A 72,089-nucleotide genomic window follows, 5' to 3' on the forward strand; every position below is an offset into this window, starting at 1 on the left:
ACAACCAAAGAAAGAAAAGCTTTTAAAGATCAAAATGCAATAAAAACTACAATAAAGGGCAGTGGGAAAAACAGATTACAAATTAATTACTAATTAATTAATTCCTAATTAGGGCATCAAAGAAGAAACCATAGAAACAAACAATCGTTTTATTAAAGAGAAGGACAATAATGAGACAATATGACAAAATTTATGGGATGCAGGCAAAGCAGTACTTAGAGGAAATTTGTATTTCTAAACACTTACGTCAATAAAATAGAAAAGGAGCAGAACAAATGAATCGGGCTTGGAACTAAAAAACAAGAAAAAGAATAAATTTAAAACACCTAATTAAACCCAAATTAGAAATTTTGAAAAATCAAAGAAGAGGTAAATAAAATTGAAAGTAAGAAAAACTTTTGAAGTTATAAAAAAAATAGAAGCTGATTTTTAGGAAAAAAATGATCAATCATTAGTTAATTTTATTTTTAAAAAGGAAAGAAGAAAACCAAATTACCAATATCAATAGTGAAAGGGATGAATTCATCACCAGTTAAGAGGGAACTAAAAGAATTATTAGGAGCTATGCGACCCAATTATATGCCAACAAATCTAACAATCTCAAGGAAATTCATCCAATATTTATAAAAACATAAATTCCCCAGATTAACAGAAAATGAAATAGAATACTAAAATAAGTCTACATCAGAAAAAAAGAAATCAAGCAAACCATCAATGAACCCCCTAGAAAAATGTTCCAGGGTTAAGTCAATTCATAAGTGATTTCTACCAAACATTTAAAGAACAATGAATTCTAATACTATATAACCCATTTGAAAATTAGATGAAGTTCTACCAAATTCCTTTTATGACACAGATATTATACTAATACCTAACCAAGAAGAACAAAAACTATAGAAAAACAATTTTTCTAAAGAATATTTTGATGGAAAAATTATAAATAAATTGCTAGCAAGGAGATTACAACAATATATCACAATGATCATACATTATGACCAAGTGATATGTATCTGAGGAATGCAGAACTAATTCAGTATTAGGAACACTATCAACCTAATTGACCACATCAGTAACAAAGTCAATAGCAAATGATTATCTCTAAAAAGAAAAGGCCTTTGACAAAATAAATACTGTTACTATTTTTATAAAAAGCACACTAGAGAGCATAGAAGTAAATGAAGTTTGCCTTAAAATAGTAAGTAATCTTTATCTAAAAACATATGCAAGCAAATAATGAAGGAAAAGCTTTTTCAATAAAATCAATATTGAAGCAAGGATGTCCATTATAACTACAATTATTCAATTTTGATCTAGAAATGCTAGAAATGCAAAGAAGAAAAATAAATTGAAGGATGATAATGTTTATTTTCATTCTTGAAGAAGACCATGACATCAAGGAGGTGAGGCCATGACAAGCACATGAATTGGAATTAAGTGAGGGGAGTTATGCTACTGTCTCCTCCAGAGTCATCTAGGGCCAGTGACCAAATATGAATCAGGATGAATTGGAGATGGTCCTGGATGCAAGGCAATCAGGGTAAGTGACTTACCCAAGGTCACACAGCTAATAAATGTCAAGTGTTTGAGCTCCCATCCTCCTGCCTTTAAGGCCAGTGCTCTAGCCACTGGACCACCTATCTGCCCCCCAATTAGCATAGGCAATAAGGAAACAAAACTATCACTTTTTGCAAATGTTATAATGATATAATTAGAAAATCCTATACAAAAATATTCATAGAAGCTCTGTTTGTAGTGGCAAAGAATTGAAAATCAAGTGAATGTCCATCAATTGGGGAATGGCTGAACAAATTGTGTTATGTGTACATTATGGAACATTATTGTTCTATTAGAAACCAGGAGAGATGAGACTTCAGAGAAGCCTGGAAAGACTTTCATGAATTGATGATGAGTGAGATGAGCAGAACCAGAAGAACATTGTACATCATACAACAACATGGGGTTGATGATCAACCTTAATGGACTTGCTCATTCCATCAATACAATAATCAGGGACAATTTTAGGGTATCTGCGATGGAGAATGCCATCTATATCCAAAGAAAAAAATGTGGATTTTGAACAAAGACTAAAGACTATTACCTTCAACTTAAAAAGGTTATCTTATATATTATGCAATTTTGCTATCTCATATTTTATTTTTTCCTCAAGGATAAAATTTTTCTCTCAACAAATTCAATTTTGATCAATGTATAGCATGGAAACAATGTAAAGACTATCAGACTGAATTCTGTGGGGGGAGGGGAGGGAAGCGAGGTTGGGGAGAAAATTGTAAAATTTAAAATAAATTAAAAAAAGAAAACCCTGGAGAATCATCTGAAAAATAGGAGCTGGAGGAATCAGAATAAACCAACTTAAATCATTAGTATTTCTAAATATTACCAATAAATTTCAACAGCAAGAAATAGATAAATTTCATTTAAAATAAGCATGGAAATTGTAAAATGCTTGGAATCTGACTGCCAAGACAAACTAAGGAACTGTATGACCACAATTGCAAAATACTTTCACACAAGTCAGATCTAAACAATCAGACAATATCAATTCCTCACGGGTGGACCAAGTGAAAAATAATATTAATAGCAATTCTACCTAACTTAATCTATTTATTCAAAGCCACACCAGTCAAACTACCAAAAATCATTTTTGCAGAACTAGAAAAATAATAAAATTTATCTGGAAGAACAAAGGGTCAAGAATTTACAAAAGAATCACTGAAAAATAATGTGAAGGAAGTTAGTCTAGCCCTACAAGATCTCCAACTATATTATAAAGCAGTAATTATTGAAACATCTTGCACTAGTTAAGAAACAGAGTGGCAGATCAGTGGGATAAGTTAGGTACCCAAGATATTGCAGCAAATGGCCACAGGGATCTAGTATTTGGTAAATTCAAATATTCAAGCTTTGGGGACAAAAACCCATTATTTGACAAAAACTGCTGAGAAAAACTGGAAAATAATAGAGCAGAAACTAGGTTATAGACCAGCATCTCTCACCATAGGATTCATTATACATAATACATAAGTACATAATTTAGATATAAAGAATTATGCTATAAGCAAATTAAGAGAGTGTGAAATAGTTTACCCATCAGATCCATGGATAAGGAAAGAATTTAGGATCAATCAGGATACAGAGAGCATTATGAAATGTAAAATGGATCATTTTGATCATATAAAATTCAAAAGGTTTTACACAAAGGAAATCAACTTTGCTAATACAATTCAAAGGAAAGCAGAAAACTGGGTGGGGAAATGGACATGTTAAAGGCCTCTTTTCTCAAAAATGTAGATAATTACATCAAATTTATAAGAATATAGATCATTCCCCAATTGATAAATGGTCAAATGACATGAAAGGCAGTTTTCAGACAAAGAAAGCAAATCTATTTATAGTCATATGAACAAATGCTCTAAAGCACTAAGGAGTAAAGAAATGCAAATTAAAACAACTCTAGGAAATCACATTACACCTATCAGATTGAATTACATGACCCCAAAAAAGGAATAGTGGAATGGATGTAGGAAAACTGGGACACTGATGCACTATTGGTGGAGTTGTGAACTGATCCTGGAGATAAATTTGGAGCAAGGCAATCAAGAGAGCTATAAAATTGTGCATACCCTTTGATCCAACAATATCACTACTTAGTCTGTATCCCAAAGAAATCAAGGACATATTTCTACAAAAAATTTATAGTAGTTCTTTTTGCATTACCTAAGAATTGGATATTGGACTTTGAGGGAATGTCCATCAATTGAACAATAACTGAACGCATTGTGGTCTAAAATTGAAATGGATTATTGTGCTATGAGAAATATCAAACAGAGGGTCAGAAAAGCCTGGAAAGATATTATGAATTAATTGATTAATAAATAATAAGAAGATTAATAAATTAATAAATATTAATTAATAATTAAATTAATAAAAGTAAGAATATCCAGGAGAAATTTTTTCACTGAAACAAGCAATATTTTATGATGAAGAACTATGAATGACTTAGCTCATCTAAATTAAACAATGATCCAAAACAATCCCAAAGAATTAATTTTGAAAGAAGTGATGATGTCTAAATAAAGACTGAGAATACTAAATTTTCTTTCTATTTGTCTTTCTTTGTATCTTCTTGCACAAAATGTCTAATCTGAAATTGTTCTACATGATTGTATATATTCCCTGTAATAAATTGCTTACCATCTCAGGATGGGGGGAGGGAAGGGAGAGAGGAATAGAATTTGAAATTAAAAACTATGAAAAAAGTTACAAATGAATTATTCATATAATAAAGGGCAAAGCATTTTTTTTAAAAAAAGAACTCAGTCTAGTCTGAATTTTCGGCATCTTTGAGTGATGAAATATAAGGTACTTCTTCCTGTCAATCTGCCATCTCTCCTATAGTGTCTTTCTCTAAGGTTTGAAAATTTTGCAAACCTTTACTTCCCAGGATTATTGTATAGGTAAAATAAGATAATATTTGAATTTGTAAATACTGTCTTATTTTATCTATACAATAATAACAGGAAGCAAATACTACTATGAACTCCTTTCTATGATAAACAAAGTGAGGCTAAAAGAAGTTAAATGATCTGCCCAAGGTCTCACAGCTAGTAAATGTATAAATTTAGCAATTCCTGACTCTAGGTCTACATTCTATCCACTGATCCATACAACTACCTGTTTGACTCTATGTTTATTATAAAGAGACATTGCATTATTTGATAAATTTGGAAACAAACTTTGATTTAAACAGTTTTAAAATAATTCAAACTCAGAAAAAAAAATTCATTTCAGATGGGAATTTTCAAAACAATTACCATAATTTCCAAAAAGTCTCTGGAAGGATTTCCCTTTCTCACTCACAATAATAAATTCAGAAGATCCTTGAAAAAGATAAATGATCCCCCCCCCACCCTGTGCTGCTATCTAACTGTTGTTGTGAAGAAGCAAGAAATTATTCAGGGCCAGACACAGTGAATGTTAAAGAGATACCATAGAACAGGAGCTTGATGTCCTGGGAAGCCTGGGTGTGATGCATAATGAATGTATTCTACAGCTAGAAAAAAATGGATATAATTTAAAGAGTTGAGACAGTTTTCTCTCTCTTATTTCTTGCTGTTATTTCTAGTTTAGAAGAGATAATTAGAAGGTTTTATTCTTTTCCCTTCCAAGTCTCTGACTTGTGGAGGAGCTCAGTAGGAATCTCCTCTCTCCATATTCTCTCAGTCCCAGCAACCTTTTGCTAAACACTGTCTTATTTCCTTAAGTGAAACAGAACTTCTTTTTAAAAAGTGGTTTTGATGTAAATAATTTGGTTTATTGGGGTAGTTTTCATAAGCATAAGCAAAGATTTTCAGGTTTTTCTGGGAGATAAAATTCCCTTATGATTAATGAATGACTCATTTCTATATGCTACATAATTCTACATTTCTATTCTCAAATAAATACCTCTGAATAGTTGAGTTTGAAGGTACAATCTGCCAGATGCATTATCATCACATCTGAAAGATCTAAAGTTAATGAGACTAATAGATAATGGTTAAAATCAATTAGTGTCCTAAAAATTCCATGGAAGCTATTAGTCTTTCTTTTCCATCTCAAAACATCATATCTAGCAGCTAAACATTTACAATTTTTCATTTAATATGTGTTCCAACTTGAGCTCATTGATATGCTCTACTGCCTCTGGACATACCCTAAATTTTAATGACTCCCTAAAACTGTTGCCCTAGAAGTGACCTTAGTCTGACCAGGGTTAAGTACAGTGAGATGATCACCATCTCATTCTTTGCACTCTCTTTCTATCTTGCTAATATTTCTATCAATACCTTTTTATCGAGGTGGCTAGGTGGTACAGTGGATAGAGCACTGGCCCTGGAGTCAGGAGTACCTGAGTTCATATCCAACCTCAGACACTTAATAATTACCTAGCTGTGTGGCCTTGGACAAGCCACTTAACCCCATTTGCCTTGCAAGAAAATCCTAATATATGTATGTATATATATATATATATATATATATATATATATATATATATATATATATATATATATATATTATCAACAATTGTCCTGGGTCTCTTCCCTAATTTTTGCGTGGTATAACATGGTCTTTGATCTTTTTGCCTCCACCTCTCTATCTTAAAAGACACTCTTCCTCCCAGTACTGTCCCTGAGGCTTAGTCGTAAAGTATTACTCACCAAGTTAGTCTCTTCTGCTTGGGCAGAATAGGGCAGAACTGCAGCAGCATTCATGTGAAAGGGTGGGAGGGGGGGAACGAAGTATACTTATAGGGACTGGATTCTCTGAGCTCATCACCACAGGGATCTCTGATTAAAATGTCATCATCAGAATTATCTGCTTAGGGATCAGCTTCTCTGAAGAACAGCAAACTTTTTCCAAATGCCAAGCAATAGATGAAAATTACTACTAGTAATTACCTCTGTATAATGAGAAAAGCCAAATAAACAGTTCAGCTGAGAGGGAAAAACTCTTCTAAGCCCTGGGGATAAGAGGCTGGGGAAGGAGAGTCAAATAAGTTCATGAAGGGAGTATGAAGAAAAGAGTTCTGTCATTGCTTTTGTGGTTACTCATATTCACATATTCAAGGGATGCATAGCTTTAGGATTACAACTCCTGCTCTGTGGTGTGACTGACCAATTCCTCAGGTTAATTTTTTTTCATTTCCATGGAACAAAAATTATAGGCAATTAACTTAAATACTCTGTTCATTTTCTCAAAGCAAAAATAATTGCATAGGCAATTGCCTTCCTAATGAAGGTATGAAGTAGATGTTTCTCTTTTTGTTTTTGTTTTCTTAGAAAGAATATGCTTTCCCCAAAGAACTTCAAAGGTTTAGCTAAGTCCGAATTAAATGTTACGAAGATTGTTTAATGTAAGATGTCTAGGTATTTGCATACTGATTGGATTCTGTAGGACACTGATAAGAATCACACAAAATGATATAGTTTAACTATTTTGTTATATAAATTAAAGGATGAGATAACCACACTGATAAATTATATAGTTCCATCACATTTTCAAATATTGAAATGAAAGATAGATTGCCTATGTAAGAATGTTTAGAGAATGAATCTCATTGGAAGATCAGCTTGGCAGATGAGAAACGACAAAATCCTGAATGTAGCAGGAACATGAAGATGGAAATTTGATGAATAAGAAAAAAAGGATATTACCATTCTAGAGATTTTAGTATAATTAGCAAGAGAGATTAGAATTTGTCTGAGGGAAAGTTAAGAAGCAAAGAACATTCTAAGTATTCTGAATGACAGGACATATAATTAGGGAACCTAAGAGAACGATTTTATAAAGAGGTCAGAGAAAGCATGATATAATTGAGAGAACACTTTATAGTGTCGAGTAGTGAGTTCAAATTCTTGTTGGATCATATAATATTTATATCACATTGGGTAAGGTTAAGAACCTAGTTCTGTACTTCATTTCTCATTTATAAATGACTGATTGGAACTAAATGATCTCTAAGTTCCTTTACACTGGTCTGTGATTTTATGACTAGTTCATGAGGATAAGATCAAAACTGAATAGAAAATTTGACCTACAAAACTGAGGTGAAACATAAGGAAAACATGAAAGGTCAATTATAAGGAATGTTTACTTCTTATATGGGAAAATGATATCTGTAACTCGAGAATATTGTCACTACTAGGATAGTTTAAAAGAGCATTCGTAGAAATCTTGCTCCTCATTTGAATATGACGGAATTATGCTAAAAAATAAAAATGCTTAGGGGGAAGCAAATGCAATGATTATTTCATACAAATGAGGGGTGAATAGAACTGTTACAATGGAGGGCAGAAGGGTAGAGGGTGGATAGTGATAAAACCTTGTTCTCATCAAAACTAGGTTAAAGAAGAAATGACAAGTACATCTAGAAGGGGAAAAAGTATTCTTAACTTATAAAGAAATCGAAGAGAAAAGGAATAGGATAAGGAAGGGACTCTTAAATAGGAGTTCAGAACAAGAGATGGGAAAGTTAAGAGAAGAGGAAGAATTCTTAAAACAGTAGTTTCCTTAAGGAATAGTTGAGTAAGGGAAGAGAATAAGGGAGGGATTCTTCGAAGGGGCGAAGATTAGGGAGACAGTAGTTAGAAGTAAATTGAATGTCAGAGGAGAGATGGGCTAAAAAAAAAAAGAGGGAAAGAAGGATAAACAATGAGGAAAATGAGATGGAAAGAAATATACAACTGGTAATTATAACTTTGAATGGAAAGAACTCACTCATAAACAGAAGCAGGTAGCAGAATGGTTTAAAAAGTGATATCCAACAATATGTTTCTTACATAAACATTCAAAAATGAGAGATACACATGGGTAAAAAATATAGGACTGAAGTAGAATTAATTATTCTTAAGCTGATGAAAATCATACTCTCAGAAAAAAACTAAAACAAAAATAGATATAATTAAAAGGTAAATTAGGAAACTATATTATAATAAAAATACCAAAGATAATTAAGTTATATAAAACTAAACCTATATTTACCAAGTTCTATAGAATCTAAATTTTTAAAGGAAAATTTAAATGGAATTAGACAGCAAGTGAATAATAGTGGAGGATTTCAACCTTCCCCTCTTAGAACCAAATAAATCTAAACAGAAAATAACTAAATTAAGGACATTAATAGAATCTTAGACAAGCTATATATAAAAATATCTGTAGAGGACTAAAAAAGGAAGATATGCTTTTCTCAGGGGTCCATGGTACTTTTTTAAAGATTGGCCATATATTAGGGCATAAAAAATTTATAATTCAATACATAAAAGAAGAATATTAAGGGCATATTTTTAGATTATACTTCAATAAAAATTATATTTAAAAGGGGACCAAAGAAACATATTAAACATTAGAAACTAAATAACCTGCCTTAAATCATGACTGAGTTGAAGAGCAAGTCATAGGAACATCAAATAATTTTACTAAAGGGAATGATAATTACACATTATACCAAAACTTGTAAGATGTAGTACAGGCAGCAATTGGAAGAAACCTTATATATCTCTAAATGATCAATGAATTAGATATACAATTTTTAAAAAACTAGAAAAAAAGAACAAATTAAGAATTCCCAATTTGAAATCTTAAAAAATAAAGTTGAGATTAATAAAATTGCATGTGAGAAAACCAGTGAATTAATAAATAAATCTAGGATCTGGTTTTACAGAAAAACAATGAAGTTTATAAGCTATTTGATATAATGATTTTAAAAAGAGAAAGAAAATCCAATCAGTAGTATCAAAAATGAAAGGGTGAATATATCACTATTGAAAATTAAATCAAAGCCATTACTTGGAGTTATTTTGTCCAATTATATGCTAACAAATTTAACAATATAAAACAAATGAAAGTATATTTGCCAAAATATAAACTTCCTACATTAACTGAAGAGGAAATAGAATACTTAAATAAGTCTATTTTAGAAAAAGATATTAACTAAGCCATAAATTAACTTCCTAAGTCAAAAGATCAGGGTCTGATGGATTTACAAGTGAATTCTAACAAGACATTTAAAGATGACCTAATTCCAATACAAAATAAATTATTTTGACTAATAGGAAAAGAAGAACACTTACCAAATTTTGTAATCATAACTAGACCAGGAAGAAGAAAACAAGAAAGAAAATTATAGACCAATTTCACTAATGAATATGAATGCAAAAATCCTAAATAAGATACTAGTTAAGAGGCTGCAACAATATATTACAAAGTATACACACTGAGATGAACTGATATTTATACTAGAAATGCAGGGATGGCTTAACACAAGAAAAATCATTAAAATAAATAATACAATTGATTATGTCAATAACAAAAGTAACAAAAAATTATGTGATTATGATGTAGAAAAACTTTTGACAAAATACAATATGAGGCAGAAAAAACTTCTGACAAAATACATTCTTATTAAAAACATTTCAAACATGGACATAAATGGTTTTTCTTCAAAATAATCATACCTAAAACCATCAGTAAGCATTATTTCTAATGGGGCTAAAGCTGCCTTCCTAATAAAATCAAAAGTGAAATAAAGATGCTCCTTATCACCAATATTATTTTAATTATTTTAAAATGCTACCAATAGTAAGAAGAGAAGAAAAAAAGTTGAAGGAATCAGAATGAGCACTGAAATCATAAAAATCATCTCTTTTTCCAAATTTGTTAGTGTCCTGGAAAATTTTAGAGACTCAACTGAAGAGGTGATTGAAACAATAATTTTAACAAAGTAGAAGGATATAAAATAAATTCACATATATCATCAGTATTTTTATTTCTTATAGACAAAACCATTCACAAAACATAATAAGGTGCTGCAAGTTGGCACAATGGACAGAGCACTGGCCCTGGAGTCAGGAGGACTAGAGTTCAAATCTTAGACACTTATTAACTACCTCGTTGTGTGTCCTTGTGCAAGTCACTTAACACACTGACTTGCCCCCAAAAAATAAATGAATAAAAGATAATGAGATCCCAAATTTAAAATAACCAGAAACATCATAAATTACCTGGGAGTATATCTGCTGAAACAAACCCATGAACTATGTACAGATAATTATAAAACACTTTTTATACAAATTAAGTCAGATTGAAATAACTGAAAAATATTACTTGTTCATGAGTGGGCAAAACCAGTATTATAAAAAATAATAATTCTATCTGAACTATTGTACTTATTCAACTGCCAACTCAATTAAATTACCAAAAAAATGTTTTATTGAGTCAGAAAAATATAATAACAAAATTCATTTGGAAGAACAAAACATCAAGAATATCAAAAGAAATAATTTTTTAAAATGTGAAAAAGATGACTTAGAAATACCAGATCTTAAAATATATGATAAGATAATAATTAACAAAGCTAGCAGGTACTGGCTAAGAAATAAAAAGGTGTATCAGTGATCAGATATACAATATAGAGTGGTAAGTATAGTGTCCTTATTTTTGACAAATATAAAAATTTAAGTTTTTGGAATAAGAATTCACTATGTGGTAAAACTTGTTATGAAAAGTGTAAAGCTACATAGCATAAATTGTGTGTATGTTTGTAAAATGGTAGCCTTCTTTAGGGTTGGGGAGAGGGGGAGGAGTAGACAGAACTTAAAATTAAGCAAAAATAAATACATTTGTTTGAATATCAAAAAGAAAAAAACACTGAGTCAATTTAATCTTCCATAAATCTACACCATTAATTGTAAAAAAAATTACTGCTACCTTTTCCCACTTCTCTACTTTCTCCACTTCAGACTTACCCCATCCTAGTCATTATGTTTCAGTGCCTTCAACTGTTCATTGTGCCTTCTGGAATACCAGTTCAATTCTTAATAAGCAACCCTTCATCTTATAAAACTATTTTATCTTCTAATCAAGGAAATTTGGCTTTCTTCATATTACTATTTAATGTCTCCTTTTCCAGATGCTGTTTCTCTTCCCCACCAAAAGAAGACATTAACAGAATATCTATAAATGCTGTATTATAAATGTCTACTTTCATGTCTCTCTCTCTCTCTCTCTCTCTCTCTCTCTCTCTATATATATATATATATATATATATATATATCTGTAGGTATATAAAATTATTTTGAAAATCATTTATGCAGTGAGGTAGGAGCAATATATAAACCTCACATCCATTTATTCAGGCTGGTTTTTCTTAGAGCAGCTACACCATATAGATTGTTAGACCTAGATTCAGTCCAAATCTAAGTCCAAATCTACACTTAGTAGTTGTGTGACTATGACAAGTAATTTTACTCACTTTCCTCATATGAGTCAGAGAACCATTCCTGTATCTTTGCCAAGAAAACCCCAAATGAACTCACAGACAGTTGGACATGACTGGCAATGGCTGAACAAAGTTTTTCTTTAAAATATACAGACATTCCTAGAAACTAGGATGAATCCAAGGAAGACTAGTTACTTCTGATGTGAGGGTTGCAGAGCTCTTTTCAAGGTTCTTTATTCACCTTTGATGTCTTCCTGCCATTGCAACTCCTAACTGTGGCTCCAAGAAACTATAACCTGCACATTGGCCACACCCAAGGTCTTAGCAGATGGGCTACACTAGAATAAAGTCTGTGAATTAGTGGGATGTTTTCCCCAAGCATGTGAAGATTTTCCCACTGGTATATAGGTGTATCGGAACAATTTGATCTAATGGGTCATGAAGGTGGAATGATTTGAGGAACTTAGAGATTAGTCCGACAATAAAGATGCCAAGGTCATTAACAGCATCCTGAGTCACTGCAAGTCATCTTTAACTTTTGTCTTGCCAAAAGAGACTATGATAACTCTGGAAGATAAATCGAAGCTGATGACTATACTACTCTGCTTCTCTCACATCTCATTTATGTGTGAGACAAAGACATCATGCATACCATTTTGCATTTCACTATTTTATTATTTTGAAATTGAACAATTGTATGATAAGTCAATTTTCTTGTGCTGCTACTTTATTTTTTTATCTACCTTGGAGTTAGTTCTATAGTAGTGGAGTAGGGATGAAATAGAAAGGGCAGGTACACTCGGATCTATACCCTACACACAGGTGCCCCAGGATATGACTATCTGACGATTCAACATCAATGGATGAGAGGATTTCACCATGCATGCATAGTTTAGGGCTGACTTTTAGGGAAAGTTAAACCAACACATGGTTAGGCAACGATGGAACAGAAAAGGAATAGGCAACTTTCAGAGATTTTGTGTACAGCACTGCATTTACTCAAGTGGACCAGACCATGCACAAACACAAGAATTAGTTTTAGGAAAATAATGGGGAAATTTAGAACCTACTAAGTGAAAAAAAGAGAATTCCATAGCATTTATCAGCAGGATAATTCATCTATCTCTAAGAAGACAGTGTTAATTCCATCAAAAGACAAAAGTAAATAAAACTTTGAGAGCAGCAAGATTTTTTGCTCAGTAAATATACAGATGAAACTGAGTTTTAAGCTGATAGAAACAGTCCAAAGCACTAAATGGATGGCCTGAAGCCTACTTATGAGTCAAAAACCAAAAAAAAAAAAAAAAAACCTGAACAATTCCATAGTGTTTTTAACATATTGTCATCAGCCCATGCTGAATCATATTGAAATCAATCCTTCCCTAGCCAAACTTTCAAAGTAGAGTGTTTAATGCTTTTGAACTCCTCTCATGTAGCAAAGCAGTTGGTGTAGATTCCACTCCAGAAACGAAACCCACCATTTACACAGAGATGACTAAAATCTTCTCAGTTATATGGCAAGAGGAGATCAAGGATGCTTCTATTATCCATCTGTTTAATGGAAAAGAAAAAAGGCTGCCCTGTGACAATCACAGGATTAGCTCTCTTGGTCATTGCCAGATTCATATCAGTCTTGCCAGGAGAGCCAGGGTGGCTTTAGAACATGATTCCCCAAATTCTGGGTAATGGTCAATGATCTTAAACTTTTTCAGGGACCAATTATTCCTTTCTTCCAATATACTTTTTACCCTGATGTTTTTAGTGATGTTTTCAGACATCTTCAACAAGAATGATAATGGCATCAAGGACAACTATCTCACTGAGGGTTATTTATTTGACTGAGGCCCTTTCTGGGGCTCAACCACCACGCATCCATAAGGGTAAAATTGCGAGAACTAAGTATGTAATATTAATTTATTCATTTCTTAAAACTCTTTATACCTTTAATTAAATACTATATATTTAATTCCCTTATTTCAGTAAGCAAACATATAATGTAAAAAGTGTCAGTCATATCATCTTATTAAAATGACCTACAATTTTTAATTCAATTGACTTTTTGTATCCATTTTTCTTAATTATTTAATTTTTCCTCTATTATTTTCATATAGTTTGATGTCACAAAGATCTTTTTTGTTATTACTTGTGTGAATTCATAATAGCTTTCCTAGGTTTTTTTTCCTATTCACAAGTGAAGTATAATAGAGTTTTCTTTAACCGCTAATTTTATCTTCCATGTTTCTTGTAAAAAAATTGTCGATTTTTTCAGTTCATTTAACTAAATTTTTATGAATGACTTCGTCATATTCACATTTTCAATTATGATGGCTAATTGTTTAGTTCTATTTTTATTTTCACTTCCATTTTCTCTTTTATTTTCTTTCTCTGTGGTTAACATATTTTCTTTTTTCCTTATAATCTTCTCTTCAGTATACTTTACCCAAGTTTGAATTTAATTTTGCTTAAGATTAATCCACTCTTGAATATATGTTCCTTGATGTATTTTCCTTTCCCCTCTTTCTTTCCCTATCTGTATCTCTGTATCTTTTGAGTTGAATCAAACTTTGTGTGCTTATTTGGAGTGTGTGTGTGTGTGTGTGTGTGTGTGTGTGTATTCTGGTCTTTTTTGAAAAAATACAATGCATAATTCTCTTTTAAAAATCCTAGAAATCGGGGCACCTAGGTGGGGCAGTGGATAGAGCACTGGCCCTAGAGTCAGAGTACCTGAGTTCAAATCTGACCTCAGACACTTAATTACCTAGCTGCGTGGCCTTGGGCAAGCCACTTAACCCCATTACCTTGCAAAAACTTTAAAAAAATACTAGAAATCCTAGGAATAAATATAAATTTCCTTAAAATGATAAATAATGCAAATCTAAAACAATGCTAGGCTATAACTTAATAAAATGAACTAAAATAATTTCTAAAAATTCAGAATGTGAATTTTCATCTAGTTTAATCTCTGTAGCATAAAAACTAACAGATCAATGAGATATAAAGGAAGATAGAAATCTAGCTGAGACCATTACTGTTCACTTCCCCTCCCCCAAATCTATTTGGAACAGTGTCCGAAGCCTTTAAAAAAGGAATTTCCCAATTTGTTAAAAGGTGGTCCAATTCCTGGAGGGCAAAACCATCAAAAGAGGGAGCATTCAGAGAGTGAGCAGCAGGAAGATTGATAAAACCACCAAAATTGCTAAAAAGAAAATTTGTTTTAAGTCTTGAGCACAAACAAGTGAATTAACAACAAAAAAAGGACAAAAATACAAAGATAAAAGATATATTTCTCTATATACATATATTATAATATCTACAACATTAGAAAATTATAAACCTCTGAAAATGAGTATTTTAAGACAAGAAAAATGAATCATTATCTAATGAAACATATTGACCTATGGCATGCTAGGAGTATGTAGACCTACAAGATGCCCCAGAATGACTCAAGAGAAAAATTTGAATCTGGAAAAGATATGGAGAGAAAAATTGGTAGAATTTATGGATCATATAGAAAAAAATAAATTACTGGAATAGAAAAGCTTAAATCAAACTCCAGTAATATAGGGGTTAAGCCCAACAATTTCAATAACAAGAAATGAATTCTGCATGCAATCAGGAGAAAGACTGCAGCCATCAAAAACTGCGGACAGAAAGAAAACAATACATTTTTAAAAGTAAAGAAGCTCATGAGGCAATGTGACATGACATAGCCTACAAATCTAAATCTAATCATCAGAACCAAGATGAATGCTCAAGAAAAGAAAAGCATTTGAAGAATTCAAGGGAAAAAATAGATCAATTAATAAACATTTAAGTGCCTGTTTGGTGTCAAACCTTGTATTAAGTGCTAAGCATAAACAAAGAGAGAAACAAGCTATGCACAGGATAAATAGCATCTTATAGGATATATACAGGCTACAAATAAGATATATAATAAATTATTATAAGTTGGAAATAATAGAAAAACCTCACTCTAATCAAAAGGATTTGTTAAAGGTTTCCAGTAAAAGATATAACTTGAATTTGTTATTTACTAGAGACCAGATAGTTCCATTGGTAGAACAAAAGAAGAAGAGCATTCTAGGCAGGGGAACAGTCAGAGATATTACTTGGAGCAGAGAGATGGAATATCCTGCTTATGTAATAACCAGGAGGTCTGTGTCAGTAGACTGCAGATTATTGGTGAAGAAAGATACAAGAGGACTAGACAGGTAGGAGGGAGCTAGGGAATAAATGACTTTGAAGGCCAAACAGAGCATTTTGTATTTGCTCCTAAAGGAAATAAGAACTCCATGTAGTTTATTGAGTAGCAATGTGATATGATCAGGTAGCTGAATGGAGAATTGATTAGAGTAGGGAAAGAAGGGTGGCAGGCAGAGGCACCAGCAGACTATTGCAATAATCCTAGTATGAACTAATGAGTTGATCGCTGATAATAATAATCTATCTCTGTGATTGCAGTGAGAGAAGGGAATGTTTTCTTTTCTTTTCTTTTTTGCAAGGCAATGGGGTGACTTGTCCAGGGTCACACAACTAAGTAATTATTAAGTGTCTGAGGTCACATTTGAACTTAGGTCCTCCTGACTCCTGGGCCTCTGCTCTTTTCAAGAGCCACCTAGCTGCCCCTGAAGGGGATGTTTTCAGCAGATATTTCCAATGTAGAATTGATAGGCCATGGCAAAAATTTGGATATGGAGTGAAAAAGGAGTGAAGAATACACAACGACTTCTAGGTTGAAAGCCTGAGGGAAAGGAGGATGATTTTGCCTTCTTCAATAATAAGGAAATTAAGAGGAAGGGGAAATCAAATTTCACATGAGTTTAAATTAATGGACAATTTTGATTGATGAGATCACTTTTACATACCTAGGAATGATTCTGAAAATAAAACACGACTATTTGCCTGGTGGCTGCTCATGAATTACAAGCAGTGTCTCAGGAAAAATAAAGACTTTAGCTTGTAAATGAAACTTAAACTGACACAATAGGTCACACACAAAACAAACACAGTCATCATAAGAGTTGCTGAGATTCAATATTCCCTCTTTTCCTGGTTCCCACATCTCATTACTTACTATCCAGAAAAGTTGTAGTCTTAAGTGATCCAGGTACTTAATTGGGAGCTAATTATTAATCAAAATTATACCTGAAAATTTGCATCTGGGACAAGAGTTGGTTCTTGCCTTGAGGATAATGTTCAACTCTTCCTACAGTCAGTGTCATTTCTCTAGCAGGTGATATGTTAATGACAACTCTGGGGGACTGAGAATTTAGAGACTTGTGTCCCTATAACTCTGGCACCAGCTTCCTTGCACTCACAGAAATTACTGTGGCACTGGGATTCACACTGACAACAGAGAACAGACTGGTAAGAATCATTTATGTTGCAGTCTGAGACTTAAGGCAAAGAGAAAGCAGAAGGAAACAGATCTTGATCTGAAGACTGAACTTTGGAGAGTAGAAAGGACAATGAAGAATGTAGCTGGACGAGAGTACATTCTACTTCTTGGCTTGCTGTGCACCCAGGAAGCTAGTTGGGGAGGTAACTCTCAGAGGTGGAATATTAGTGCTGAGGTCAATAACTAAAGGAACCCTAGGAAGGATTATTTCTGATGGTGACATGGGAAGGGTCAGACTTTATATTTTCTCCCATGTCTAAGCTTTTCTCATTCTCAATTTTTTTATTATATGTTCAATGCATTATTTGATTTATGGTCACATTAGACAATATCTCTGTCCTTTCGATTTCTGTAGACATAAATCACCATTAGCTCTGTTGCCTCTGTGCAAAACACCTTCTGACAGGCAGCAGAAGATTCCACAATGTGTCACTGAATGCCTCTAGCTTTCATTTTTCAGGATCTAAAAACTTATCTTTTTCCTATATCATTGCTCTCTATTCCTCCCTATCCCCATCTCACTCTGAATGGATGTCATGAAACTGATTACTTATGAGTATTGATCACTAACTCTCTGGGAGCCCTTAGAGTGTTTACATTCCACTTCTCATAACAAAAATCATTTTCCTGCATTCTACCTGTCTCCTAGTTCCAAATCATTGCCTTTGTATCTATGTGTTCCATATCTTTATCTGCCTCTTCCATTTCCTCATATTCATTTCTCTGTAGATATCTATTTCTCAAAATATTAGAGTAATCTGTGAAGCAAAAAGCCAAAAAAAAGAATTTTTTAGAGACGAATTACAAAATTAAATAGTGATAGAAGAGAAGATAAAAAATGAACTGATAAATATTATCAGGATCAGTCATTTGAAAAGACCAATAAAACTGACAATATTTGTAAAATTTTTAATTTTAATAAGAAACACAAATGAACAAGATCAAAAATCAAAAGAGAAACAAATAAGAAGCAGAAATAAATTAATGTTGTAGTTAATAAAAAACCATATGCAATTGTGGCAATAAAAAGAAATGACTAGTTAATATTCTCACACAACTCTGTGATGACAAATTTAAAAAGAGATAGATTAGCATAAATGACGCATCATGAAATAACTGATTTTAACAGACCAAACTGGAGAAAAATAATTATACTAGGAGAATTATTCTCTCTCATATCTTCACAGGTGAATATATGGTGAAATAATGATAAGCAAATAAATAATTTTGACTATTATAAATACCCAAATAAACTACAAAAGTAAATATAAAGGAAGACACTATTCATTCAGAGAAAGAACTAATGTTATATGAAGAATGTATAGATTTTACATACAGGTAAAATAGGTGAAGACACAGGTGAAAATAATTACTGTATTACATAAAATATATATAAAATTCAAGAATCATAGTATCTCAAAGCTTTGTCATTTTCATTTCCTTGATTATTACTAAGGGTCATCAAGTGATAGTTAACACTTTTTATTCATTTTTTTAAAAAATTATGCTATTGCAATTGTAAGGTAGGAGGCTATTTTGGTAAAACAATTTGGCAGTCTAAAGGAAAATATATAAAAATTAAATAGAATGAATATGTCAAGATTTCATTTTAATTAGCATATACTGAAACTTATCAAAATAATAAAAAAGAACTCTTCAAATATTGTTTATAATTATATTATGTCTGCCCAAAGCTGGAAGAAATTTAAATGTTCTAAAATCTGAAAATGACTACATAAACTATCATAAATCACTGCTTTAGTATACTAATTAATTAATGAAGATTTAAAAGTCCAAGGAATATCAAGAAATTCCCCAAAACTTACATGAAATAATGCAAGGGTTAAGGAGGAAAACATGATGACAGATTAATCAGCAATTATTACCACAAACAAATATAGCCATGAACAACTATAACAATAAAATAAAATAATGATAATTATTTATATTAATTATAGTCATTTAAGATATGAACAGTTCTTTGCACACATTTTCTTATTTGAGGATTGCAAAGGCCTATGAAGGCATTACTACAGATGGCACTATTCCTATTTCCACACATGTGGAAACGAAGATTCACAGAGTTTAAGGGACTTTTCCATGATCAAACAGGTAACAAGTGTTGAAGATGGGATGTTAGAGCTTTCTAATTCCTAATATAGTGTTTTATATACTATAAAAATAGCAATAAATCAACCAAAAAAAGATTCCTAATGGAGACTAAGAGGAAATGAATAAAATATAACTTTCCTTAAATGAATTGCACTTATCATGATATAAATTTTCCAAGTTCATCTGTTTGGTAATTTTAGTGATAATTTTTCTTATAATGTTTTTAAGGGTAAAAGACAGAATACTGTCCAAAAATTTCTATGAAGAAAAGGTGGGATTGATTTTAAGACTTATAAAAACACTAAAAATGGGGCGGCTAGGTGGTACAGTGGATAGAGCACTGGTTCTGGAGTCAGGAGTACCTGAATTCAAATCTGGCCTCAGACACTTAATAATTACCTAGCTGTGTGTCCTTGGGCAAACCACTTAACCCCATTGCCTTGCAAAAACTAAAAAAAAAAGAAAAAAAAGACCATAGGTAACATGAGCTGTGCTCTTGAGGTGAGAGGTGGGGAAGTTTTCTACTTTTACTTCATAAAAGTTACTGCAAATGTTACTTCATAAAAGTCCCTCTTTCTTTATGTTTTGCATATGTGGTGATATTACTTGCATATCAGTTTTCCATCACATTATGGATACAGTTTAAGAGTTGAAACAGTAGAAAGTTCAGATCATACTGCTGACATTTGCTGAACTATGTAATCCTGGACATGTTATTTGATCTCCTTGTGCTTCAGATGACTCCCTCAGTCTAACCTACTTAGTCATAGATGAATATAGTAAAAATTCTCCACCTCAGGTATTCTACTACCCCAGATTTCTCACATATTTGTATATTGCATTATATTTGTGTACTACACTTGTATCTGCCACCAACTTCATAATTTAAAAATATGCTGCTGTGAAATTTAGCTTCCTCTTGTTTTTTAAACTGCTTTCAAATTATCAGAACTATGGGAGAAACGGACATGATCATGCTTAGAGATTTTATTGCTTTCTGAAAATCTGGCTTTTTTCTGAAGAATTTGACATTCATGTAACCTATTTCTCTAAAACCTCACCAACATTGAGCATAATAACTTTTAATTATTTTTAATGTGAGGAATGTATGGTGGTAACTCAAAGTTCTTGCAATTTGCATCATTTTAATTATTATTAATTTTCCTTGCTGGGGGAACTTCACATACATCCACATGCATGTGCACAGCATATTGAATTTTCCTTAATGAGAAGTTTCTTTCATTCTAAATAATTGAGAGTAGAATTGGAAAAAGAGTCTGATGTCTATAAAAGAGATCTTATCCCTCTCTATGTAAAAGGAAGAAATGTCCTTCATTATAGCTCTGTTTGAAAGGAAAAGCACTTAAGTAGAGGGAAGGAAGCAAAGGAGTGACAGGAAAAAAGGCATTCCTGAGGGAAAGAACCAAGAGAGTGAAAAGACAAGAGTAGTTCAGTCTTGAAGGTAGGAGGTAGGAGCTATGTCACGGATAACATATGTATTTACCAGCATAGCCCAGCCGTACAACCCCACTCTTCCACTGTTCGAGTTTCTAAATGCTGCTTACCTGCCCACCATTTAAGGTCCTCTAGAGGTTCAAAGGAGAGACCATGATTATCTTTTCTGATTCCATCTAATGTGCTCAATATGTCCTCCAAATTTAATTACTTTCAATGAATTAACCTCACCTTATCCCTTACAAATCACATTCCTTTGCTCTTCCTATGTCTCATGCTTGGAATAACACCGTCTCTCAGTCTCTCTCTCTGTCACTCTCTGTTTCTCTCTGTCAATGTCTTTGTCTCTGTCTCTCTCTGTCTCTCTCTCCCTGTCTTTGTCTCTCCCTCTCCCTCTGCTTCTCCCTCTGCCTCTCCCTCTCCATCTCCCTCCCTCCCTCCTTCCCCCCATTCATACACACACACAAAAACACACAAAAAAAAACCCCAAACAAATCTAGGTTCACACGCTGCATCGACTGACTTTTTAACCCTTTCCAAAGACTCCTTCATTGATTGAAATCATTCCCATCCTGCATGTAAGAACTCAAGTAAATTGGACTTTCTCTATGAAGTTTGTGCACATCACCCCCCTTTCAGAACTATTGATTTCTCCATCTTCAAACTTATCATACAACTCTTCTTTTTAGTCTCTCAGATTGATGTGAAATGGTTCCTGGATCCTAGGTAAATAGTTGCTGCCCTTAAGCTGAATGTTGCTTGAAGCTGCACAAGAAAGGAGATAAAGGCGAATTTGATCCTACATCAACAAGAGCACCAGAACTCAAAGAAAGGTGATTATTTTTTTTCCTTTAAATCAGTATAGAAGTAAAGAGATCACTTTTTGATTAACTTCAGAGCCAATGACCTGGACACAAACAAATATAATAATTCTAGCCCTGAATGGATCATTCTCTCTTCTCGGATCACCTAAACCAGCTCTGAGCTCAGTCTTTTGCTCCACAAGATGGGTTAAATTTGAAGGAAAAGAATGAATATTTGGTCAAAGAAAGTTTTTATAGCATCCCTCAATATTAATTTCAAGTGTCATAGGCATGAGAAGGAGAAAGGAGTCATGGTAGAAATATTTCCCACGTCCGACAATCTCGTAATGTGAGAGTCACAAAACTCTTGTTTCCCTCTAGGTCAGTCAGATTCATCAGCCTTTCAGGATATATATTTGGAGAATGCTTATTAGTGATGTCTGCATCGGGATCTTTTTGCTCTTCCAGATTACAATTGGAATCCTGGCAAACTTCTTCCTCCTGTCTCTTTATATTTTGAATTCCCGACCTGGCCATAAATTAAGGCCATTAAACTTGATTCTGACTCAGCTATTATTGGCCAATATCACTATGCTCTTTAGCATAGGAATCCCAGAAATACTGCAAGCTTTTGAGATACGTAATTTCTTGGATGATATTGGATGCAAAATTATATTTTTCCTTTACAGATTTGCCCAAGGGCTTTCAATTTCCTTCACCTGTCTTCTGTGCAACTTTCAGGCTATCACCATCAGTCCCAAAGACTCCATGCTATCAGAACTTAGTCAGAATTACAGAACAAATTTCTACCTTTTGTCTTTTCTGTTGGCTTGTTAATATCTTATTAGAAATTCCTGTGCCAATATTTGTGAGAGGACCAAGGAGTATCACCAACAAGACATATGACTCTAATATTATATATTGTTCAATGGGAATTTTTATAGATATTTACTTTATTGTGACTACTCTGAGAAATGGACTCTGTGTGGGACTCATGTTTTGGAGCAGTGGCTACATGGTTCTTCTCCTGCACAGACACCACCAGCAAGTCCAGAATATCTATAGTACCAGCTTCTCATCCAGAACTCCTGTAAAGGTCAGAGCCACCCAAACCATCCTTCTGCTGATGGTCATTTTTTTCTGCTCTTACTTACTTCACTCCATCATTTTGATGTCTCTCGCTTACATAGATGGTAACCAATACTCATTGACAATCTGTGCCATTCTATCTCTTTGCTTCCCAACCCTTAGCCCTCTTGTGTTGCTCCCTAGAACCCCCAAATACAGCTTCAATTTTTGGACAAGAAAAGACACTAATTCTTGAATGGTCCTAAAGTTTGAATATAGGATTGCTAGATTGATTGCATCTTCATGCACTCCTGGTTTCCCACTTCAGTAAGTCACTTCCTTGTCACAAAAAAGAAAAACTTGAACAGCTTCTGATTTGAAAATGTGAGAAAATTCTGGAATCCTTCTGTAATGACATTATAAGTTTAGCATCCCCTTCAAAGCAGAATGTTTTACTCCTGAGCATAGGGAAACTTTTTATTGTTAAGAAAATTTGGATATTTTCAGCATCATTGGTAGTCTATATTTGGACAAACATACTAATTAATTCACCCCTAAAAACCTTCTAGATTAATTGAATTTCAATTCCCACCTCCAATTTCCTTGGCAAAATCAGATCAATACTACCTTATAGGCCAAAGATCCCCCACCTCTACAAGTTACTTCCTTTTCTAGATTACTTATACAAAGTCAATCTCATAAAGGATAAAAAGAATACAACATTCCAGTCCCTTCAATCCAAGAGCTCACAGTCTAAGGGGGGAAATAATGTAGAAACAAACAAAACTCTTGCAGGATGAATTGAAAATAATCAAGAAAGGGGAGAGTCTCACATTAAGGAGGTGGGTCAAGAAAAGACTTCTTGCAGAAGGCAGTACTCCATATGAGATTTGAAGGAAGTCAGAGAAACCATGAGTCATAGGAAAATGAGAATTCCAGGCATAGACATATGGGATAAGTTGTGATAATTCAGAACCAGGAAATGGAGTACTGTGTTAAAAAAAATCAGCAGGGAGATCAATTGTCATTGCAGCTCCAAGTAAAAAAAAAAGATATGGTAAAGTATAATAAAATTAGAATGTTAAGAAATAGCCAACATATAAAGGGCTTTCAATGACAAACAAAAGATTTTCTCATAAAAGTGATAGGGAAGAACTGAAACCTATTAAATAAGAGGGTGATGTGAATAGACATCCATTAACATCAACTTGAGTTTGAGTGAAAGGTGAACTGGATCTTTTCTCCAGTATGAATTCTCTGATAGTGGGTAAGGAGTCCACTCTTACTCTCACTGAAGGCTTGCCCATATTCTTTGCATTTATACGATTCTCTCCAATACAAATTCTCTGATGTTGAATGACTGGTATAAAGTAAATTTTTGGTAGCAATTCTTTCCATAGGGCAAACACACACACACACACACACACACACACACACACATACACACACACAAAGACACAGACAGAAACATACACAATACACACATACAACAGCAACCTTAAATAACATTTGACCCTTGCAAATAATTCAAGATTCCAAAGTAGTTTTAAGATATTACCTTCATTGACATTAGTCAACCAAAGAAACACTCAGAAACATACAATCTCAGTGTTGGAAGAAATCTCTGAGACCTTATAGTCTAAATCATTACAGAATAAAAATTCACTCAGTAATATGCCAAAAAGTTTCATCCACTTTATTTAAAACTTCTTATAAGAGAATACCCACTATTTCCATGTGCAGATCATTTCACTCTTAAAATAAGAAAAATATTTCCTAACTCAAACCTTTACCTTCATTTCTGAAATATTCACCTTCTGGGGTTTTAAAGAAGTCTTATCCTTCTAAGATAACACTTTATCTAATTGAAAATAATAACTGTGTACCAACCCAAAAGTCACTCTTTCTGAGTAGATTCTGATAGATATTCTACTTTCTTCTGTGTTTTGCCTTCTGACTTTGCCTTATTCTTTTTAAAATCATTTTATTTTCCTTCAACTTCATTAAAAGATTTTGTTTACAAGCCAGTGTAAATAAATTTAAAGAAATTAATAACCTTATCTTTCTCTGGCATAATGACAGAATTAATTTTATTGTTTGGATCGTCCATGTTCCAAAAACATCAGTAATAAGAAAGAAGTCCACATAGATACAAAAATATTAATAATAGCTTTAATAGTTATAGCAAATATATGCACATTAAGTAAAAATCATAAGCAAATGAACAGTGTGCCTAAGCAAATAACAGTATGTAAATGTAATATGCTATAAAAGATAACAAATATAAATTAATTGAGAGTAAAGAAAGAAGAGATAAGGAACAATAGTCATGTTGACAATACCAATATAAAGGGAGGATACAAGTGCAAAATAATCACAAGTGATAAATGCAAAATCTCAAAGAAAAAGAATGGCCTCAAAGAAGAGCTATGAGAAAATACTGCCACTCCACCTCTTTCACAGATGTGGAACATTGCATACATTTTTAAAATGTATTTGATATGTTGATTAGTTTGTATGATTTTTCTCTCCTTTCTTCTTTAAGAAATACTCTTGGGGCAGCTAGGTGGTGCAGTGGATAGAGCACTGGCCTTGGAGTCAGGAGTATCTGACTTCAAATCTGGCTTCAGACACTTAATAATTACCTAACTGTGTGGTCTTGGGCAAGCCACTTAACCCCAATGCCTTGCAAAAAACCTTAAAAAAAAGAAAGAAATACTCTTTATTCTATAAAAATGCTTTTCTGTGAAGGGGAAGGGAGAAGATCCTAGGAGATATTTTCCTGACCTAAAATCTAAAAATAGCAAAGAATTTTATAGATACAAGTACATATTGTATAAACTTATGATTCTTTTTGGAAGAATCCCTCAAATAATTATCTTTTTTGTTAAATGTCCATCCTTTTAAATTTGATGAAGAGACTTGTCCTGGCAAAATGTGTTATTCTAAGACCCATCATGATCCCCTTTGTTTTCAGGACATCACATTCAAATTTTTTGATTTCACATAGGCAAGTAATAACCTTAGATTACTCATATTAACTTCTCTTGGCTATATACACTAAAATAATTTGAAGTTTAACCATTGCATTGATTTGATAATCAAATTTGCAGTTTCTCTTGGTTGACTTAACATATTGTGGACCTTTAATAAACATGCTGACTTATGTTTAAAATAAGTGAAATTGCTTTCTTTTCTAAAGTGCATCATTCAAGATTTTTATGATTTATGATTGATGAAATCTCATCGTTCTCAATTTACCTCTGCATTGGTGCTCAAGGTCCTCTGCTCTTTTAATGACTTTGCAAATTGAATTGTTTCTGTCAAATTTTGCTCCAAATCTATATTTCTTAATTTTTCCCCTTCCCATCAGACTACAATTAAACATAAAGATACATACATACATATATATATGGATATGTATACTTATATATGTGTGTATATAATACTAGGCATATCTCTATTTTTCAATTCTTTCCTTGGAGGTGGATAGGATCTTCCTTCATAGGACCAAGTCCTTCCATATTTTTTAAAAATCAAGCAGCATATCATTTCTTATATCACAATAATATGCCATCACATTCAGATACCATAGCTTATTTAACAATTCCCGATTGAAGGGCATCTATCATTTTAGATAATCTGACAGCTATCATATGATATCCCAAAATTGTTTTAATTTGCAATTCATCAATTTAGATCAGTTTTCACATGATCATTTCGAATTTTGATTCCTTCATCAAAACAAACTGCCCATTAAAAACTCTTGGTCATTTATAGATTGATGTGTGATTCATGTTCTTATAATTTTGATAAAATTCTTTATAAATGAGACCTTTATCTCAGATAGTCTAAAAATTTATTTCAATTTTCTGAATTTGATTATTGTCCTAACCATGAGTTTGATAAGTAATATCATAATAAGTCTTCTTCTAATTTTCTTGTGATGACTTTTCTCTTTATCTCTAGGTCATGTATCCATTTTAAGTTTATCTTAGTACATGATTCAATATATTAGGCTAATCCTAATTTCTGCCAAACTGGTTTTTTTTCACTTTCCCAATAATTTTTACTAAATAATGAATTTCTAGCCCCAAAATATAAATTGTTACATTGGTCAAATACAAAGTTAATATAGTCCTTTACTACTGTGTATGAAATGTCTACTCTGTTCCACAAAATTACCTTTCCATTTCTGAGCTAGTACTACATGGTTTTGCTAGTTACTACATAGTTAACTAGTTGCATAGTTTACTAGTTAGTCAGGTACTACTGAAAAACTTCCTTTAACTTTTTTTCCTTAGTTTCTTTGAAATTCTTGACATTTTGTCCTTCCTAATGAATTTTGTTAATATTCTTCGGAACTCAGTGAAATAATTTTTTCTAATTGAATTGGGACTGTTTTAAACATATTCTTTAGTAAGGTTGTTATTTTTTATTAAATTAGCTTTGCCAAACCATGAACAATGAATTTTTTCAATTATTTAAATCTGATCTTATTTGTATAATGTGTTTGTATAATGTTCATGTGGTATCTATGTTTGTTTTGGCAGGTATGCTCTCAGTATTTTATGCAGTCTACTTAATTTAACCAGTCTTAAACAATACCTAATAATATTGGTGACAAATAGTATAGTTTCCCTGTTTTTCTTCTTTTTAATTAAATCTATTTAAGCATTAATTTTAACTAAGGTCATTACTACTACCTGCACTTTTTAATATATTAAATTCTACTCCAGGCTTTTATTCTGATTCTGTATATGTTCAATTTTCATTGTGTTTTCTGAAAGTGACATATTGTTGAATTCAGATTTTTAATTCATTCTATAATTTTCATTTCATGAGCAAATTCATCCCTTTCAAATTCAGAGCTATAATTAGCTATGTATTTACTTCCATCCTATTTTTTCCTGACAATCCTTCTCACATCATTTACCCTATCCCTCCTCACTTGTTTAATTTATTTATTCCCATCCACATTTTTAAAAGTTTCTCCTTATCCCCTCCCCAACAGTTCTCAATCTACGTACCCTTCTAAGTCTCTTCATTTTCCTATCCCTCTCCCTCTTTTTTTATTTGAATTTTATAAAACTTTTATTCCCTTTCAGATGTGTTTTTCTCTCTTTGACCAATTTCCAAAGGGAAAGAGGTTCCAACAATACCAGCCCTCCACCTATTTGCTTCTCTATCAGTTCTTCCTTTTGTGATTCATTTGTGTAAAATAATTATTTTTTATCTCTACCATGAAATTTTATTCTTTAGAATAACTTTATCAGTGACAAATCAGTCCAAGCCTTTCTTTTAAACTACCCAAATGATGATGATACAAGAGTACTGATGGCAATTTCTCTTATATATAAGAAATAAGAAATGTGACCTTTTGAGACACTTATAATTGATCTTCTATGTCTATTTTATGTTTCTCTTTGATTTTTTATGTTAAATTTTTCCATTAAATTCTACTCCTTTTTTATTCAGAAATAACTGAAAATTCTTCAATTTGTTAAATGTTCCCCCTTTTCCATTAAGGGTTATACTTTATGATATGATTCTGGGTCATAGCACCTTGTGTTTTGCTCTATAAAATTTTATATCCCAAGACTACAATTTTTCAACATAGAAGGTGCTAGGTCTTATGAAATTCTGACTGTTAACACTGAGACATTAAAGGTTTTTAAATTCGTTCTTGAATTACTTTCTCCTTTTCCTTGGAAATTTGAAGCTAGGCTCATTCTGAGATTTCTCTCAGGTAGTGATTGGCAAAGGTTTTCTCTTTCTAAATTACCTTCTTGTTTTTGAACTTCAATTTTCCTTAACAATTTCTTTCAATATTATACTAAAACATATTTTGGTCATAACTTTCAGATAGTCTAACAATTCTTATATTGCCTCTCTTTTCCAGATCAATTCTTATTGTAATAAGATGTTTCTCTTCTTTTTATTCATTCTTTTGATTTTGTTTTATTATTTCCTTTGCCCAGTTCTAGTTTCAAGGAATTGGTTTTTTTTTTTTGTTTGTTTGTTTGTTTGCTTTCTGCAAGGCAATGAAGTGACTTGCCCAAAGTCACACACCTGGTAATTATTAAGTGCCTGAGGTCCGATATGAACTCAGATCCTCCTGACTTCAGGGCCGGTGTTCTACCTACTGTGACACCTAGCTGCTCTGAGAAATTATTTTCTTAAATTTTTTTTACTCTCTTCTTCTAGCAAATTGATATTATTTTCAAAATTTTCTTTATTTTCTTAGATTACTTTTATTTTTCTACTAATTTTTTCTTCATCTCTATTATTTGATTTTTAAAAATCCTTTTTAAGTTCTTCCATGAACAAATACACTTATGACTATTTGACATTTGTTATTGAAAAAGGAATGATTTGGGGCAGGTAGGTTGCACAGCCCTGCAGTCAGGAGGACCTGAGTTCAAATCCAGCCTCAGACACTTAATAGATAGTAATTGTCTATGTGACCTTGGGCAAATCACTCTTAACCTCATTGGCTTATATAAATAATAGAAAAAGTAATGATTTTTTTACCTCCACTATCTTCTTCTGAACATGAAACCAGATTACTATTATCACCATAGTAGTAATATATGTTTGGGTTCTTTCTCCCTTGTTTACTCATTTTTTCTTTATTTTGCTTTATTTTATGTTGGGAATTTATTATTATAATCAGGTTGTAGTCCTGAGTCATAGAAAATTGTATTCCAGGTTATTAGTTTCTGGGCTGTAGGCAGAGCCCAATTTGTGGGCACTCCTCTCTACCCCTGAGCCTTGGTTATGACCCCAGGCATGCTGTCCTGCAAGTGTTCTTGTTCCCCGCAGTTCCTCCCAAGGCTGGAAACTTCAGCTCTCAGCTTTGTCCTGGAACCCAAATACCAGGGACTCTACTCTCCTACCAATGTCCAAAGTAAGCAGGATCTTCACCCCTTGGCCAACATTCCCTAGGTTATGTGCTAGATCCTTCTCCCTTGCAGCTATAGGTTGAGCTGTGTCTGGTCAGCACAAAGGTCTTGACAGGCCACAAAAATGAAAGGCCTTTCAATATCCTATTCAGTTTTCTAAACCCCACACTGTCTGTAAGGTAAAAATTCCTGTAATGGAGTTTGCCTCCAGCTAAACTGAACCTAAGCCTTGTTGTTTCATGGTTCCTCAGATTCTGCCTGGACATGTTTACACTGGACTCAAGCCAAACTTCTTCCAAGAGTGGTCTTCTTTCTTGAGGTCCTCTCTAGTTATTTTAGTTGCATCAATCTTTGTTTACTTCTGCTGCTCTACTTTCACTTTCTTTTTTATTCCTTTTTTTTTCTTTTTAGGTTTTTGCAAGGCAATGGTGTTAAGTGGCTTGCCCAAGGCCACACAGCTAGGTCCTGATTTGAACTTAGGTCCTCCTGACTCCAGGACCAGTGCTCTATCCACTGTACCACCTAGCTGACCCTCTACTTGCACTTTCAATCAATGCTCTGTCTTTTTGTAGAAGAAATTTGGAGTCCTTGAAGTTTTCTGACCTACTCCAACATCTTCCCACAATTCGTTATCCTCTTCTAACTTTTTCAGGTTTAAAAATATGAATTTTAGCCTAATGACTGCTCTGGCTAGAAGGAAAAATTTTGGAATATTTATCTTATCATTGTCAATGCTATCTATCACTGTTAAGATTTGTTCTTTAGAGTAACAATCTTTTAAGTGATTTATTTTCCAGTTGATTTTTAATGCTTTTTCAATGACCCTGATTGAGTTTCAATGTAAACATATAAATATACAAGTAGTTCTGCTTTTCTGCATTGTCTGTTAATTTTTTTGTAATTAAAAGATTAATTTTTATAAAAGTACCATGAACAACTGAGGGGAAAATATGTTCTTCTATTTCCTTTTGAAATTCTCAGAAATTTATTATATCTATTTTTCTTGTAATATCATTAACTTCTTAATTGTTTATTTTTGGTTAAATTTATATAGATTTGAGAGGGGTAAATTAAGGGCCTTAATAATTATAGCTTGTATTTTCATCCCTTGTAATCGATTTAGTTTTTCTATAAGTTTAATATCTATGCATTTGAGTAAATTAAGTTATTGAAAACAATTTATTTTCCCCATTCCTTATTACTAAAATACATTTTAACTTTTTTCCTTTTAAATGCTCTCTCCTTTTTTTGCTTTTTGACTGTTTAAAATCACACTTGCTGTTTTTATATTTATTTAATTAAAGAGCAATGAATATTTCCCTGTGGTTTTTATTATTGAATTGTTAATAGTATTTTATTATTAAAATAAGTAGAAGCATTTTATTAACTATTTAGGTGATTAAAGATTAAAATTTGCTTTTATATTCAATTTTGTTAATGCCTAAATTTACTAGCTTTTATTTTGGTTCATGCATTTTGATGTCAAAAAGATCTCATTTGGGGTTACGTAGTCTGAAATCAGAACTACTACTACTTTTATTAAAATTTCAATTGAGGTATAGTAGACTTTTCTAAAGCCTTTAATTTGTATTTGTGTATTTTTTTTTAAAAAAAGTATTGTTTAGGGGCAGCTAGGATGTGTAGTGGATAGAGCACTGACCCTGGAGTCAGGAGGAACTTAGTTCAAATCTAACCTCAGACACTTAATACTTGCTTAGTTGTATGACCTTGGGGAAGTCATTTAACCACATTGCCTTGCAAAAATCAAGAAAAATAAAGATTGTTAGATTTGTTTTCTCATTCATTCCACTAAATTCTTCTACTTTATTGATAAGGTCATCACATTAACATAAGGGATTATGAACGGGTAATTCAAATAACAGATTCCATTTTGTGAACATCAGAAACTGCAGGAGGAAGGGAGATAACATAATTCTGAAAGCAGCACTCTAGGACAAAATAAATCAATCAATAAACATTAAGTGCCTACTATTTGGTGATGAGGATACCCAAAAAAATTTTTTTTAATTCAGTCCCCTGTCTTCAAGCAGCTTAAACCTAATGGAGGAGACAATATAATAGCAAATATATACAAAGCAAGCTACAAGCAGAATAAAAAGAAAACTTAAAAGAAGGAAGGTACTAGAATTATTGGGGGGGGTGTAATAAGGGCTTCCAGTAAAAGATTGGAATTTTGTTTAGGACTTAGAAGAAACCAGGAAAGTCAGTAGGCAGAGAAGAGAAAAATGAGTATTATGCACAAAGAAAAAGTCAAAGAAAATGCCTGGAGAAAAAAGATAGATTATCTGTTTGGGGAACAGTCAAGAGGTCAGTGTGACTGGACTAAAGAAGAAATGTCAGGGGCTGAGATTTAAAAGGACTGGAAAGAGGATTGAATGACAAACAGAACATCCTAGAAGCGTTAAGGAAACACTGGAGTTTGCTGAGGTGACATGATCAGAACTGCTCTTTAGGGAAATCCTTGTAGTGGTTAATGGAGAATGGACTGGTGTGGGGAAAGACTGTAGGTAGATAGACTCACAAATAGATCAGGGCAATACTCTGAGTATGAAATGATAAGGACTTGTACTAGAATGGTAGCAGCCCCAGAGGAGAGAAAAGGACATATTCAAAAGATGCTGCAAAGGTAGAATCAACAGACCTTGGCAACAGTTTGAATGGGGAGATAGGTCAGGTGGAAGGGGAGGTGAAAGAGAATGAGAACTCCAGGGAGAATGGTGTTGCCCTCTAGAAATAGAGAAGGAAAGGGGAAGAGATTAAACTCCCCATGAGTTTTCATTAATGAATAACCTTGAAAGATGTGGTCACTTCTACATGTCTAGAATAGTCCTAATAAATAACAAAAAGTATAAATGAGGTACAATTATTTCCCTGGTGTTACATGTGTCTGACTCAGAAGAAATAAAAAGAAACTTAGTTTGTAAGCAGAACTCATAGTGACCCAACGATTCACACAAAAACAAACATAATCATCATAAGTGCTGCTGAGATTCAATATTCCCACTTTTCCTGGTCCCCAAATGCTCTTTATTTGTTGTTAAGAAAAGTTGAAGTCTCAGTTGTTCCAGTCACTTAAAGTGAAGTTGATTATTAATCATCATTGAACTTGATCATCTGCAGCTGGGACAAGATTTGATTCTTCCTTTGGAAGTAATATTCAATTCCCCCTGCAGACAGTGCCATTGCTCTCATAAATGATATATTAAAGACAGCTCTAGAGGACTGGGAACTCAGGAATTCATGTCCCTGTAACTCATTCCAGTCTGTTGGTCGCACACAGAGCACTGGGATTCACACTGACATCAGAGAACAGACTGGTAAGAATAATTTATGTTATATCCTCAGACATATGGCAGGGAAGAACAAAAGTAGAGAGAAACAGATATTCTACCTAGAACTCTGAGTTTTGGAGAATAGAAAAGAACCATGCTATTGGAGGTGTTGTACTCCAAATGAAGCTGGTTTGGGGAAAATTCTCTAGAGTGGAATATTAATGCAGAGTGCAGATTGCAAGAGAAAGCCTAGGAATGGGGTTTGAACTATGTCTATCATTCAATTATTTCTAAAGGTAACATGAGAATGGTTTGACTTTATCTTTTCTCCCAATGTCTAACTTTTGCTCATCCCAGGTCTCCCTTAATTTCCTTCTTTTTAGAGACTATATCATTTCAATGATTTATGTTATTTACAGTCATATGGGGGGTATCTTTGTCCTTTCCATTTTTCTTTTTTTTTTGTTAGGTTTTTGCAAGGCAAATGGGGTTAAGTGGCTTGCCCAAGGCCACACAGCTAGGTAATTATTAAGTGTCTAAGACCGGATTTGAACCCAGGTACTCCTGACTCCAAAGCCAGTGCTTTATCCACTGTGCCACCTAGCCGCCCCCTTTCCATTTTTGTAGGCATAAACCACCATTATCATAGACATGTGCAAAACACCTTTTGACAGGCAACAGAAGATCCCACCAGAGTGTCACTTGGTATCTCTATTTATCACTTTCAGGAACTAAAAACTTATCTTTTTCTACAACATTGCCCTCCATTCTTCCCTTTCCCCATCTCCCTCTGAATAGATCTCATAACATCACCACCCTTTTAGGAACCCTAGTCTTTACATCCATTTATCTTAATTAATAAAAATCACTTTCCTACATTCTGCCTGATACTCAAGTTCCAAATGGTTGCCTCTGCTTCAAAGTGTTCCTTAGTTTTATCTGTCTTTTCAATTTCCTCATATTCATTTCACTGTATTTATTTGTTTATCAGAATATTAAGGAAAGCGATAAAGTAAATAGCCAAAGAAAACTTTTAAAGAGATAAAGCAAAATGAAAAGCAGAAACTAATAAAAGAAATATGAAATAATAAAAGAACTGATAAATATAATCAGGAACAGTCTTGAAAGGTCAATAAAATTGACATCATATTTGGAAAATAAAAAAGAAATAAGGAAACAAATCAACAAAATCACAGAATCAAGAAATATAAAATACAGAATAATTAATAATCATCCACAAACTGTTACAACTTATAAATTTCTTATATAATGATTACCCTAACATGACTATGTGATGACAAATTGGGGTGAGGGAATATAAATTATCTACGAAGAGATAAATGACCAGAAATGACAAAACAGGAAATAATTGATTTTAACAGACCAACTTGAAGGAAAATAATCATGCTAGAAGAAGATGTTTCTCATATATTCATAATTAAATTCTTCAAAATATTCTAAAAATGACCCTATATTACATTAACTATACTTGAAATTTAAAATTATGGAACCTCAAAGTTTTTTTAATCTCTTTGATTATTAATAAGGCTGATCAGGTGATCATTAACTTTTTTTTCTTTTTAAAAACTCTGCTGCTACAATTTTAAGTTGGGAGAATATTTTGGGAGAATAATTCGGGAATTAGAAGGAAAGCACATACAATTTAAAAACAACATGTATATTAAAATTCCATTTATATTAATATGTGCTGAAATTTGTCAAAATAATAGCAAAAAGAGCTCTTCAAATACTGTTTCTAATCATATCATTTCTAGGGGTTTTTTAGGGGGGTTTTTTGCAAGGCAAATGGGGTTAAGTGGCTTGCCCAAGGCCACACAGCTAGGTAATTATTAAGTGTCTGAGAACGGATTTGAACCCAGGTACTCCTGACTCCAGGGCTGGTGCTTTATCCACTGGGCTACCTAGCTGCCTCTAATCATATCATTTCTAATAACCCAGAAAAGCCTAAATTTTCAAAATGTGAAAATGATAATATAAACTGTTAAAAATCAATTGATGTAGAACTAATTTGTTAATGCAATCAAAATCAGAAAGAAAAACAAAAGATAACTAATGATAAGTAATGTCAATTAAAAGCTTTTAAGATTCAAAAAATTCTATGAAAATATCTCATTTGAGTCTTGAAACAACCTATAAAATCATAACACTGCCCATTTCCACATATGTGGAAATTAATTCAGTTGAAGAGGTTTTTCCATGGTCAAACAGGTAGCAAATATATAATATGGGGTGTTAGATCTTTCTAATTCCAAGTATAATGCTCTAAACTCTATACAAGAGAATAAATTGGGGGTGATTAGGTGGCACAGTGGATAAAGCACCGGCCCTGGAGTCAGGAGTACCTGGATTCAAATCCGGTCTCAGACACTTAATAATTACCTAGCTGTGTGGCCTTGGGCAAGCTACTTTAACCCCATTTGCCTTGCAAAAACCTTGAAGAAAAGAGAGAGCGAGAATAAATTCACAGGTTGAAAATTACTGAGAAAAGAAAAATATTACTATAATATTTCATTATATGATTTTCATTTATTTGATTGTAAGTACTCCCAAGTCTACTCTGTTTGGTGTTAAAAAAAAAAAACTTCTATGAAGAAAATGTGATATTGGTTTTAAGACCTATTTAAAAAATACAAAAATTGTCATTTTTCTTAAAGAATGTAGCATAAACTATGTATAGCATAAAAAGAAGCATAAAATACTAATTATGCTATTAAACAATATAATACAGCAGTACATTTTTAAAAAAGTAACTATAATGAAAAAGAATATAACACAAAACACAAAATTTGTTCAAAAAACATAAGCAAGAAAACATATGAATTAAAATTAATGAATGATATGATTAGATGATAAAAAAAGTACTTAACATGCAATATGATAAAATACCTAAAAGCATTATAGTTGGGGTAATTAAATTATTCAACCTCATTCTTACTTGAAGTGAGAATTTTTTTAGGGCTTTTAATATTTAGCTGGTACTTGTGTAGTGCATGAACTATAGTTTGTGTTTAAAACTCCTCCTTGTGACAGCTTGCCTCCATTCACTATTATTTATACTTTCCATAATGTGTTTTCATGTCTTCTTACATAAAAAAGTAAGAAAAAAGATGTATAGCCATTAAGATCTTAGAGATGCTCTTATATAAAGAGAACAATTTCTTATAAGGGGACAGAGGGGTTAATAAAATAGAGCACACTTCTCTTAGAGAAGAACTTAAGATTTCCAGTGAATAAACTGAAAATATACACAAAACAAATTGGCGAACTTAAATCAATGCCAATCACTCAACAAGGGCTTATTTAGTTCCCATTGCAAGTCATACATTGTACATAGCACTGTGGTTACAAAGAAAAAAATTAAGTCTCTGATTTCAAGCAAATTCCATTCTATTGGTAGAGACAATACTTATATGGAGGTAAATAGATCTATGTTTATGTATCTATAAATTCTCACAGGTATACATACAGATGTAAGGTTGGTTCTTGTCCTTTGTTAAGAGGAAGACCAAAATGACATCACTGTGTTTGAGACAAATCACAGTGTGTCTGATTGTGGCTGATCAGACCAATATGAGTTATAAGGGTAATCTCCTTTCAGTCTTCAGGAAATGTGCATGTCTTAACAGCCAAGTAAAAGATTAGAAGTTGTAAGGGCACTTTTCATACCAATTTGTCTTTGCACCTCATAGAAAGTGAGCCTTTTTCAGGTGTGAGTGAATCATTTTAGGCTTTAAAAAGTTTATATGAAAATAATTATATAAGCCTTTAAAAAGCTCATTTTTAAATTAAAAAAATCAACAGAGATGATGAACTTCTCCCCCCCCCAAAACATAAATGACCTCTATTTATTTTGCCTAGCCAATAATTTTATTGTACCAACAGGCAAACCAAAGAGCTTAAGAAAACTAGGGAACCTGGAAAGTCAAAGTTATTTGGTGATTATTTTGATTTAAAAAACCAATTATCTGGAGGGGGAGGGGCAGCTAGGTAAAGCAGTGAATAGAGCATGGGCTCTGGAGTCAGGAAGGCCTGAGTTCAAATCTGCCCTCAGACACTTAAAACTTACTTTACTGTGTAACCTTGGGCAAGTCACTTAACCCCATAGCCTTGAAAAACCAAAGAAATTTTTAAAGATGCATTTATCTCTTTATGATAAAGTTTAAAGAGAAAAACCATGGGAATATGTAATATTCTCACCAGAAGTTCTAGTACGGTCTCCCAGAGGAAACTCAATTGAGAACCTTAGGTAATGGTCAAATGGAAAGGCTAAAGTTTTATTCTGGATCTATATCCTTGAGAGATTTCAAGACTCAGAGACAAGGCCTTATAAGGAACAGAACTGGAGAAACTTGTCAGACTTGGGCTAAGATCTCCAGTTTTTTGCTGGACAGCCCCTGGGCTGCTGATTGGTGCAAATATAATAAAAGCTCTGAGAGGAGCAATCAGTTTCAGGCTCACAGAATCTTGTGATGTTGTACAGGGACCTTACTAAAAACTGAAGATTCAATCAAAGGTCAAAAGAGTGTCCAGACCCCCCTCCCTCCCATCCCAACCAGGAGTTTAAATTTAATGAGAGAGATAAAATGTAAATAACTACATAGATATGAGACACACAAACACAAGGTATAGGGAATGTAATAATTTTGATAAAATAGAAAACATATCTCTGATAAGAATTAGAAATCAGAGCAATATTACTTGTATTTAGAAATAGTTCATTCTATAATAGATGAAAGCAGTCTGAGTGGGACAATGATGTTTTAATGTAAATTATTATTTTGTATTAAATATCCTGGTGATGATGTTTTTCCTTCATTCTTTTGTTTTTTGCTTTTTTTTGCAAGGCAATGGGGTTAAAGTGACTTGCCCAAGGTCACATAACTAGGTAATAAGTGTCTGAGGTCAAATTTGAACTCAGGGCCTGTGCTCACTCCTCTGGGCCACCTAAATGCCCCTTGTCCTTCATTCTTTTTTTTAGGTTTTTGCAAGTCAAATGGGGTTAAGTGGCTTGCCCAAGGCCACACAGCTAGGTAATTATTAAGTGTCTGAGGTCAGATTTGAACCCAGGTACTCCTGTCTCCAGGGCGGATGCTTTATGCACTGCGCCACCTAGCTACCCCCCTTGTCCTTCATTCATGATGAATACCATCACATCAGGGAAGTGATGACTTGACATATATAAAAATTGGATTTGAGTGGAGTGTTTTGCTAAGTCACCAGCCTCACTTTCTACTCCAGAGTCATCTGGGTCCAGGGGCCAGATAGAATGAGGATGACTAGAGATAGTACTGTGATGCAATTGGGGTTAAGTGACTTGTCCAAGGTCACACACCTAGGAATTGTCTAAGACTGGATTTGAACTCAAGTCCTCCTGACTTCAGGGCTGATACTCTAATCACTGTACTATCTATTTGCCTTTTTACAGGTTGTCCTGTATGATTAAACAATGGTAGTGCTGCTAAAAATCAACCTTACAGATGATATGCTTCTCTTAATTTGTTATTAACTTTTCAATTCATCACTTTCTTAAGTCTATAGAATCAATAAAAGAAGAAATCAATACCTAATTTGTAGTGTTTGCTGATTTTTGAGGTGTAAGTACTCACATTTAGAATTTTTAAAATGGCTCTCACACCCTACAAAGGATATTGCCAGCATACACCTATTTTAAAACTTACAAAGTTGCTGAAGATTGAAAGGGTCACACCACAATAGGACATGAGAAATAGGGGAAGTGGTATGAGAAATAGTAAGAATCAGTTAAAAATTTAGTCAGTGCCACTTGAGATTAGAGTTGATGATACCTATCGATGTAAAGAAGTGAAGATATGGAGGAATCCAGTCTAAGCCTGGGAAATAGACTAAACAAAAGTAAGGCAGACCTTAGGTGAAGAAAAGAAAAAAAAAGACAGCTTCCCTGAACAGTATATTTCAGGAAGAAAAATAAAATAGAGTCTATATGGATAAACTGGCATCTAGTTGCTTAGGTTTTAAGTACCCTAAAAGAGTTGGCAAATGATGGTAGAATATAAATTCCTTGAGAACAGATTAAGGATTTTTTCTTATTATATGATCATCAGAAAAGCATAAAAGGCTCATATAAAATGTGCATTGATTGATAGATTGATTTTAATGGAAGTCCACATGTGAGGCAAGAAGGATAGTGCTTCAGGAAAATAATTTTAGCAACTGTGTGAAATATGCTTTAGGTAGAAAAGAAGGCCATTTAGAAGGCTAATGAAAGATCAAATGAGAGAAAATATGGACCTGAACTAAGATAATAGCCTAATCAATCCTAGGAAGAAACCCAAGATGTCTTCTTAGAACTGATGAAACTTGAAATGCATAGGGGAAAACAAGTGGATAAAAAATGATATGGAGGAGGGGGACAAAGGGGGAGGAATGGGTATTGAGGTGTGGTGGGGAAATTGAAGGTTGACAACCTGCCTCGGATTTTAAATCCCATTAGTTATCATCAAAGCCACTTGGTACTTAAATATCCTATTGAATACTCACAAATATAGGTGTTATTGAAACTGGCACTTTGTGTTTTTAAATTAATTTCATGTGATCTAGGAAGGGAAGAAATCTTCTTTTTGGGGGGGGGGTGTTGCAAGGCAATGGGGTTAAGTGACTTGCCCAAGGCCACACAGCTAGGTAATTAGAAAGTGTCTGAAGCCGGATTTGAACTCAGGTACTCCTGACTCCAGAACCAGTGCTCTATCCACTGTGACACCTAGCCACCCCAGCAAAAATCTTACAAGTCATTTTAAGTTGTACTAGCAAATTATATTCAGATTTATTTTTTTAAATAATTAGATAAATGAACTATTAAACATCAAAACAACTACTCATTTTATACTATTTTACATTTAAATTTGTGAATTTCAATGAAATTTTCAATATACTTCAAAAAATTTCAGTCATTCCAATTAAATCTTCATGAATAGGATCTGTTTATCCATTAATTTCCCTTCATTTTTATACTTAAAAGGTCATAGGTAGTATGAGCTCTGTTCTTGCATGGACTGGGAATGGTGGCACACTTTGTGTTACTTCATAAAGGTTTCCATTTCTTTATACACTTCATATACTACTTTATATTTGAATTTTTCATCACATTATGTGTAAAATTTGGAATAGTTGACAGGCAGAACTTAGTAGTTCTAATCCTAATAAAGACATTTACTAAGCTACATATCCTGGACAAGTCAAATAACCACTTTGTGCTTCAGACAATTCCTTCCTTCTAAGGTGCTTAATCATAGATGGATATAGACTGTATGTGGAAAGATTTACCACCCCAAGTATTCTCCTGGTAACAAAATCACAGATCTCACATATATTCATGTACTACATTTTAAAAACAATTCTTTACTTAGGATTTTTGTATCTGCCTCCAACTTTTCATAATTAAAAATGCTGCTGTAAAATTTCCTTACCCATATTCTTGTTTTTATAAAAGCCTGATTTCAAAATGTCAGAAATGTGGAGAATATAGTCACGATTGCTCTTAGAGATTTTACAGACTTCTGATAATTTTTAAAAGAATATGTCATTCATGTGACCTATTCCTCTACAATCTCACCAACATTTGGCATAATAACTTTTAATTATTTTCAGTATGAGGGACGTAAGATGGTAGCTCAAAGTTCTTATAATTTGCATCATTTTGATTTATAGTAATGTTATCTTGGAGTAAATCCACACACATACAGTGAAAGGAGAAGAGATATCTAAAAAGGGGTAGGAATGAGTAAGAGTAATAAAGTTCATTTACCAGAGCAGCCTAGTAGTACACCCCAATTCTATAGTTTGATGGAGTTTCTGGATGTTGCATAGCTGCCCACTATTTGGGTCCTCTGAAACATCCAATGGAGTGAGGATGATTATCTTTTATGATTCCACCTAATGTACTCAATATTTCAACCACTCTAACTACTTTTAATGTGCCACTCTCGCCCTACCCTCTTAAAATCATTACCTAGGATTACACACTGCCTCCACTTTTTAGCTCTATCCAAAGACAATTTCATTGACTGAAATCACTCCCATCCTACAGGTCACTTTCTCCAAGAAGTACTATTGACTTTTTCCTCTTCAAAATTATCATGTAACTCTTCTTGCTTCTCCTTTGTCCTTATCACATGGCATGGTTTGGCACATTTGTATATTTTCATGTTCTGTTCTACCTATCTGTTGGACAATAAGGCACTTTAGAAGAAGGAAGGCAATATTGTTTACTGATTTGAAATTCTTTCAGAGAGGTAAATTCATATGACCTCTAAGATCAGAATAACATATTTAATTTACAATTTAAATTGTTCATCACCTCAATATATTTGTCATGCAAAACTATCCCCTTCCCGTTATCTAAGTGAACAAAATATGGAGTCAATTTAGTCATAATCTATTTCAATTTTTGAATTGAAATTTAATTTTAGCAAATTAATTAGATGTCAAACAGGGCAGGGCACTGAGGGAGAGATAAAGATGATTTTGAGTAAGATTCCATGGTTCATGGAATGTTGGAATTACTTGAACTCCCAGATATGTTTTGGTCATAAAAATCTAGGGCTATAATTATGGACACACAAATACATGAATAGAGAGACTTTGCACACACACACACACACACACACACATATACACATATGTGTGTGTATCTGTGTGTGTGAAGATAGATAAGCTATAAATATAATGATTATGTAATCTTGCACCCAAAACTTGGAAATTGATTGCACTTCTTTTTTTCACCTTTTGTACCAACCACTTTGCTATAACTATATTCAAGTCCCACCTGCAGTTGCCTTTTTAACACCAAACCAATACAACTCTTTCCCACAGTTCATTTCAGTCCCTCAGATTGGTGTGAAATGGGACCTGGCTGTCCCTTAAACAGAATGTTGTTTAGGTTTCAATAATAGAAGAGATAAAGACTGATTTAGTCCTACATCAATAAGAGCATCAAAACTCAAAGAAAGGTGACTATTTTTTCCTTTAAATAATTGTGGATGGAGAGAGATCACTTTTTTGACTTGCTTCATGGCGGATGACCTGAGAACAAACAAATATAATAATCATCCTTTCTTCTCTGATCACCTAAACCAACTCTTAGCTCAGTCTTTTGCTTCTTAAAATGGCTTAAATTTGAAGGGAAAAGAATGAATATTAGTCAAATAAAGTTCTTTATAGCATCACTCAATATTAATTTCAAGTTAATGGCACAAGAAGGAGAAAGGAGTCATGGTATATTTCCCACGTGCCACAATCTCATAAAGTGAGAACCACAAAACTCTTGTTTCCTTCTAGGTCAGTCTGACTCATCAGCCTTTCAAGATATATATTTGAAGAATGGTTACTAGTGATGTCTGCATCGGGATCTTTTTGCTCGTCCAGATTACAATTGGGATCCTGGCAAACTTCTTCCTCCTTTGCCTTTATATTTTGAATTCCCAACCTGGCCATAAATTAAGGCCATTGCACTTAATTCTGTCTCAGCTGTTATTAACAAATATCACTATGCTGCTAAGCAAAGGAAGCCCAGAAATACTGCAAGCTTTTGAGATAAGTAATTTCTTGGACAATGGTGGGTGCAAAATCATATTTTTCCTTTACAGAATTGCTCAGGGGCTTTCAATTTCCTTCACCTGCCTTCTTTGTAGCTTCCAGGCCATTACCATCAGTCCCAATGGCTCCACACTATCAGAATTCAAAACCATAATTACAGAACAAATTTCTACCTTTTGTCTCTTCTGTTGGATCATTAATATCTTGATAGAAATTCCTGTGCCAATATTTGTAAGAGGACCAAGGAGTATCACCAACAATACATATGAATCTAATATGATATATTGTTCAATGGGAATTGTTATAGATAGTTACTTTATTGTGACTTCTCTGAGAAATGTGCTATGTATAGGACTCATGTTTTGGAGCAGTGGCTACATGGTTCTTCTCCTGCACAGATACCACCAGCAAATCCAGAATATCTATAGTACCAGCTTCTCATCCAGAACTCCTGTAAAGATCAGAGCCACACAAACTATCCTACAACTGATGGGCATTTTTACCAACTTTTACTTACTTCACTCCATCACTTTGATTTTTCTCACTTATATAGATAGTAACCGATACTTATTGACCATCTGTTCCATTCTATCTCTTTGCTTCCCAACCCTAAGCCCTCTTGTCTTGCTCCCTAGAGCCCCCAAGTATAGCTGCATTCTCAGGACAAGAAAAGATAACTAATTCTTAAATTGTGCTAAAGTATGACTATAGGAGTGATAGAATGAATTTCACTTCTGCTTTCTGCTTCCCACTCCATTAAGGCCCTTGTCATAAAGGAAGAAAAGCTTGAACAGGTTCTAGTTTGAAAACATAAACCAGTTCTGCAACCCTGAATGTTTCACTCCTCAGCTTGCGGAACCTTCTTAAGGCCATTTGAATATTTTTACATCATTTGTAGGCTATATTTGGTCAAACGTTTAATTAATTCACCTCTGAAAACCTACTTGATTTATTGATTTATTCAAGTCCCACCTGCAGTTGCCTTTTTAACACCAAACCAATACAATCAATAGGCAGGAGATTCCCCACCTGTGTTAGTTACAGCCTTTTCCAGATCACTTTACCAAATCAATCTCCTGAGGGTTAAAAAGAAAACCACAACAGTCCCTGCAATCTAGGGGTCCCTGGTCTAACGGGGGATATAATATATAAACAAACAAAATACATACAAGATAAATTGAAATAATCAAGAAAGATAAGAGTCTAGCATTAAGGAAGTGGGCCAAGAAAAGACTTCTTGCAGAAGGTAGTATTCTATGTGAGTTTTGAAGGCAGTCAGAGAAGCCATGTCTCATAGGAAAATCAGAATTACAGGCATAGACATATGAGACAGATAGTGATAATTCAGAGCCAGAAAATGGAGTACAATGTTAAAAAATCAGCAGGGGAGCAATTGTCAATGCAAAGTATAAAAAGGTATGGTAAATTGTAAATTAGAAGAATGTTAGGAAAGAACTTTTAAAGGACTTTCAATGCTAAACTGAGGATTTGATTCTAGAAGGAACAACTGAAACCTATTGAATTTGAGAATGACATGGATAGACCTCCATTTAAGAAGATCAATTTGACTCTGAGTAGAAGGTGGACTGGAGTGTTTCTCCAGTGTGAATTCTCTGATATTGGGTAAGGAGTCCTCTCTGAATGAAGGTTTGCCACAGTCCTTACATTTATGGAATTTTCTCCAGTGTGAATTCTCTTAATGTTGAATGAATGGTGTAATGTAAGTTCTTGGTCCCAATTCTTTCCATAGAGCAAGCACACACACAAACATACACACACACACACACACACACACACACACACACACACACACACACAAAGACAAACTGTGACCTTAATAACATTTGGCCCTTGACAATAATTCAAGTTTCCAAAGAAGTTTTAAGATACTACCCTCATTGTTCATTAGTCAATCAAACAAATACCTAGAAATATATAATCTCAGAGTTGAAATCTCTGAAATGTTACAGTCCAAATCATAACTGAATAAAAACTGATTCAGTAGTATGCCAAAAAAAGGTTTCATCCACATTATTCAACACTTCTAATGAGAGAACACCCACTGTTTCCATATTCAGATCATTTCACTCTGATAATAAGAAAAATATTCCCTTCTCAAACATTCAACTTCATTTCTTAAATATTCACCTTATGGGAATATAAAAAAGTCTAACCCTTGCACCTCATGATAATATTTAATGTAACTGGAAAGAGCTATCATGTACAAACCCCAAAATTGAATCTTTCTGAGTAGCTTCTGATACACATTCCACTTTCTTCTCTGTTTTTCCTGGGACTTTGCCTTATTCTTTTTAAAATTATTTTATTTCCCTTCATTAAAATCAGGTTTTGTTTATAAATCATAACTTTATTTATCTCTGGAATAATGTCAGAGTTAATTTTATTGTTTGGATCATTCATGATCCAAAAAGGTCTTCAATAACATGGAAGTCTACATAGTCATCAAAATATTGATAGTAGCATTTATTGTTATATAAAAGAAATGGAAACAAAGTATGTGGAAAGTGAGGAGTGCCTAAGCAAATGGCAGTATGCATATGTTATGTGCTATAAAAGGTAACTAAATATAAAGAATATGAAGAAAAATAGAAAAACTTGAAATGAGAATGATGAAAGCAGACACAAGGAACAGTAATCGTGATGATGACATTAATATAAAGGAAAGAGAAACAAGTGTGAAACAAGCTAAAGTGAATAATGCAAAATCTCAAAGAAAAAGAATGTTCCCAAAGAAGAAATATTAAAAAATATTGCCACTCCACAGCTTTATAGAGGTGGAAGGTTCACAGATGTGATACATTGTATATATTTTTTTTCAATTTTTTTTGATATTTTGATTAATTTGGATGATTTTTCTCTCCTTTCTTTAAGAAATATTCTTTGTTCTATAAGATGTTTTCTGTGAGGGGGAAGGGATAATATCCTCAGAGATATTATCCTAATATAAAATCAAAAAAATCAAAGAATTTTATGGATATAAATACATATTCTTCAAACTTCTGATTCTTTTTGGAAGAATCCCTCAAATATCTCTTTTTTTGTTAAAAGTTCATCCTTTTGAAGTAAGAAAGAGGCTTCTCTTGATAAAATGTTATTTTAGAGCCCATCATGATCTCCTTTGCTTTTCAGGATATCACAATCAAATTCTTTGATTTCTCATAAGTAAGATGTAGTCTTGGGCTACTCAAAATTAACTCTCTTGATTCTTTAGAGTATGTATTGTGAGATATATTAAATTTGAAGTTTAACCATGGCCTTCATTTGCAATTTAAGTTTGCGGTTTCTCTCAGTTGACAATTTGTGAATTTTTAATCAATGTGTTGTCTTAAGTTTAAAGTAAGTGAAATTGTTTGCCTTCTTTTCTAAAATTCAAGATTATTACGATTTATTATTGATGAAATTTCATCATTCTCAATTTACCTCTGCATTGGTCCTCAAAGTCCTTTGCTCTTTTAATGGCTTTACATATTGAATCTATTCTGCCAATTTTCCTCCAAATCTGAGTTATTTTTTCCCTCCTCCTACCTGTTCTGGAGGAGATTAAAATTAAACATGAACATATAAGTATTTGTAAGATAATACTATCCATATTGCTATTTCTCAATTCTTTTCTGCAGTTGGATAGCATCTTCCTTCATAGGTCTGAGTCCTTCCATGTTTTTCTCAATCAAGCAGTGCATTATTTCTTATATCACAATAGTATATCAAAACAATCATTTACAACAGATTATTTAATCATTCCCCAATCAAAGGGCATCGATGATTTTGGACAATCTGACAGATAAGGATGATATCTCAAAATTGTTTTAATTTTCATTTTTCTCAACAATAATAATTTAGAGCATTTTTCATCTGATTATATATAATTTTGATTTCTTCATCAAAAACTGTCCATTAATATCCTTAGATCATTTCTAGATTGAGGTATGACATATGTTTATTAAGAGTTGATGAAAAATCTTTATAAATTTGTGAAATGAGACCTTTATCTAAAAGCTGGTCTAATAAAAAATTTTTTAATCTTCTGTTTTTCTTCTAATATTGATTATATTGGTTTTACTTGTGAGAATTTTTTAATTTGAAATGCTCAAAATTTTCCTTTCTTCATAGATAAATCTGATGAGTAATATCAGAATAAATTTTCTTCCAATTTTCTTATGATGACTCCCTTTATCTCTAGGTCACATATCCAAATTTGAGCTTACCTTGGAACATGGGTTAATATATTAGTCTAATCCCAATTTCTGCCAAATTGCCTTTTGCTTCCCAATAATTTTTACTAAATAATGAATTCCTATCCCAAAATCATAAATCTTCACATTTGTCAAACACAAAGTTAATATCATTTTTTACTACTGCGTACTGTTTATCCACTTTATTCCACTAATCTACCTTTCTATTTCTGAGCTAGAACTACATATTTTTGCTATTTACTATCTTTTAATTTAGTTATGTTCAGGTACTGTTGAATCACCTTCCTTTAATTTTTTTCCTTAATTTCTTTGGAATTCTTGATCTTTTATTCTTCCAAACAAATTTTGTTAATATTTTTGCAACTCAGTAAAATATGTTTTAGTCTTTATTAAACAAATAGATTCATTTAGTAAAAATTGTTGTTATTATATTGACTTTGCCAATGCATGAACAGTGAATATTTTTGCAGTTATTTTATTTGCATGAAGTGTTTTTTATTTATGTTTATGTAGTACCTGTTTTGGCATGTATACCCTCAGGTATTTTATACAGTCTACTTAACTGGAGTATTAATAATATTGGTGACACATGGTATAGTTTCCCTATTTTTCTCTTTTAATTAAATCTACTTAAGCTTTAATGTTGGCTAAGGTCGTTATTATTACTATATTCTTTTTTTACATAACAAATTTTACTCCAGCATTTCATTTTGACTCTTTGTGTGTCTAATTGTTTTACTGTATTTTCTGAAAGTGACATTGTTGAATTCGAATTTTTAATTCATTCTGCTATCCATCTTCATTTTATGAGTATATTCATCCCTTTCAAAGTCAAATTAGTTGTGTATTTTCCTCCATCCTATTTTTCCTGACAATCATTCTCACATCAACATTTACCCAATCCCTTCTCACTTGTTTTACTTCTTCCCCCTCTTTCCCCTTATCTACCTATCTTTCTAAAAGGTTCTCTTTATCCCCTCCCCATCCAATTCCCAATTTAAAAACCCTTCTGAAAGTTCCTTCTTTCCCTATCCCCTCTTCCTCTTGTTTATTGAAATTTAGAAGACTTTTATACCCTATCAGATATATGTTTATTTTACAATTTCCAATGAGAATAAGATCCCAGCAATACCAGCCCTCTACCCCCCACTTGCTTCTTCTCTATCACTATTTCCTTTCATGCCCCTTTAGTGTGAAATAATTATTCCTTTTTATCTCTACCATGCAATTTTATTTTTTAGAATCACCCTATCATATACAGCTCAATTCAAGACTTTTTTTTCAAATGACCCAAATAATGACAGTCATAAGAGTATTCGATAACAATTTCTTGTATAAGAAGTAAGAAATCTGAAATTATTGAAACTCTTTTAACTGATCTTATATGTCTCTTTTATTTTCCTCCTGGATCTTGTATGTTAAATTTTTCATTAATTTCTTTTTGTCACATATACTTGAAAGTCCTTCAATTTGTTAAATGTCCCCTTTTTTTCATTAAGGATTACACTTTATTGTATGATTCTTGATCATATCACCATATCTTTTGCTCTGTAAAAATAATATTCTAAGATTACATAGTTTTTCAGCATGGAAGTTACTAAGCCTTATGCAATCCAAATTGTAGCTCTGATTTGTTCAAAGTTTTTTTTTAACTTCTAACTTGCATTATTTTCTTCTTTTCCTTGGAGTTTGAGACTTGGCTGTGATATTCCTGTGATTTTTCATTCTGTGATCTCTTTCAGGTGGTGATTGGCAGAATTTTTCTATTTGTGACACTTTCTTCTGGAACTTCAGGCCAATTTTCCTTAATAATTTATTATATTATTATATTGTTTTTTGGTCACAACTTTCTGATAGTCTAACAATTCTTTTACTACTTCTCCTCCATCTGTTCTCCTGAGCAGTTGTTCTTCTGAGGAAATGATTCTCTTCTTTTTTCATTCTTTTGATATTGTTATTTTATTTCTTGGTATCTTATAACATGAGCTTTCCTTTGCCCAGTTCTAGTTTTGGGAGTATTTTTGCAAGGCAATGGGGGTTTTTTGCAAGGCCACACAGCTAGGTAATTATTAAGTGTCTGAGGCTGGATTTGAACTCAGGTACTCCTGACTCCAGGGTCAGTGCTCTATCCACTGTGCCACCTAGCCACCCCCCAATTCTAGTTTTGAGAAATTTTCTTCTTTGGATTTTTTACTCTCTTCTTCCAGTTAGTTGATATTATTTTAAATTTTTTCTTTATTTTTCCGGATTACTTTTTTTTTTCCAGTTTTTCCTTGAACTATGTTATTTGATTTATAAAGTCCTTTTTAAATTCCTTCACGAACTCTTTTTGGGATATTTGATATTTCTCTTTGAAAAAAGAGTTATTGGGGCGGAGCCAAGATGGCGACAAGAAGGGATCGAGTCTTAGGAGCTCTCTGATAAAATTCATCAGCTAAGGACTCTAACTAAACTTTAGAGACAGAACCCACAAAGGGACCCAGTGAGGCAGTTCTACTCAAGGTAACCTGGAAAAGAGCAGAAAGGCTCTGCTCCCCGGGGTCGGAAAGGGGGCCTGCCAGAGGGGTGGCCCACCAGAGCCAAAGAACCTCAGCCTCCCGGAGACAGCCCCAGGGTGCTGGGGATCTCAGCTCACAGCAGCGGGGGAGTCTCCTGAGCTGCACCCCGAGGAACACCGGACACAAAGTGGGGGAACAGCAGGGACCTCTGCCAGAGTGAGCACGTGGAGCCCAGCCCTCAGGGCACACAGCAAGCAGCATCTTCTTTCCCCAGCCCTGATCCAGGAAACAGAAGCAGGCAGAGCCCGTAAGCAGGAGCCCCCAGGGCATGAGCCCATTGAGCTGAGGGAGGGGAGTGAAGAGAGACTGCCTAGCTCTGTCCTCTGCCTCTGAAACAGGACTCTGGGGCTCTGACCACATTCAGATCCTGACCACAGTCTGGGCCCCACTCCATAGAACAGCAGCCCCCCCCACATCAGCCCCTTGGCAGAGGGGGGTGCTTATGGTCATTCACAGACCAGGAGGGAGGACAGAACCTCACACACTGAGACCCTTGTGGGAGTGTCCCAAAAGCTCAAGAAACACCCCAAACCAGGCCCAGGCTGGGAAAATGAGCAAGCAGAGAAACAAAAAGAAGACTATTGAGAAATATTTTGCAAATGAGCCCAAGAAGGACCAAAATACTCAGTCTGAAGATGAGGAAGCACAAGCTTCTGCATCTAAAGACTCCAAGAAAAACAGAAATTGGGCTCAGGCTATGATAGAGCTCAAAAAAGACTTTGAAAATCAAATGAGGGAGTTGGAAGAAAAACTGGGAAAAGAAAGGAGAGAGATGCAGGAAAAACATGAAAATGAAGTCAGCAGCTTAGTCAAGGAAATCCAAAAAAATGCTGAAGAAAACAGCATGCTAAAAACCAGCTTAGGTCAAATGGATAGAACAGTTCAAAAAGTTATTGAGAAGAATGCTTTAAAAAGCAAAATTGGCCAGATGGAAAAAGAGACAAGAAAACTCTGAGGAGAACAAATCCTTCAGACAAAGAATAGAATTCAGGGAGATTGATGAATTTAACAGAAATCAGGAATCAATACTTCAAAACCAAAAAAATGAAAAATTAGAAGAAAATGTGAAATATCTCATTGAAAAAACAACTGATATGGAAAACAGACTTAGGAAAGATAATTTAAAAATTATTGGAATACCTGAAAGTCATGATCAGGAAAAGAGCCTTGACATCATTTTCAAAGAATTACTACAGGAAAATTGCCCTGATATTCTAGAAGCAGAGAGCAAAATAGAAATGGAGAGAATCCACCGATCCCCAGAGAAAGAGATCCCAAAAAACCAACCCCTAGGAATATTATAGCCAAGTTCCAGAACTCCCAAGTCAAAGAGAAAATATTACAAGTAGCCAGAAGGACACAGTTCAAATATCGTGGAGCTGCAGTCAGGATCACACAAGACTTAGCAGCAGCTACATTGGAAGCTCGTAGGGCTTGGAATCCAATATACCAGAAGGCAAGAGAGCTTAGAATGCAGCCAAGAATGAACTACCCAGCAAGGTTGAATGTCCTCTTCCAGGGAAAAAGATGGACTTTCAATGAACCAGGGGAATTTCAAAGGTTCCTTTTGGAATGGCCAGAGCTGAACAGAAGGTTTGATCTTCAGATACAGGACTCAAGTGAAGCATGGAGATTGGAGGAGAGGGAGGAAATATGAGGGACTTAATGAGGATGAACTGCATGTATTTCTGCATAGAAAAATGACACTGATGATACTCATATGAACCTTCTCAGTTAATAGAGCAGGTAGAGAGAGCTTTTATAGTTGAAGCACAGGAGAAAGCTGAATTCCAAGATAAAATATGGTGTAAAAATGGAGTCAATAGAAAAAAAAGAGAAATGGAATGGGAGAAAGAAAAAGGAGAGGGGGAATAGTCCAAGATATTTCACATAAGTTTTTTTTTTATTACAATGAGCTATTGCAATGATATGGAAGGGGGGAGGCAAGGGGGAATGAGGGAAACTTTACTCTCATCAGAGATGGCTAGGAGAGGAAACCGCAAATATACTCAATGAGGTATAGACATCTGGAGTAAGAAGGAGGGGGGAGCGGGGGGTGGGGTGGGGATGTGAATAAAGGAGGAGAGGATGGACCATGGGGGGAGAGTGGCCAGATATAACACATTTTCTTTCTTACTTCTTGCAAGGGGCTGGGAATGGAAGGCCTGCCCAGGACCACAGGGCCAGGTGGATTCTGGGCCTAAGGGGTGGTATGGGGGCTCAGGGCTTCTTGGCCCTGGGACCAGGGATCTGTCTGCTGCGCCACTCAGCTACCCTACAGCAGAGTCATAGTGAAAGGAGAGAGAAAATAGAGTACATGGTAGTGGAGAAATAAGAAAGGAGGGAGTTGTGATCAGCAATGGCAATGGTGGAAAAATATGGAAATAACTTTTGTGATGGACTTATCATAAAGAATGAGATCCACCCATGACAGAGTTGTTGGTGTTGGAACAAAGACTCAAGCACATTTTTTGTTATGATTATTTGGGGGAGGGTGCAGGGCAAGTAGGGCTGGATGGCCTGCCTGGGGCCACATAGCAGGGTGATCTTTGGGTGTCTGGGGCCAGATTTGGACCCAGGTGCTCCTGGCTCAAGGGCCAATGCTCTGTCTGTCACCCAGCCACCCCTACTATTATTACTATTTTATTTTATTTTGGGTCTTTTTTTCCTTTCTTTTTTTTTTTTTTTTTGTTTTTGCAGGGCAGTGGAGATCGGGTGGCTTGCATGTCACACGGCTGAGTGATTGTTGGGTTTACGAGGCTGGGTGTGGACTTGGGTGCTCGTGGCTCCAGGGCTGTTGCTTCGTCCATTGTGCCACCTGGCCATACCTACAATTATTACTATTATTTTTTTTATTTTAATTTTTTTTCTCTCCCCTTTACTTTTTTCGCCCAAACAAGTCTATCTATATTCATGGGGGAGGAGGAGGGGTATTTTGTTTACTTGTAAAGAAGAATATTTTATTAATGTAAAAAAAATTTGTACAAAATGAGATTAAAAAATAAATTAAAAAGTTGCTAAAAGTAAATGTAATTATATATGTATATTTGTATACATATATATCTCTGGATTTTTAAATTTTTTTGTGTACCACATTGTCCACATGCTATGGCTGAAACACTTCTTTTCTGATTGTCTGTCTCTTGAATAATAACTTCTATGCCATTTCTTAAAAAAAAAGAAAAGAAAAAAAGAGTTTTTTTTTAACTTCATTTTCTTCTTCTGAATATGAAATCATATCATCTCTATCACCATAGTAGCTGTCTATGGGTTCTTTCTCTCTTACTCATTTTATCTTTATTTTGTTTAATTTTTTAGCAGGTTCTAGTTGTAAGGAGTGGTGAATGGTATACCAGGCTTCAGGATACTGTTATTTTATGAGTTCTAGGGAGAGCCCAATCTGGGAAATTTCTCTCCACACCTAAGCCAGGACCAGGTCCCCCCCTCCAGCCTTACCATTCTGCAAGGGTTCCTGCTCCCTGCAATCTTCCAAAGTTAGAAACTTCAGCTCTCCCCTTTGTCCTGGTACCCAAAACCAGGGACTTTGCTCTCCTACAAGAAACCACAGTAAGCAGGGTCCCCACCCTTCAGCTAATATATTCACCAGGAATGTACTAGATCCTTTTCCCTTGCAACCATAGGCTGGGATGTGTCTGGTCAACACAGCTGTGCTTGGCATCTGTCAAAAATGAAAGGTCTTTCTATGTTCTGCTACTCAATCTTCTGACTCCCACTCTGTCTGTAAGATAAAAATTGCTGAAGTGGAGGCTCCCAGCAAACTGAGTAGCTCCCAGCTCTTGTTTGATGATTCCTCAGAATCTGTTGTTTGCACTGGAGGTGTTTGTGCTGGATTCAAGCCAAACCTCTTCCACTAGAAGTCTTCTTTTCTGGGGTACTCTCAGGTTATCTTAGGACAATAACTACTCTCCTTTCAATTTCAAACAATATTTTGTCTTTTTGTGAAAGATATTTGGAGACCTTGAAGTTTTCTGACCTATTCCAACAACTTCCCACAATCCACTCTCCTTTTCTTGCCTTTTCTTAACAAAAGTATTTAGAAATATGAATTTTAACCTAATGACTGCTCTGAGAGCAATGCAAAAATTTTGGAATATTGCTTCATCTTTGGCGATGCTATATTTAAATTATCTAGCATTGTTAAGATTTGTTCCTGGAACCAACAATCTTTTAAGTGATTTAATTTCCAGTTGATTTTAATATTTTTCAATGATCCTTGTATATTTCATTGTATATAGTAAAGAATAAATATAGTTCTGCTTTTCTGCACTTACCTGTGACTTTTTTGGCATTAAAAGAGGATCAATTTTTATAAAAGTGGCATAAACAAATAAGGATAAAAATGTATCTTTCTACTTCCTTTTTAAAATTCTCAGAAATTTGACTAATCTATTTTTGGTAAAATTCTACTCGTGCCATAAATTTCTTAATTGTTTATTTTTTTATTAAATTTATATAGAATTGAGAGGGGTAAGTTAAGGGCTTCAATTATTATAGTTTATTGTATTTTGTCCCTTGTAATTAATTTAGTTTTTCCTTTAAAATTTAATAGCTATGCAATTGGAAACACATAAATTAAGCTATTGAAATCAATTTATTATCCTCATTAACTTATTACTAAAATGTTTCCCTTTTTGTCCTTTTTATACTTTTTTTTTCCTTTTTCCGTGTTTAAAATCACTGTTTTTTGCTGTTTTTGTATTTAGGAGCATGGGATGTATTAAGGAGCAGAGGATGCTTCCCTATGATCTTCATTATCAAATTGTAAAAAGCATTTTATTATTAAAAACAACTGTTATTTTATTAATTAGTAACTTATTTTATTAATCATTAAAATTGGCTTTTGTCAATTGTCCCATTTTGTCAATGCCTTAATTTACTTGTTTTTATTTTGGTACATGCATTTGGTTGTCAAAAAAGATCTTTTTTACTTTTACCCTGTCTGAAATCAGAACAGCAATAACTTTTTTACTTGATGTATAATAGATTTTTTATAACACCTAATTTGTATTTGTGTGCTTATTTTAAAAAACTATTTTTGGATTATTTGTCATTTATTCCACTAAATTCTGCTTTTTGTATTAGTTCATCACATTAACATAAGCGATTATGAAAAGGGAATTCAAATCACACAATACTCTTTTGTGACCCTCAGAAATTGCAGGAGGAACGGTAATAACATGATTCTGAAAGGAAAGAAGCATTCCAGGACAAAATCAATCAATCAATGAGCATTTATTAAGTGCCTACCATTTCCCAAGTACTGTCCTAAATGCTAAGGATACAGAAAGAGATTTTGAAAAATTCAGTCCCTACCTCAAGGAGCTCACAATCAAATGGAGGACACAATATAATAACAAATATATACAAAGCAAGCTAGTAACAGAATAAAAAAGAAATACTTAAAATAAGAAAAGCAATAGAATTAAAAGTTACTGGTAAAGGCTTCCAATAAAAGATGGAATTTTGGTTAGGTCTTAGGAGAAACCAGGGAATTTTGTAGGTTGACCAATATACACAAGGAGAAAGTCAAAGAAAATGCCTGGAAAAGAAGATAGATTGTATGTTTGTCGAACAACCAACAGGCCAGAGTCACTGGCCTAAAGAAGAAATGTCAAGGGTTAAGATTTAAATAAACTGGAAAAAGGATTGGATGCCTAGTAGAGCATTTTGTATTTGATCCTAGAAGCAATAAGGAGTCACTGGAGTTTGTTGAGGTAATGTGATCATATCTGCTCTTTAGGAAGATCCCTTTATTGTAAGTGGAGAATGGACTGGTGTGGGTAAAGACTTCAGGCAGACAGACCCATAAACAGATCAGTGCAATGCTCTGTGTGTGAGGGATGAGGACCTGCACTGGAATAGTGGCAGCCTCAGAAGAGGGGAGGAGACATTTTCAAAACATGTTGCAAGGCAAAAAAAAAACCAGACCTTGCCAATAGTTTGGATGGGGAGATGGGGCAGGTGGGTGGAGCAGTGAATAGGAGTTAAAAATCCTGGATGGTTCCTAGGGTTAGAGCCCGAGGAACTGGAAGAATGGTGTTGCCTTCTATACATATACATAACAAGAAATATAAGAGGAATGTGAGATTAAATTCCACAGTTTTCATTAATTTTGATCAGTGGCACTTTGACATGCCTAGAATAATTCAGTTATATCACAAAAAAGCCAAATCCGTGTCTCAAAAAAAAAATAAGCAGGAACTTAGTTTGTTAATGGAACTTATCCTGGCCCAATAGGTCAGACACAAAACAAAAACTTTCATCATTAGAGCTGCAGAGATTGAATATTCCTTCTTTTCCTGGTGCCCACATCACTCATTATTTACTCTGCAGAAATGTTGAAGTCTCAGCACTTTCAGTCACTTAATGTAGAGCTGATTATTAATCATCATTGCACTTTATAATTTGCATCTGGAAAAATATTTGATTCTTTCTTTGGAGATAATCCCTCAGCAGTTAGTTCCATTTCTCTAGTAGGTGAGTACTCTAATAGGTGAGTAGGTACTAAAGGCAGCTCACGGGAATTGGGAGCTCAGGGACTCATATTCCTATAAATCATCCCAGTCTGTTGGCTGCACACACAACACTGGTATTCACACTGACAGCAGAGAACAAACTGGTAAGAATCATTTATGCTGCATCCTAAGACATATGAATAGGCAAGTGGAGAGAACCAAATGTTGGGCTTAGGACTCTGCGTTTTGGAGAATAGAAAGGACCATGCAGAAAGTGGGTGAACTAGATCTCATTATCTCTCTTTATTTGCTATACTCTAGTGAAGTTGGTTTAGAAGGAAACTCTCAAGTGAAATACTAATGCTGAGTATTGATTGTAAGAGGAAGCCTCAAAATGTTATTGGACTATGTCTATCATTTAATCAGTTATTTCTGACAGAGACATGGGAATGGTCTGGCTACGTTTTCTCCCATGTCTAAGTTTTTCTCATCCCCTATCTCCCTTTCTTTTCCTCTTTTTAGTGAATATATAATATGCTCAATGATTAAAGTGATTTACACTCACATTGGGGAATATCTTTGTTTTTGCAGACATAAGCCATTATAAGAACCACTGACAAAATTACCTGACTGGCAGCAGTAGATCCCACCCTTCTGTCACTAGATATCTCCATCTCTCACCTTCAGGATCTAGAAACTTTTCTTTTTCTATAAGTGTGTGGGTGGGGAGAGGATGTAGGGATCAAGGAAAAAATGTAGGCAGTGCCACATGAGATTAGTTTTGATGGTACCTATGGATTTAAAGAAATGAAGATGTGGAGGAATACATTCTAAGCCTGGGGAGCAGCCTATGCAAAAGTAGGAGAGATCGTATCTCATGGATGAGGAATAGAAAAATAGATCAGGGATTTTGTCTTATTTGTCCATCTGATGAAGTACTTTAATAGGCATATATAAAATGGGCATTGATTGGTTGATGGATTTTAATAGAAGTATACATATGAGGTAAGAAGGATAATGCTGCAGGAAAATAATTTTAGCAACTATGTTGCTAGGAAGGAGAATTAGAAAAGAAAACCAATTAGGAGGCTATTGAAATAATCCAAGTGAGGGAAGATGGGGACCTGAGCTACAATGATAGCTTGGTCAATGCTAGGAAGAAACCCAGGTATGTTTTCTTAGAATTTATGAAACTTGAAACGCATAGGGCTAATGGGTAATAGTATCAAATGATAAGCTGAGGAGTGGGGTGGAAATTGAGGTATGGTGGGAAAATGAAACTTGGCTTGCCACAGATTTTAAATCCCATTACAAAATTGTTATCATCAAAACCACCTGATACTTAAATATCCAATAGAATCCACACAAATATAAGGTGTGTTTGATATTGGCACTTTAAATTAATTTCATGTGAGCTAGAGAGGGAAGAGAGATTAAAAGTCATTTTATTTAAGTATTAATAGTAGCAAAGTATATTTGCTTATATATCAAAAAATAATAACTATATTAAACATCAATATAACCTGACTTGTTTTAAAATATTTTGCATTTAAAATATGTGAATTTCAATGAAATTTTCAATATACTTCAAAAAATTTCAGTCATTGCATCTAAATCTTCATCAAGATTATCTCCTTCATTTTTATATGAGCTCTGTTCTTGTGTTACTTCATAAATGTTTCAATTTTATAATCCTCATATATAGTAATATTACTTTTTGTTTTAATTTTGCATTACATTATGTATACAGTTTGGAACAGTTGAAGAATACTAAATTCAAATCCTAATATTGACATTTCCTAAGTTTTGTAAGCCTAGGCAAATCAAATGACCACTTTGTGCTACAAACAATTCCGTCCTTCTAAGCTACTTAAAAGATGGATATAGTTTGTGTGTGGAAAGATTTACCACCTCAAGTATTCGCCTAGTAACAAAATCACAGTTCTCACATATATTCATGAATTACATTATATTCATGTACCACATTTTAAAAACTTTTTTTTTGCTCAGATCTTTGTATCAGTGTCCAACTTTTCATAATTAAAAAAATAAGGTGTGAAATTTAGTTGCTTATGTTATAATTTTTTAAACTGCTTTCAAGATTACAGAAATATTGGGAATGGGGACATGATTACTCACAGATTTTATTTCTTTCTGGCAATTTTATAAAAGAATATCCCATTTGTTTAACCTCTATAATGTCATACATATTCAGCAAGGAAAGAGAGAGAGAGAGAGAGAGAGAGAGAGAGAGAGAGATATGATTTTCAAGAAGAGTCATGGTTGATAGAATTTTGAAACTAGATGAATTCACAGGTACATTTTGGCCATTAAATTTCAGGAGTGAAAATATATATTTATATAATTTTATGTTTAATTATATATTAAATATATTATTTATTTAATCTATATTAAATTTTATATTATTTATATATTTATAAAGATACATGTATATTTACATATATATATGCTTAGACATATATATATATATATATATGATGATTACAAATTTTGGGGGAATGATTGCAGCTCTTTTTTCCCTTTTGCATTAACTTCTCAGTTCAGCAACTGTCCCAAAATTCATCACAGTTCCTAAGATTTTTATGAAATGGTCCTGGATCCCAGGTAAATGGCTGCTTTCCCTAAGCTGTTTGGGATTGAAAAGTAGACAGTGAAAAGGCTACTTTGGTTCTAACTCAAGAAGAACCCTGTAACTCAAAGAAAAGTGATTTTTTTTCCCTTTCCTTCAGTGTGACTGCAGCATTGCCAGAATCATTTTTCTTCTCAGATCACTAATTCAACTCTGAACTCAGTCTTTTGCTCCTCAAGGTAGTTTGAATTTAAAGAAAATAAGAATGAGTATTTGGTCAAAATTCTCAGTTGTATCCCTCAATATTAATTTCAAGTGCCATAGGCATGAAAAGTAGAAAGGAATCATGGTTTGAATTGTTTCCAATATTCCACAATCTCATAACATAGGAGTCACAAACTGTTGTTTCCCTCTAGGTAACTCAGGCTCATCTTCCCTACAGTGAATGCTTATTAGTGATGTCTGCATCAGAATCTTACTTTTTTATTCCAGACTACAATTGGAATCCTTGCAAAGGTCTTCCTCCTTTCTCTTTATATTTTGAGTGCCCTACCTGGTCATAAATTAAGGCCACTAAACTTGATTCTGATCCAGCTATTATTGGCCAACCTTACTATGCTGCTAAGCAAGGGAAGTCCAGAAATATTGCAAGCATTTGAGATAAGTAATTTCTTAGACAGTGGTGGATGCAAAATCATATTTTTCCTTTACAGAATTGCCTAGGAGCTTGCAAGTTCCTTCACCTGCCTTCTGTGTACCTTGCAGACGATCACTGTCAGTGCCAATGACTCCATACTATCAAAATTCAAAGTAAGAATTAGGGAACAAATTTCTACTTTTTGTGTGATAGATAGAATCAAAGAACTTAGTCAAATGTACAAATATTTTCTACAGCGCCCTGTTCTGCTCCTGGCATTTTTCCTTGCTTGGGTAACAACCACCATAACAATTTCTCAGCCCATACTGAAGATTCTGGCAAGAACCATGCCATCACTGACTAAAAGAGAGAACCTCCTCCCCGTGATTGTCACAGGATAGCTTATTTCCTTTTCCTTTAAAGAGATGGACAGTGGAGGCATCTTTGAACTCTTGGGAAAAACCTTTTCTTGCCATATAACCTAGAAAATTTAAATCAGTTTTTGAATGAGCAATGGATACCCTGCTTTGTAAATCTCCGCTAGAATAGAATCAACACCAGGGGCTTTGCCAAAGGAGAGGAGTCAAAAACTCTTCTTGATTAAGTTTCTCTAGAGAAGGATTAGGTCCAACCTTAGATATACAGTCAGTAGCATCAGCATTGATTTAGGATGGCCTGTTGATAACACGATGAAAGGGTTCAACACATATCTTCAGTTTCATATCCTTAACATCAATCAAGTTGACTCCATTCAGTAATTGAGATGTACCTTAGGTCTTTGGCCTATAAATTACCTTCAAGGCTTCATAAAAATGCTTTGGATTGTTACTCTCAGTGTAAAATTCAATTTCATGTACCTTCTTTATGGGTCAAGAATCTTGTACCTCTCTAAGTTTTATTTGTACTTTTTAAAATTAAATATTTTATTCATTTTTCCAACTACATGGAACAGTAGCTTTCAACAATCATTTTTCTGCACAGATTTTGAGTTTTACAATTTTCTCCTTCCCTCCCCCCACTCTCTGAAATAGAAAACAATTCAACCTTGGCCATACGTGTAAGATAAAGCTAAACATAGGTCTATGTTAGTTATTTTGTGAGAGAAGATCAAATCAAAATTTCAGAGAGAAAAAAATAATACATAAAACAACTTTTAAAAATTGAAAATAGTAAGTTTTGGTTTTTATTTAAACTCCACAGATCCTTTTCTGGATGTGGATGGTGTTTTGCAGCACAAGTCATTTTGAATTGTCTTTGATTATTGTCCTGCTGAAGTGAACAAGTCCATCTTAGATGATCATCACCTAATGTTTCTATTGCAATGTATAATGCTCACTTCAGTCAGCATCAGTATGTGAAAGCCTTTCCAGAGTATTCTGAAGTCCCTTTCCTCATGGTGTCTTATAGAACAATAGTGCTCCATGACATTCATATGCCACAATTTATACAGGCATTCTTCAATTGAGGGGCATTCCCTCTATTTCCATGTCTTTGCCATGTACTTTACTTTTAAGAGCTAAATGCTGCATTCTTAAAGATGGATGAATTATCATTTTGGTAAACCCTAAGGAGTTCTCATTTTTCATTTAGCAAGCTCTGAATTTCCCTATTGTTTCTGTGAAACCAATGATGTTCACTAATGTTCTGGCCTAATTGAGTCAATGCAATGTTGTACCTTAAACCTCTGAAAGCTTCACTCTCCTTATCTGCTCCACTAGTTGCCAATAGTCTGTGTTCTCAGATTTTCCTCCAAGTTAGCAACAACTTCACACTGGGAGAAGCTCCCTGATCCATTGACTTCTGTCAGGCATCTTGCTTTGAGGTCACCACTTTTGTTGAAAGTAAATGTTTAGCTTGGAGAGGATAAATCTATGAACAGTCTATCACTCTTTACCACCATCTTGTAAATGTTCCCTGGTCCATTGACTGTATCTTCCTCTATTGGACCCCTATTTATGAAAGAATTCATAAATTTCTACTTCTCTAGGACCTCTTTTGAGGTGCTTTCCTGGTCTTTAACAGGGATGGAAAAAAGATGCTTCCTTCTGTTTAGGAATTCAAGATAATCACTAAGTCAGCTAGGAGTTTTCCCTTTTTTTCCTCTCAGGAAACATAGTAAAAAAAAAGTAATAGTTGTATTTTTCTCATTCAATTTGAAAGAAAGATATCTTTCCAATAACACCATTTCTTTTTCTTCTATATCCATCATGGATAAATTATCTCAACAATCCTAAAGAACAGGATGTCTATCTATTGAAGGAGACCTTAACTATTTCCCATGATGGTGTTTTACCCTCTGGAAGGGTCAAGTATCTTAAGGTCTAAGCAACTCTACTGGGGAAGGAATAAGGAAGAATCATTGAAGGTTAACTGCAATTATGCTGAAAAGCAGCCTGTGCTTATTAGGTAAATCTTCTTGGGTACTGGATTCAAATAGCTACTGCACAAGAGATAACAGTTCCTTCTTTGGATGGCATTGATTCATTATCTTCATTTCCCTTTTTTCTTTGACCTGGGAGCTCTAGATTTTGGCTTTAATGTTTCTAAAAGTTTTGGGGCTTTTTTTCAGAAGGCAACCAGTGGATTCTTTATCTTCCAACTTTGAACTTTGATTCTAAGAAATCTGTGCATTTGTCTTGTCTGATTTCTTGAAAGACAAATCCTATTTTTTGTTCTTGGTTTTTAGATAGTACAATGATTCCATTTTCCCCTCATTCACTTTCCATTCATTAAAAGAAAGCATTTAAATAAACTCTTCAAAAAAAAGAATTTTTCTCATTTTGAATTTCTGTTGAATTTTTATGCCCAAGTCCTGTTTTTCTACCCTGGGGTTTTTTGTTAAGATGTTTTATAGTAATTGCCTTCTATTGGATTTAAATCTCAAAATTCCCTGACACTGTAATAGCTCTTTGTGGTAGAATTCATTTTTGCTTGCTCAGATTTTTAACCTACTTCATGACTTCAGATTTCTTGTTAGGACTAAGCTCTACAGCACTTCTGAAGAGAAAGTCCCAGATAGTTCTGTTGGGGTTTTTTGGTGAAATTGTTGTCTTATTCTAGGATCTCAAGGACAGGATGAAGACTTGCACACTTTCAGTGTGCATAAAGGGTTCTGTTACAGGACAAAGTCTGAGTGCTACCTCCCCGCCCCCATCCCTATTTGAGATCTGCAGGTACTTAACCTTAATTTTCTTCTGAGCAACAGTGGAATGCTGTTGGACCCAGACCACTCAGCAAACTGGAAAGCTCTGTTAATTCAGAGGCACAAAATGATGGGTTCCCCATTCATCCAGGATTCCTCCCTGGTTATTCTTCTGCAGATGAGGGTAGATGTTGGATCTGAGATCCCACTCTGCTTCTGGGAACCAAGTCATACTGCTGCTATTGTTTGCTTATATATTTCCTCCTTTCTTGGTACACTGTTCATAACCTCCATACCTAAAAATTTCACTACTGGTTTAGGTTCCTTTCTTAATCTTCCCTGAATCTATAACTCAGAACTGGAGAGTAGACAACAAAGCTGCTAGTTATCCTTGTTGGTGTGTGTCTGTGTGTGTGTGTGTGTATGTGTGTGTGTGTGTGTGTGTGTGTGTGTGTGTCTAGAAGTACCCTTGTATGAATCTGAACTTCCTCGAGCCTTGGGTACAGAAGTGGTTGTGACCTTAACACTGCTGTCCCTAATGTCCCAATAGCTTTCTGTCTGTCCCCATATGCTTCAAAGGGCTAAATAATTGACTTGCTGTGACTGATTGCAGTTTTAACCATCAGGATTCATTCTTGTGCATTTTTCTAGACTTGTTAAGAGTTTTGTTGGAGGGGAGCTCACCTGTATTGCTTCTTATTATTTTACCATCTTAACTGCATTCCAGAAGTGAAGAAATACTGGTTTATAAATATGTGATAACTTAGTGACTTTTTGGAATTGAGTTTTCTTCTCTGTAAAATGTGGAGGCTGGATTTGGCATCTGAGGTACCTTTGATCAGTACATCTATGATGCTGTGAGCTGATCATTGTATCAGTCCCTTGTGATGATTGTAAACTTTATAATATTGATATTAAATTATTGTTTGATGTAATTGTAATGATAAGATTTCAATATGGAGTCACTTAGAACAAGAAATTAAAATTCCCATAAAAACATGTAGGTTAATTCGATTGTTTGTACTTTCTAAATCTTAACTCTTTGTTAGCCAGAGAAGGCTTACAAAAATTTGATTGGAAGAACTGAATAGATTTCAAGAACCTTGAACCAACCTCCTTCTGCTGCCTTAGACAGTTACTGTTACATTCTTCCATTGTTTTGTGGTCCTCATAAGGAAACTCCCCTGATCTAAGATTCACCCAAGTCTTATATCAGTTTTCTGTCATTTCTGAGTTTGATTAAATTGTCCCTTTTTACATTTAGTACTGGTTCCTTGTTCTCAAACAAAGCTTTTCTTAGGATATAGGATTTTATCACCTGAACCCCAATTTTGAGTATATTCCCTCCCCAACATGTCACCATCAAGCTGCAAAAAGTTTCTTGAAAAGGAGAACAAACTGCTGTTTGTTCACATTACCATATATCATGTTGGTATGCAATTTTGTTTGCTTGCTGTGACACATAATAAAGTTCAAGATTATGTCATCCTCCTTAGTTGCAATTTTCCCAAAATTCCCAAAGTCAGGTAATTGTTTTAAACCCAAGATATGAGACTGAACAAAAGCAGTGTCTCCATCAATAACATTGCTTTATAAAGCTTTTATTCAAATTGAATACAAAGGGCATAAAAACAGAATTATTCCTCATAAACAATGTAGACTATCCCACCAATGGCAAAAACCCTATCCTAGTTCAGTTTTCATTGAAGTCTTTTGGATGAATTAAAAAAAAATTTCATATCTCCCACTAGGGAAAGGAAGGAGCAGGTTTGAAGGACACTCAGAAAAATCCATTCCTCGTTGGCTAAATTCGATGGGATCCCACTTTTTCTTTGCTCATAATTACCTGCTTCACTGCTAGTTAAATGGCAGCTTGTTTATTGTACACAGAGGAAGCTGCAACATGGAGGTATAAATTGATCTGTTTTAGAAAACAATTTAGAATATATGCAAATGAAATCTCCATACCCTTTTTGTCAGGTTCTCCAACCAGTAGCAGCTCATCTTGTCAACAGATATAGCAAAATATCACCTTGAATATTCAGGTGTGCTTTCTATACATTCAGGTGTGCTTTCTATACATTCTTTACCTCTTTAAAAGATAATCTTTGGACTTCTGAACAATAGTATCATAAATAACCACTTGATATTTGCACTTCTATTTTGAATTTGCATGATGTTTTGGTGTTAGTGGTACTCTCTTGAATTGTCAGTCCATCAATAAGTTTTAAGTAAATAAGTTTATAAGTCTTTATTAAATTTCAAGTATGTTGCTAAATACTGTTAATACAAAGAAAGGCAAAAAATGGGCCCTCCTCTCAAGCAGCTCATAGTCTAATGGGGGAAGACAATCTGAAAACAAATTTTATATATGTGTATATGTATATGTATGTATGTATGTATATATATAAGCATTTTATGTATATATATAATCCTTATATACAATATTTACATGTATATTGAAGATATATATAAAATATAAAATTACATCCCACTATTTATTAGAATTATTTCCTAAATATTTCTTAATTCTAGTTCATTTTTCTCTCTTGATTATCTACAATTTTTCATAGAATTCAGGAAATGTTTCTCATAGACAATGGAATTTTAGTTGGGACTAATATGAGAAAACTGAGAAAGTCAGGAGGTAGAATAATGGTCATGGAATGGGGGGTGGGGAAAGGCAAGGAGTTGGCAGATGGAGCGTTTTGTTTGGGAATAGCAAAGAAGACCAATGTCACAGGCTTGTGAAATTATTGGGAAGTATGGAAGTAAGGTATGAGATGAAAAAAGATGGGTGGGGGTCAGGTTGTGAAGGACTTTTAAATGCTACATAGAGAAATTTATATTCAATTCAGGAGACAATGGGGATAATATCTATAGTTGCTGGCTATTCTCTTTGGGCATGCGGCCTACCACCATATCCCTAGTTTACTAAATAAGTTTGGAGTAGGCAGAAGGCTCTTCATGCTCAGAACTGCTGCCAGTTGTTTAATCATCTTGATTTCCCTGATCCCTTGGATTATGGTAATATGGTCAATGACTAAGAAAGTAGGCAATTTATAATATATGATAAAGCAACTTGCCTAGATAAGGGAGGCTCTCAAAAAGAAAAACATAAATTAGAACTCAAAAGTATAGATTTAGAGGAAAATTTAGCAGTATAGACTCAATATGCAAAACTTTTAAAAGATCTTAAGGACAAGTGCAGAGATAAACTAAGAATGATAAGATTTCAACAATCAAAAGTCACAAAAATCCTGAATAACATTCTTTTGAAAAGAAAGCAAACATCATATTAACTATTTTAAAAATAAGGAAACAATCAAAAAATTCACAAATTGCCAATGAAGAAAAATTACAAACTTAAATTACAAATGAATGCCATGCTCAAACTTCAAAATTTTATGTATCTAACATATTGTATTTATCTAACAACTGTATTTAGTCTAAGGAAGTCAGTTGAATAAACCAAGGCTCTCCTTTGCTTATGAGAAATCAAAGTGTAGGAATACAAATCAGTAAACAAACAAACAAAAACCCTCTCTTGAAATTATAAATTATAGAAAGAAGGGATCAGTTAATTAAGGGGGAAAAAATCTGTCTCAGTTACAAACTCTGATTACCCTTTCCAGCCATTTTACATCTAAGTGCTGGGGTGGCTAGGTGGCTAGGTGGCGCAGTGGATAAAGAACCGGCCCTGGAGTCAGGAGTACCTGGGTTCAAATCCGGCCTCAAACACTTAATAATTACCTAGCTGTGTGGCCTTGGGCAAGCCACTTAGCCCCATTTGCCTTGAAAAAACCTAACAAAACAAAAAAAAAACCTACTTCTAAGTGCTTATTCTGTGGAAACTACTGTGCTATAGATTGCATCAACAGAAATAAAACTGATAACAGTCCTTGCCCCAAAGAACATGCAATCTAGCCATGGGTATAGAAAATAAATAAGCCATCTTCCAGGACTATTATCCTGAATAACCTACTAAATATAAAATAATGATCATTCCCATAAGAAGGGAAAGCTGCACTCAGGTTCCAGAGCTTTTCTGTTTATCCTAAGTGGGTTACTAGTAGACATATTAAAACCATGTTTGAAAATTGTGAAAGTGACTTACCCAATAGAGGCAAGGGGTATAGATAAAGATTCCTTTAGCTTATAAAGATATAGTCATCAAATAAAAGGCAAGAATACATTTGGTAGTTCTGTTTCTAGTTCCGCTGAGTTCAGTTGAGGTACAAAAATCTTATCTTGAGTCTCATTTTTTCCATGGAGACAAGATTGAAGTGGGGGTAATTGGAATCAGAATAACATGAGGAACCAGGAAAATTTAAGTAGCCTTTGTGGAGTTTTGATGATGGATATGACAGCAGAGGGAATTTGCAAAGCACTCTTATTTTTTCGCTTATTTAATTCTCATAACAATCTGATGAAGTAGATAATTATTAACATCCCCATTTTACACATGAGGAAATAGTCTGGAAAAGGTTGTGATTTACTGAGGATCACATACCTATTGTCTGAAGTGGATTTGTTCTTAGGTCTTTGTAACTCCATATTCTACATTATATCTACTATACTACTTAATGCCTAGGGTTAGGGGGATGGTTGAGCTTATCACCTGTACAAAACCCTTTGTAATGTATGAAACAAAGCAACATTTCAACTGTGCCTGTGATCAGAGGCTATTAGTGAAATAAAATATCAATATTTGTGTAATCCCTGTATAGAAGGGGTCCTTGACACCTTTCTGGGCCCCAAGAAACTCCTCAGAAATATAACTTTGGCAAGGCGCCTTTGGTCTGAGAATAATCTGACAGGACCCAAATACTTGACCCTAGGGGTCACGGACATCCCATAAATTTGTCTAAGATTCACAAAGCACCCTTGTTAGCCTATTTATCTTGCTGTATCTGTAAAATTCCTGCTTCCTCCAAGGATTGCCTCGCCTTCCCCAGATGCAGCTGGAACCATAAGATAGTAATTTCACTCCCTCACACCTTTGGGAAGTCCATGAATACATGACTCCCTCCTTCTCAGGAACATGGTCAGACATAACACAAAGACCCTGACCCTTTCCCACTCTTTCTAGTCCCCTATCTATACTGAACCATATGTTGCCATATGTTTGTAGTCATATGACAAGAAAATATATGTAACTGCTGTCTTTGCTTCTGGATCCTGCTTGCTCTCAGTAACCCCCCCCCCAAAGAAACCCTAAACACTCAGAGACTGTAAGATTTGGGTCCTCTTCACCCCCAGACATTCCCCAGGAAATGAAAGAACTCCAAACATATTCAATTTTGGTCTCCGTCTCGCTCATTGGGTTCAGCATTAGTATCTGTAGAAGGAATAACTATGTTTAATATGAGTAACTCCATTTTCTTTTAAATCTACATTTTGGGATTAGGTTGATATGTAAGTTGTTTTTCTGTAATATGATAAACATGGCTTTAGATTGTCAATGACATGCATGTGTCCCTTAAATCATACAAAAAGACTATTAATGATATATTCTAAATTTAGTAAATAACTAATAACTATCTACTAATGACACATATGCCTTCCCTAAATCTGCTGAACATCTAAAAAGTATTTTCTAATAACATTAGGAAGTTAAGGTTTTGCTTAGTATTTCCTTTTATCATAACCTTAAGAATAATCCATCAGAATGTAGATGTATCATATAAATGTTGAGTCACTTTCAGTCATGTCAAACTTCAAAAGTGTAAGGAGTTATTATTAATTTAATAATATTAATTTAGTTTCTGGAGATTCTTTTCACACACAGACATGAGTAACAGTAAAAACAAAGGGGTAATTTGTTTTACTCATGACTGGTCTCTGAACTGTGCTTAACTGTGTTAAATGAAGTGTATCAGTATAACTTGTACTATGACTATAATCCTCAAAACTATACAATCAACCTAGTCATTCCCATATGACTCCCACTTGGATGGTCACAAGTAATGTAATTGTATTTTCCTGAATGGAGGGCTTGTCCTAGGAAAATCGCTCAAACCCCAAAATACAAGTCTGTATTTTCTGCCCAAATTTCAAGAAGGTGAAGTTCCAAGGAGTAATTCCCTGATTTGCAAATTGGTTCTTTGGGGGAAAAAAAGTAATTAATAGGGGCAGCTGGGTGGCACAGTGGATAGAGCACTGACCCTGGAGTCAGGAGTACCTGAGTTCAAATCTGGCCTCAGACACTTAATAATTACCTAGCTGTGTGGCCTTGGGCAAGCCACTTAACCCCATTGCCTTGCAAAAAAAACCTAAAAACTAAAAAAAAGTAATTAATAAACCTCTGTCTGATTTACTGGCACCATTTTTAGCCAGCTTTGTCATTGTCAAGTCAAACAAGGCTCAGTAAAAATTCGGTTAACAGTAGTAGCTACATTTGGGGATTTCTTGTCAAAGACACTGGAGTGGCTGCCATTTCCCTCTACAACTCATTTTATAAATAAGGAAACTGAAGCAAACAGAGTGAAGTAACTTACAAATGGTCACATAGCTAGTTCAGACTTGAACTCAGAAAGGTAAGTTCTCCTGACCTGATTAAACCACCTAGCTGCTCCAAACACTTATATTTAAACAGAACCATCAAAACCCAAGAAAGGTCAAATCATCAAATTGGTTTCTGAGTAAACCACTAGAACTAACTCCTGAAGATCCTTAACTAGAAGATTCCAACATCAATGAAATCAGTGCTGATTGATAAGAGACCTACCAGACCCACCTCAAAGGGAGAAATAGACTTCACCTGAGCAGTGCTTCATGCTTACAAGGACTTCTGAAAATCAGTCCATCATTTGTTTCTAGATGGGATGAGGATTGTATTGAAAAATAGATAATTTCATGCTGTTGATCAATGGAATAATTTCACATGAGGACAAGTCTTCCTAGTGTATGATTAAACTTAAAAAAACCTACATAAGCATAAGTTGATTTTATGTTAGGTAAGCAGTTTTATGTTACAGGATGTGTTTATGTGTTACATGAATTACCACATAAATTAACTCAATCTGCTCCTCAGAATATGGGTATTTCCATAAAAGTGCTTATTAATATCACAATCTAGAAATATCCTCCTTGAAATTCTATGTGCTCCCCAGTGTTTAATCTTTCCATTATAATGTGTCTAGATTTAGTCATACAGGGAACATAGAAGACACTTGCATACTGTATCATAAATTAACTGAGGTAACATCTTGAGATTCTCTGTTAAAGTAGGAAAATCCTATTAAAAAGGCAGTGTAAAGGGCCTTTAAAAAAAGAAGATAAAAAACAATGGAATAAAAAACATAACACAAGAATAGATAGTCTGATTTATAAATGGAAGAAAGTTTGATTTGGGGTTATCTAAGTTGGGAAGATAAAAATGAATAGGTAAAACTCCCCAAAATAAAAAAAAAGAGGTGTCTCATTCCTTCCATTCCAAATGTCTGTATTCAAACAAGGAAAAAGTAAATAGTAATTGATTGACCGTACAGGGTCAATTTTCTGATAAGATTCTGATAAGGGTTGCCTAAGACAAATGATTGTTAAAAAACTCTTTACATAAATCTTTGAATCTGACTGGGTTGCTATCAGCATATGATATGATACGTCCTTAGTTTAAGAAGTCTAAGCAACAGATGGAAAGGATCCAATTTCCCAGTCACACAGGTCTAGGTTCAAACAATGCAATAAAGTTTTCTCACAATTCTCATAATTTAATAAAGTTTTCTCACAGGCAGAAATTAGACTAGACCAAAAATTGAATAGAAAGAGAAATGAGACAGATCCCTAATTGAGTCACAAGATGGAATCTATGTGATTCACTCAATTCTCACAATTTTCTCAACTGGTCCCTTTGATTCATGGGGGAAGGACCAGTCCAGTCTCCCCTAGATCATTTAACTATAAAACTAAATTGATGAGGTTTCTAAATAAATTCATGTTCACTATCAGCATTATGTAATAAAAAAGACCACAAGGCAGCATCCTCCTCATAGTTTATTCAACAGACGATATAAAGTCCATGAACAATAATAATGATATAGAAACTTTGTCAAATAAACACAATATGTAAATTTTATAAGGTTACCAGATCAAACTAACTACTTAGAGGGATCACAAAGGACAGGTATTGAGAAGGGAGATTTATATGTCACCAAGGTAAGCAAGAAAACTCAGCAAATATGAACACCATTAAACAAAAGACCAGAGCAAGGTGATCATCACTAAAAAAAAGATGAGCATCACTAAAAAATAACATCAAGGGCAGCTATGTGGCACAACGGATAGAGCATTGGCTTTGAGTACCTGGTTCAAATTTGTTCTCAGACACTTGATATTTAGCTGTATGATAGCTGTATAACCCTGGGCAAGTCACTTAACCCCAACTGCCTCACAAAAATGAATGAATTAATGAATGAATGAGCAAACGAATGAACGAATAAATAAATAAATAAATAAACAAACAAACAAACAAACAAATAAATAAATAAATAGCATCAGATCTCAATGTCCATATTTTTTCCTTCAGTTGCAAATGTTTCATGTAGTTGTCTGGTTCCTAGAACTATGTTCTGTATATTCTAGGATAAATTCTATACCCTGGACAGTTCTGAAGAGAGCTCTGTTTTTCTTCCAGTCATTTGGAGAGATTCCTAGGTATTTTTACTGAAATCTGCCAGTAATAAGACTCAATACAATCAGTACAACCTCTTAAATTTTGTTTTTCCAATAATTAGTTCATATGGTGAAAATCAGTTCAAGTCTAATAGAAAATTTCATTTTTATATCACATACTGTTTTTATCTTTACTTAAACCCTGTACATGACAAAAGAATCTTTAACATAATTCTTGAGGGTCTAACCTATAAAATCAATACATCTGTCTTTTAAAATGATCAGAAATATACTTTAAATGGGAAAATAATTTCATTTTCTTTACTATTATTCATGCAATTTCAGATGCAAAATTCTTAATCCAATTTTGAGGATTTATTACTAAAACATAATCAAGTTCTGAAATTTCAGAGCGGATACATTTAGAAGTCAATCGTATGCATATATATATATATATATTCCTAATTTAGTAATTACAAATTTTACAATACATTTTAATCTTATTACTTTGTATAATTCCCCATTTAAGAGGATATCATCACTATATTTATAATTGTCCACATACTCTCATTAAAATTAAGACTTTTCATCTTTGCATCTTATTATAATAATTGAGAGATAGTCAATTAATTAAAAGATTCATTATTGTACTTAAAATGCTTCTAATGCACATCTGCCCTAATTAAAGATATTTGCTATGAAGGGAAAAGGAGAAATATAGTTTTCATAACAGGGAAAAAACTCCCTTAGCTCTGTTGAATAAGTCATATCTGATAGCCAATTAAGCTCCACATTATTCACAGGGTATCAAAAACCAGGATCAGGATTAACAAAATGGGAAAATTTCCTCTTTAGAATGGACATAATGAGGAAATGAGTCAAGAGGATTCTGCCCTAGGCCATGCCAAGATCATCCCCTCAACTTTTCTCAGGGACAGACTTATACCTGGAGCAATTTGTAGACTACAGCACATGCCATTTTCTGACATTGACTTCATGACAATTCAGACAACCAACACTGTAATCAAAACTCAAAATAATGTTAAATTATAGTCTCAAATAGAAAAATTTCACTAATCATAGATTAGGGCTTAGGTTATCAATTTTCTCATGTTTCCCTAACAGTTACATTCTATTTATCCTTTGCTTATCAATTAAAACTAACCATATTCTAGGGTTTCACACAAATACCTGATACTTGCCCCACAGTATATATTGAAAGTTCATCTTTAAACCATCTATTTGTTTTCATAGTTTTATGTGATAGCAAGTATTTTTCAAATGAAATTCACTCTATTATAGAAAACTTGAAAATTCTTTTCCCTTGGCAAGGAATGGAAGAGGGAATCCTATTTTCTCAGTTTTAGGTTCTCAAAGTTCAATATTTTAGATTTTGCAATATGCAGTCAGGAGGACTCTTAAGATTTTTATGACCTTGCCTTAATATAAAGTCTCAAG

General features: G+C 34.0%; 2 protein-coding genes across 2 annotated transcripts; both read left to right on the top strand.

Annotated features, from left to right (window-relative positions):
- Window positions 1-21,964: 21,964 nt before the first annotated feature.
- LOC141497810 (vomeronasal type-1 receptor 4-like) lies at window positions 21,965-22,865 on the top strand. Its single transcript, XM_074200635.1, is given in 2 exon segments — window positions 21,965-22,326; window positions 22,328-22,865. Coding segments are annotated over 2 exon segments (900 nt in total).
- Window positions 22,866-42,182: 19,317 nt separating this feature from the next.
- On the top strand, window positions 42,183-43,079 carry LOC141499499 (vomeronasal type-1 receptor 4-like). Its single transcript, XM_074202192.1, has one exon. It carries the CDS (start codon window positions 42,183-42,185, stop codon window positions 43,077-43,079), a length of 897 nt encoding a protein of 298 aa, XP_074058293.1.
- Window positions 43,080-72,089: the final 29,010 nt, after the last annotated feature.

Source organism: Macrotis lagotis, chromosome X (genome assembly GCF_037893015.1).
Source record: "Macrotis lagotis isolate mMagLag1 chromosome X, bilby.v1.9.chrom.fasta, whole genome shotgun sequence".
Lineage (NCBI taxonomy): Eukaryota > Metazoa > Chordata > Mammalia > Peramelemorphia > Peramelidae > Macrotis > Macrotis lagotis.

Bases quoted from the DNA above. Each gene is read 5' to 3' on its own strand.
- LOC141499499 (XM_074202192.1), top strand. From the start codon at position 42,183: ATGGTTACTAGTGATGTCTGCATCGGGATCTTTTTGCTCGTCCAGATT.